General features: G+C 59.0%; 1 protein-coding gene across 1 annotated transcript; it reads right to left on the reverse strand.

The window, feature by feature from the left end:
- Positions 1 to 2,114: 2,114 nt before the first annotated feature.
- C5H10orf90 (chromosome 5 C10orf90 homolog) lies at positions 2,115 to 35,697 on the reverse strand. Its single transcript, XM_028514094.2, has 6 exons — positions 34,591 to 35,697; positions 15,676 to 15,893; positions 13,423 to 13,600; positions 6,816 to 6,879; positions 3,132 to 3,231; positions 2,115 to 3,040 (listed from the first exon to the last, which is right to left on the reverse strand). The coding sequence occupies exons 1-6, from the start codon at positions 35,672 to 35,674 to the stop codon at positions 3,002 to 3,004; spliced, it is 1,683 nt and encodes a 560-aa protein (XP_028369895.1). The 5' UTR covers positions 35,675 to 35,697; the 3' UTR covers positions 2,115 to 3,001.
- Positions 35,698 to 70,212: the final 34,515 nt, after the last annotated feature.

Below are 70,212 nucleotides of genomic sequence, written 5' to 3' on the forward strand. Positions count from 1 at the left end.
AACAGAGGAGGGAAACTATCATACGATCTCACTTGTATGTGGAATTGAAAGAACAAAACAAATAAATAAAACAGAAACAGACCCATCGATACAGAGAAGCAGCCGATGGTTGCCAAAGGAGGGGGGGGGGTGGGAGGGTGGGTGACTTTTTTAAAAGCAGAAAACAAAAGGGGAGAGAGAGAAAGATGCAATATTCATCATTCAGTGGCATTTAATCTCAAGTTGACTTGCATTTACTCTTTACATTGTAGGACGCGGCACCAGGGTGGCAACGGAGGTGAAAGCCCCGCGGGCACGCTGGCGCCAGCCAGGCATTCCGCAGCGTTCAGATGTCAGCGGGCAGGAACCTGACTCCCGGAGAGTGTCGCGGAAGAGTCTAGAAGCGGATGGGCCCTGACTTCCCATTGCAGGCTTTGGAAACTCTCTGAAAAACGTTAAATAACCACAAAGAAGGTATGGCAGGACCTTTAAAACTGCCCGAACTGACATTGATTTGATTTAAAATGCTCTCAATCGACTAATACAAGTGTGAACAGAAGGTCAGCGAGACACCCTGGAAGACGCAGGCCAGGTGGCCCGGGAACGCTGGAATTACCCCGAAGGCGCCACTCGGCCACGCCCTTGACACTGTTTCCAAGACAGAGGAGCCTGAGAGCCGACCGAGTCTGTGTGCAAAGCGCCCTGTTCCGTGGGCTGATTTTTGCGGAGGTAACATCCAGGCATCCTGGGGGCTTCCTGGCTGCCCTTCTTGCTGCCAGGCTGAGGGGTCACGGTGCCCACGGCGTCCCCCTTCGGAGGACACGCCCCTTCGGAGGACACGCCCCCTCTGCATCTGCTTGCCTGCAGCAGGGAACGCCCACCTGCGCTTGCTTCGGGCCCCACGTTCTGCTCACGCTGCTGCGTTATTCTCGCCCACAACAGCCTCAGGGAGGAGGAGGTACCCCACGCGCCTCCACTTCACGGATCGGGGACGGCAGCCAGCTCACGGACCCTGCTGGGCCAGTAGTTGGACTCACGGTCTCTTGTCTCCAAAGTCACCCGTTTTGCCTGCTCCGCTAACACGGGACCGGCAGCTGCAAATGGCTTTCCTCTGCCCACTGCAGGGCGCTCAGCTCTGTTAGGACCAGGAGCTGGAGGACCTGCAGGAGGGAAGGGGCGTGGCTTCCTGGGCCTGCACCGTTCGCTCAGCAGGTTCCCGCACTGAACTGCACCCCTGCCGGCTGCTTCCTGCAGCCCCTCCCTCCCGCAGCCAGGTCACCACCGCAGGGCCTCAGGAGAGCCGGCTCCCTGCGCATCCCAGAGAGTGGATGTCCGGCCAGTTCTATCCAGGTGGCCCCGTGGACACTTCTCCGCCACCTGCTGAACCACAGCTTTGTCTTCTCCCCCATATCTGGATGGCAGCCCCGGGGGTGGGGGGACCGCAGCTCTTTCTGGGGGCAGCGCCGGTCCTTCTGTCTCCTGTTCTCACCTGCACGCTTCCCTTCCCTTCCCACCAGCCAGTCCCGCGTCACGCCGGTCCTCTGTCTTTGTTAACAATCACACACGGTCAACTTTCCTGTTCAAGTTCCCGTGTGGTTTCTTGCTCCCCACTGGATCCGAACGGTGCAGACCAAGGCGCTGCACAGCCAAGCGGCGACTCCGGGACGGCTGCCTCATCACGCAGGGAGACGGTCTCAGGAGGGCAGACAGCGCGGGTCCTGATGCAACACAGCCAACGTGCCCCTCCGCAGGGGAGGGCAGGCAGGGGAGGGGCAGGTGTTGGGAGGGGACCAGTGGCTCCCAGCAAAGGGGCCAGGTGTGCAGCAGTGGGCGGAGGGGCGGGGGCAGGTGTCACGGCTCCCCCCCAAGCTTCCTTCTCCCTCCTGGGGAGCCTTGTAGTGGGATTTGGGGCCTTCGGGATCCTGAGCCCCGCTCGGCAAGGTTTGCTCACCGGTTCTCTGGGCGGCGGCCCCTTCCCCGGGCACTGGGGGGCACAGGCTCCCGCGCCGGTGCCCAGGCCGTGAGCGGCAGGTCTGAGGCTCCTGCTGGGCCTCGCCGCACCTCTCACTGAGCTGCTCCATCCCCAGCACGAAACACATCACAGAGCAATGCTTGAAGTTTTATAGTAACTGCATTTATTTCCATTTTTGATAAAAACTAGTAGGTTGTGAGCTCCCAAGCACACGTTTATAAACACAGTAAATGTCGCAAGGACACGCGGCAGGCAGCCTTGCAGCCGGTGGGCCATCTTCAGCGAGGCAACCCTTCCTTGGGGATTGTGGGGGGGGGGGGTCACTGTGGGGGGGGGGATGGTGGAGAGGTGGGGACAGTGGGGGTGCAGAGCACACTGAGGTCGCCCATAGTTATTTTCAGCTGATTCTGCCCTGACAGGGGCCATGGACACAGACTCTTGCTAAACAGAGAAAGGCGGCAGGGGGGTGGGGGGAGCGGGTGGGGCAGTGAAGGCCGCCTGGCCCCCACCTCAGGTCACAGGCACCAGGCCGCTTGCCCCCTGCTCTCGGGCGCAGCTCCCAGCACTAGGAGGCGCGCACACCCAGAGAGACTGTAGACACACTGTGCGGCGACCCGGAGTCCGGGTCCGCAGAACTGGCGGAAGCTGGGCTTGGTACTGCGAAAGGGATGCGTCTGGGTCCCAGCAATTTCATGGGGAAAAAAAAGTGACCCCCGGGGATCTACGCCCATGTGGGTGCGCAAAGCCCTTCTGCCGAGGTGGAAATGGGGGGCAGGGAGGGGACATCGGAAGCAAAAGGGAAAATTCAGAAGTAAGAAGGGAAGGGACCTGGTGGGTTCTGTGACGAGACCCCCCACCCATCTGCTGACCCACTTCCTGAAGCGTCACCGTTTCTGCTCGGTTTGGGTGGGCAACTCAGAAAACTAGGTTTTCCTTTATGAAAAAAACAAAAATCGAAAAGTGAAATTAGGTGCTTGATGCCACGCTCAGTTTAATGGGTTACCCAGCGTGTGAAGCCGTCCCAGGTCCGGGCGGCGGGGCAGCCTGCGGTCACACGGCGTTCCTTTGAAGGAGCTGGTCCAACAGTTGCTGGGGGGGGGACACAAAGAAGTCAAGGTCAGGGTCGGCATCTGCGCGCCACGCACACGTCGCCCCTGCCCGCGGCCGGGCCGTTCGTTACCTTTTTGAAGACTTCTGCGCGGAGTCTGTTACTCTGCAAGATCAGCCTTTTCTTTTGCTCTTCTTTTTTCTTTTTGACTTCGGGCAGGTTGTTATAGATTCTGAAACAGATGCAGAAAACGCTCTGAAAAGTCCAGAGACCACGTGTGCCCGTGTGGACCTGCGTCCCCACCTGTCGGCAGGTGCCTCCCTGTCAAAGGGAGACTCCTCTGAGACTCGAGGACCCAGGGCTTCCTGCGCTATGTCCAGACCCGGGCTCCCCACCCCCAGCAGCCAGAGCCCGACACTCGGACTCTGGGAGGGCCCCGCAGAAGAGGCCGCTGTGCCTTCAGAAGTTGCTTTTCTGGCCCCCACCCCATTCTCCACGGTCATTAACCACTTCCTTGTACAACGAGGGGCCCCAAACCAGCGGCTCTGCTGCTCCGAGGGCAAACCTCTCCCCAAATCCCTGTATGCCACGCAGTGTCTGCCTTCCTGCGACCTGGGAAAGGTGCTGCCGACAAGTGGAGGGGGCGGGACTTCCGCTGGAATCGCGCTCATCAAGGCACCTGCCTGCATATGTGAGGTCTGTCTCCTCACCGACCGCATTCCACCTACACTGTTTCCAAACACACCCCAGGTGTGGGTGTGATGCTCTTGTGCCGGTGTACAATTAGGGGCTTCCGAGTTACAAGCCGGGCCCCAGGGACCCCTCTTGTGGACCCTCCTTTCCTGCCGCTAACGCAGCTGTTTCCGTGCCGACGTGAAGCCGTGCTCGCTCAGCGTGCATGGACGGTGTGGTCACCGCCACCAGGGCTCTTGCACCCCTGCGCACGGGGCGACCCGCCACAACAGCTCTTTTTCACCTTCTCTCCCCTTTGAAAGCCAGGTGGACTGTGATGAACAGGTTCTGCTGGGGTTTTTTTTTTTAAGATTTTATTCATTTATTTTTAGAGAGGGAAGGGAAGGAGAAAGAGAGAGAGAGGGAGAGAAACATCAATGTGTGGTTGCTGGGGGCCGTGGCCTGCAACCCAGGCATGTGCCCTGACTGGGAATCGAACCTGCGACACTTTGGTTCATAGCCCACACTCAATCCACTGAGCCATGCCAGCCAGGGCAGGTTCTGCTGTTAACATAATAATCACAACTAACATCATAACGATACTGATGCGGACGACGTCGGTGCCTGACCTCGTCTTGGTTCCTGGGCACGAGGCTCCTCACCTGACGTGCATCTTCTCAGGTGCCCTCACGACCCCCGGGGGGGAGGCACAGAGTCCTGCCCTCACTGGAGGAGGCGCCCCAGGCTGGCGAGGCCGGCGGACGTGCGGAAAGGCCCTTGGCTGGGATTCGAACCTCCCTCTGTTCGACCTTACACAGCCCAGTCCCCAGCTGTGGAGCAGAGGGACCTGGAAACCCTCGTTAGTGCCTGCCAGCGCCGGGCACCCTGTGGGCATCGACTCGACTGGAATAAGTGAGGGACACACATCGCCACTCCCGGGAGCTTTCTAGAAAGGCCTGCGCGGAGCCGCAGGAAAGCTGAGTGTCGGAAAGCTCCGCAGCGGAAACCCCTCTGTACCCGGAGAGCCATCTCCCTGATGCGGACCATGTGAACCTCGTGGGGGTTTGGGGGTACAAACTCCCACAACTCACCCCTGGGGCTTTTGAGGCAGTATTTTTTTTTTTAATTCTCACCCAAGGACATGCTTACTGATTTTTAGAGAGAGGGGGAGGGAGGGAGAGTGGGAGGGAGATAAACATCGATGTGAGAGGGATACATTGATCTGTCGCCTCTCTCACACACCTGACCAGGGACCAAACCCGCCACCCAGGCCTCTGCCCCTACCAGGAATCGAACCCATGACCTTTCGGTTTATGGGATGACACCAGCCCCCTGAGCTACACCAGTCAGGGCCTGCAGTATATTTTCTCAAAGAGCTTCCTGAATACATTTTGGTGCATCTACGTAATAGACCATTTTTGCAGAGAGTTAAAACCCACGAGTTAAATCACCTATATCCACATCTCGTGACCCAGGGAGACCTCATGGACATATTGAAAGGTCAAAAAAGCAAGCTTCGGAAAGACAGAGTAGGATCCCATAGACGGCGAAAAGTCAGACATCGGTATGTGTACACGTGAAGTCTGCTTTCAGGCGGAGGGGGCCTGGAGGGGCCAGGGCTGGGGGGGGGGACAGGGATGGGGCGAGTCGGTCACCAGGGACTTCAGCTGCATCTCTGCTGCTTGAACTTGTTAAATGAAAATGTAATTTAGCAACAATAGTCAATGACAAAGGATACAAAAGAAAGCGCCAGGGGGCTCTCGTGGGTGGGGGGAGTCTCGGGGCCACGGGCAGAGCCCACCCAGAGCACGGCCCACCGAGCAGAGCGAAACCCAGGCCCCGGCTCCATCGGAGACCGGCCTCAGCCTCTGGCTGGGGAGCCGGTGACTCGGGGGGCCGTCACCTCACCCCCGCGTCCTGCCCCAGTGTCAGCTCCCACATCAGTAGGACGACGGGGCGATACGCTCTGTCCGTGGCCACTGCTTTGCAATCTATTGTTTTAGTTGGAAGGCTCCATCATCGCAGCTTTGGGGTTGGGGACCGAGAAGCAAGGCTTTGGCTGGAGTGTTTCACTAAACTGAAAGGGAATACTTTTGGCATGAGGCACGCATAACTTCGCGCTTCTGAAACAGCGGGTCTCCAAGCCCGGTGGCGTTGTAAAGCCCTGGCCGGGGCGGCGGGAAGCAGGTCGTTAGTGGGACGGTCCCCCTTCTCCTCGCCCTCGCGGTGTCATTTACCGAGAGCTTTCCTACGGGGGATCCAAGTTGGCTAATTATCACAGAAACACCACCACCATCATCATCATCATCATCATCATCACGGTAACAGCTGAGATGTGGCCCAAAGCGGGGGGGTCGGGGGCGGGACACACGCATTCCTCCTTCTGCCGTGGCTGCTCCGAGGGCACCCCGGTCTGGTTTAATGATCATAATTCTTCCCAGCGCGAGATACTCCACTATAAGTTAATGACATTCTGCCTGCGTGAGCTTGGCCAACGTCGCTGCGTTATTATTCCCTTTCGACCAGGAGGCCAGGTCCGAGGAAGAATGGCGGCCTTTGTGTGCGCCGGGTTCATGGGGATTCGTGGGCGCCTAGGTCAGCGCGCAGCTGAGTGGAGCAGGGCGCACTCGCTGGCAGCGGGCCGCCCGGCCCGTGGAGGGGCCGGAGCCAGAAAGGCAGGCCTGTGGCCCTCGGCGGCTGCCCTGGAGCCCACGTGCCATCAGCCTCCAGGTCTGGGTCCTTTCCCACAGGCCTCGCCACGGTCAAGGTCCTGGAAGAACCAGTCTCTCTCCCCCTGGTACCGTCACCTCAGGAGGTGCACGGGCCCAATAGCACCTGCCCGGAGCGACGGGGGGCGTCGTCCCCCGCTGCGAGTCTGGAGATCTCTCGGAGACCAATTACCGGGTCGGCTCCGCATCCAAGACCCACCACTTTCCGAAGGATGTTCCAAGAACGGCATTAACGTTCGGAGGCAAAGTTGGACGGCCACACTTGTGCGAGCCAGCTTTTCAAGTTCACGGCCAAGAAGACCTCAGACCTTAAACGTGGGACCTGGAAACTGGCCCCGCCGGACAGGGCGGGGACCCATGACGCTGCCTGGCCCCCCCCGCCCCCCCCCCCCTGTCCCGCACAACCACCAGGTACCTTTTAGAGCGCATGTGCATCTCCTTCTCCGAAATGTACCTTTCTTTGGGCTTGAACAAGTTATCTGGAAGACATGGAGAGAGGGTTAGCTTCGGAAGGCACGAGGGCGTCACACTGGTCTGGGGGAGAATGACCGCGGAGAACTGAGCACGCTCTCCGTTCCTGCCCCTTCCTCCAGGCCCCTGCCTGTCACAGACACTGCTGGGCTCCGCAGACACTCGCGCGCCACGGAAACCTCAACCCACAGGTGGGTCTTGACAACGGCGGCCCGGGGCATGAGGCACCAGGTTGGCATCTGACGCACCTCACGGACGGAGGGGCCCCTCTGTGTGTCTGTGAAGAGGGGGGCGGAGAGTCGGGGTTTGTGGGGGCAGTGCCAGGGTGCCTGCGTCTCACCTTGGGGGCGGGGCCCGGGGGCGCAGGCATCCCACCCACAAACACCCCCACACTCGGTCCGGGTGCCCCTAAGGACAGGGCACCGTCCCAGCGGGGCGTTTTCAGAGCAGGCGCCGCTGCTACACCTCAAGCACCGCCCCCCCCCCCCCCCCCCCCCCGGGAGCTTGGCATCCGCTCTGACGTGGGAAGATGTAAGGGACCACGCCATAGCAGCATCTGCCCGGCACCCTGTGAGCGAGCAGGTGCGCAACGGCAGAAAGTCCTGGTGCCGTCTTGCGACACAAGTGTGTGTTGCTGATCCCCAGGTGCTCACCGGCGGCACGCTCAAAGTGGGGCGTGTTTCCAGAAAGACGGCACAGACCCTTCTGCAGTGGCTCCGAATTCCCACGAGACTCTCCGCCCTCCACCAGCCCAGAGTCTGGTGTGCAAACGGGCTCTGGGAGCCTGTGGCACGGGTGTCCCGGAGCAGCTGTCTCAGTTTCTGGAACACACCTGTGGGGTGGCCCTGCGCCCGCGTCACTCAGCACACGCAGATGGGGGGACTCGGCACCCTTGCTCCTGCCGGAGCTGGAGCGAGCTCCCTGTGATTCGCAACGCGGACCCCGCCCCCCCCCAAACTGGTGTGTCCCGTCACTGAGCACTCCAGTGGGGACACAGAAGACTTCTTGGGCTTGAGAATCCATGAGGAGGTGGGGTAGAGACAGAAATAATCAGAACCGTCTTCCCCTCGGGGGACGTGTGATACGGCTCCTGACGCACTGCGTGGAAACAGCCGGGGCTGCGCCTGTGCTCTGTCCAGTTACATCAACACGAAGAAAAAACACGGCACCATCACTTGACTTCGAAGACCAGAGTCCACGGAGGAGCGAGACGGAGGAGGGAGAAGCCAGAAGGCCTTTGCCAGGGCGGGGACGACGCCCCGGCGTGTGGGAAGGCATCGGGCTCGGAGAGCCAGGGGCACCACCACGACACTGTGCTCTGCCAAGACACCCCCCCCCCCGGGGCCCCCCGGCTTTCACCCCAGACAGGCCAGAGCCCAGGGCCTCGGGACAATCCCAGCGACACTCCCTAAGGAACGGGGGTCACCTCAAGGCAGTCGGGGTCCTGAGCAAGCCAACACGTGGCGGCTCAGAGCATCCCACTCGGGGCGGGGACAGAGCGCCTCCCACAGAGGCCCAGGCTCACGTCTGGGTCCGCAGCCCTCGGGCCGCTCCGGTGTGGGGCGGGGCCCCCTGGAGGGAAGGACGGTGTCCTGAGGGGATAGAAACTTTTCAGCCTCTCAAACCGACTGTATGTGTGGTCTACTCTCGAAAAATAACTTCGTGGGTTATTATTGTTAGTGTGGTTTATTTCTTCAGAGGACACAATGGTGCCACGGTGAAGCTTCGGTTTTGTTCCAGGAGGGAACAAGAGCACCTTGCCCCCTGCACCAGGTAAACATTCTCATTCTTCCGAAATCGCTTCCGGCCTCCTGTGGACTTCTGTAGCCTGCTCCGGGGGTCTGGGAGGTGGACGGTGGCCACGCAGACCAGACGTGGGTGTCACTGGGAAACCAGCCCCATGGGTCAGCTGCCGTTCCGGCAGGGCGAGGGGCTGAGGTCCCGTGGGAGCTGTGCCGAGGTGCCCCGACCCTGCTGTTGCAGGCGGGGGAAACGGGGAGACCGAGCAGAGAGCGGAGGTCTCTGCAGACACCCACCCCTTCTGCTTGCAGAAGCAAAGCTGGGAGGGGCTCCTGGTCAGGGAAGAGTGATTCGCTATCGGGGGCACCACCTCGGGGCTTCCCTGAGAGGACAGGGGCTGGGTTCATCCCTCTGGGACGGGGTGGTGGGGGGCTGGCAGTGAGAGGGGCCCACCCCGAGCACCGGCATGCACCTCCCCACAGATCTTCCTAGTGGGCCATCAGGTGCAACAGGGGCGACCAGGCTGGGGTGGTAGCTTTGGCCCCCAGCTAGAAGCACAGACCCCCCAAGTCCAACCATCCATGAAAGACATTTCTGGAGAGAAACAGAGCCCTAGCGTCATGCCTGGGACCACTGTGCTGCAGCCCTTGCACCCCAGGGAACTGGCCCCAGCCCCTCCTCCTCCCCACTCCCCCCCAGGGCTGCTGTGTGATTCTGGGCTTGCGTCACGCAGTGAAGTCGACACCAGACGCCCTGCCCGGAGGTCCCCAGGCCCCGCTGTCCTGCCCCTGCTACACCAAAGGGCCGCAGGTAAGGAGAGCGAGGCCTCCTGCCCCCAGCCCCGGGTTTCCGTGAGAAATGGCAGACTGCAAGTCCAGCGAGGGTTTCTGTAGCAAAGCATGGTGGGTATTCCTGCAAGCAGAGATTCCCGGAGCAAGGGTCCCAAAGTGGACTCTCAAAAATTATATAAAAGCATTCCCAAGTCAAAAAAAAAAAAAAAAAGACATTAGGGAAAATAAGGTTAGACAAGTTTAAGCCGTCTCCGTTGCTGCGGGAACCGTCAATGCGGTTCACATGCATTAGGCATTGTGACCTGCGCGAGAACACTGCACACAGGACGCCTCTCAGAGGGGTCTGACGGGCTCGGTCTTGCTCTGAAACGCATTTCCCATAGTTCCAGGCATGAGGCCACTCACTGAGGAGGGACGTGACAACTGCAGAAGAAGAGCTCTAGTTAGTTCTCGGTTTTCAGCGTTATTTGTGGCTGCAGAACGGGATTTAATGTATATACAAGGTCTGTCTGGGAAGAGCCCAGCCATTGGTAATATAATGAGAACAGTTTGCACGACAGCGATGGAACCTGGCAGCCAAGGAGCGTGGACTGGAAGGCACAGGCGTGAATAGTGACGACCTCACTGCACTAGTCAGTGGGGGCGGTAGACACCGTTGAGTGAGCACATGTACTGTGTGGTTGTCGCATTCAAAATGACTGTGCAAGCAGAATGATGAATCTGCATGAAATTTTGCCTTAAGCTTGAACATCCCTCCATGGAAACAATTCATATGATTCAGAAGTTGGCAGCTTCATCGAGACAAGGTGCACACTCACGCAACACGTCATGTGCAGAATGTTTTGGTAAAAGATCAAACCATGCAGGTGACTCAGCCCCCCTACAGCCCAGATTTGGCACCCTGCGACTTCTGGCTTTTCCCAAAACTAAAATCACCTCTGACAGGGAAAAGATTTCAGACTGTCAATGAGAGTCAGGAAAATATGACAGGGCAGCTCCTTGAGACTGGGAGAACTGTGGGAGGTCCCAAGGTGCCTAATGAAGGGGACTGAGGTGTCATTGTCCTGTGTGCAGTGTTGCTTATATCTAGTATCTTCTTGAATAAATGTGTCTTTTTTCATAGCACATGGCTGTATACTTTCTGGCAAGATCATATATATGTACACATACACATATATTTATATATGGAAAATGTGGTGGACTCTTGCCACATTTTCTCAAAAACGTGTATGTGTGTCTTCAACGGCAAGTTCAAGTTACTCATTTAGAGGGACTTCAACAGTAACAGTGACCCCAATGGCACACTTCACCATGAAACCGCGCTGTCCCCCTCACCGCGAGGGCACTCACATCCTCAGTGTCACCATGAGGCTCATCCCCAAAGCGCCCTGCAGGATGGGGGGGCAGTCACTTGGAAAGCAAAGCTGAGGCAGCTGGCAGAAGAATCCTGGATAAAGTCATTTTTTTTCTTACCATTCTGCAACTCTGTGTGTGTTTACCCTCGTTCAGGTAGCTGGAAATAACCCGCCCTTGAGGTCTACTTTTAATCAACGGACAGGAATTGATCTGTTTTTCCCCAGGTTCTTTAAAAACAAGACCTCTGTCATCAGTCTGAGAAGGGCACTAATGATAATGCCCATGTAAATGTCCTTGAATCAGGGAAATGACCTTTTAGCTACATCATGCTTCTTGCTTTCTTTGCCCACGGAGTAACAATTTACTGTTGCCCGACAGGCACATTTTAAAATTCCCTTTGTGAGTAATATTGGGAGAACTACCCCCAAGTGTCATTCACACGTCTTAGGGGAAAGTGTGCCCGAGACCAGGGCGGGCGCCGGTCGGAAGGCTGTGGCAGCGTGGCATCTGTGTGATGAACGGCTCACAGCTGTCACTGCAGTGACTTCTGCCCTCTCAGGTCAGATCTGCGGCCACTTGTCCAGCTCACAGCTCTGGAAGGGCAAAGTCACTTTAAGGTGATGCTGGCTCCGGCCAGGAATGCACGGTGAGGGCTGCTCTGCTGCAGGAGGAGCTGCTGGAGGCAGGGCGCCCGGTGACCTCTCCTTCCTAGGCTCCCGCACCCCCACCCCGCACCCCGATTCACCCGAACACAGTCCGGGGGGCTCCTCCATCAGGAGCCTTGCACGTCCCCAGGTGAGAGCAAGCCCACGGCCGCGGGTCTCCATGGCAACCCAGGAACGCTCCCCCCGACCCCCTGCCCCGACACAGCAAATCCCAACATCCTTGCCTCCTTATCTGCACGTTCTCCCCATGATCTGGGGAAATCCATGAGACCGGGAACTGAGCGTGGCGCACAGTGGGTTCTCAAGGGAGGTGTGCTCACAGATGGACGAGGAGGCTCCCAGGGTCACGGCTGGGACCACGCAGAGGCGGCCCAGGTGGCTCCCGGGCGAGGAAGGAGACGCACGTTAATCAGCTTTGGGAACTCGAGCCGCCGCCGCCGAGGCAGTCAGGAAAGACGGGCTGGGCCGTAGGAGGGACCTTTCTAATGCCACCTCCTGGTCCCTCTGCAACGGTCCCTCCGTCTGCACCACAGTGCCCTCACCTCTGCACGGGGGACCCACGCAGCGCTCACATACGTGTGCAAGCACGACATGTGCACACTGCCCGGGCCGTTAAAACCGCTCAGAACTCATCGGCCAACAGGATGCAGAGCTGGCCCTCTGGGCCTCGTCGTCATCGTCCCTGCGCAGCAGGTGATGGCTGTCCTGGCAGCCCCTGCCCCGTGGGCACCTGCCAGTGGCCGGAGCTCCCACCGGAGCCTCTCCGGTCTGTGCTGAATCGAGACGGCTGGGCCAGCCCCGATCGGGGGTGGCTACCCCGCTCGGAAAGCAACCCGGTCTTCTCCCGAACAGACGTCCGGACGCCGCAGCCAGAGCCCACCCGCTCACACGCGTGACGTGGGAACTAGCTCGGCCAGGACGAGAAACGTCTTCATTCAGGCCGAGGCAGACAGGCCGAGGACGAGCCGTGCATCCAGACGGGTTCCGCGGGGCCGTGCACGCCGCCTCTCTCTGCCCGAGCTCACGGGAGGCGGCTCCGGTTTCAGAGCCTGTCTGCTCCAACTGACCCGACACGTGCACGTGCACACACACACACACATGTGCACACACACACACACATATGAATCAGGACCGCAGGACCGGCAGGTGCCCCGGGGAAGGAGGGCCCGGGCCTGCTGGAGCTCGGGGGTTCACAGGAATCCTGTGACAACTCCCTCTGTCCTCTGGCGCATGATTTCACATCCTGGAGGCCAGAACGTTTCCCTAGGAAGCAGGACCTCGCTCCCCCATCTGAAGGAGCAAATCCGAGGTCCCCCCGGCTTCCCAGCTGCAGGCCGTCAGCGTGCGCTGCGGGCCCCGATCTCACTCTCGTCTCTTCTTGTCATTCTTGGTTTAATGGGCGGGTTACGAGCCGAGGGGAGGACTGAGGTCACTCCTGCCCACTCTGCTGTCCCAGCTCCTGGCCCAGGGGGCGGGGTCCTGACGGCCCCTTCTCTGGCGAGTGTGACGGAGTGCCGCCCGGCAGGCGCAGCAGGACCCTCTCCCTCCGCTGCCCCTCGAAGGCCGGCCCCTGTGCCCGGAGCTCACCGCACGCAAGGGGCTCCGAGAGGACGCGCACCGACGCGGACAAGCTGGAGTCAGCCCCCGCCCTGAGGCCCATTTTGCAATCTACGCAGGGCAAAGGGGGGCTCTTGCAAACGTCGGTCAGGAGCCAAGAACCCCGACGTTGCTGCCCTGGCTGCGCAGTGGGGTGGCTCCCTTCCTGGCCCTCGTGGGGAATCGTGTCCCGAGTTACATCCGCTGGGTTCTGTGCCCACATGGAATCCCCTGAAATGGGACGGCTTCCGGGGTCGGCTTTGTGAGCCTGAGGGTTCGGTGCTTGGGGTGAACGCAGGTCCTGTGCACGCCAGCGGCAGCACCGTGGAGACCAGCCCCTGGGGCGCAGGTTCCAGCCTGAGAGCCCCCCAGCCCCGCCCCCCTCCCCAGCCATCGAGCTCACCGCTAAGCGGGTGGGGGACGGTGAACTGCTTCTTGCTGGCGCGGACGGGCAGGGGGCCCTGCCTCGGGCCCGGGCCGTCCTTCCGCTGGGCCCTCCTCTGCTGGATCATGCGCTCCAGCCGCTTCAGCCGCTCCTGCGAGCGGGAGATGAACTGCGGCTTCCGCACCTCCAGCGCTTCCTGGCGGGGGCCGAGAAGACACGTCAGTTTTGAGAGAGGGGTCACGGGAGGGCGCACGGCCGTCTGAGCCGGTCAGGAAGCTGATCGGAAGGACGGTGCTCGGAGACCAAAAGCCACAGCACGCACACGCGTGTCACCGTTTTCTGGCACCAGTTCACGGGAGGGCCGCCGCAGGCCTGTTGTGGGCAGGCCCCCCGGTCCCCGCCAGCACCCGGGGCCCCACGGCGGCACGGCGGTCGGTCACCGGCACCCCGGCTACGAGAGCCAAGGCAGACGTCCACCCGTTCCTGCCTGCACCCCGTGAGTCCCTCCGTCTCTCACAGACCCGGGCTGGAACACCCTGAGTTCCGTCTCCCTGACACAGGGGTGGGGTGGCAAGGGACGGGGCACCACGAGCCACTGGCTGCGGCCGGGGGCCGGACGCCTGAGGCAGCGCGGACCCAGGCCATCCCCCCGGTGTAACGCCCCCTCCCAGGGAGAGGGTCTCGGCACACTATCTCTGCCTTGCAGAATGGTTCCGCACGCCCCCCAGAGCAGGCCAGACCACCCCGCCCCACCCCCCAGTTCCCTCTCTGGCCCGTCTCTCACACCCTGCGCACCCCGTGCGCTGAGCTGCCCACGCAGGACTGCTGACACCAAGTACCACCCCCGGGCCAGGCGGTTGGTGGGCGTCCACCGTCTCTGGGAATCCCCGAGCCGGTGCTGGGCGGAGGACAGCGGTGGCCCCATGTGACCGATGCAAAAACCGAGGCTTGCTGTAGCTGGGTGGCGCCCCCTAGGGAAGGGCCACGCCTTCCCCACACCGCCTTCCCTTGTCTCCACCAGCTGTGCCGTGGGTCTCTGTTCCGGGTGCCCCCTGCCTCGGCTACTAGCCCAGCCGCAGCCACCGGCTCGAGCCCCAGCTCTCCCAGGAAGCTCTGGGGTCCCCCCGTTCAGCCTGACCATCCAGGGGCCTCACAGACCACCCCATGCAGGAGGGACATGCACGTGTCCCCCTCCATGCTGGCCCGTGAGCCCCTGATGGCACAGGTCGTGTCTCTCCCACATGGTACCCCCCCACAGCCAGTACCTGAGCTCTGCACATAGTAGGTCCTCAGTAAAGGCCTGCTGGAGGCACTGCCGCATCCCTTTCCCAGCCCTCGGGGAGCTCAGAGTTCCCAGGGGAGGGGGAGGGGGGCTCCCTCTGTTCAAGGACGAGCCCCTGGCAGCTGGGCCAGGAAAGGAGTCGTCTTGGAGCCAGACCTTCCCAGGGACCGGACGCAAGTCCCCGGGGCCTGGCAGGCTGGCCCCTGGGGATGGCCTCTCGGCCAGGTGAGGCTGCCGCCTTGGCCGCCTGTCCTGAGGCTGGAGGCTCAGGCTGCTCTGGGGCCCCATGAGCCCCTCTCTGTGGAGGGACTCCCAGGTGCAGGGGCCCACGACAGGCCACCTCCCCACGTGCAGGGCGGTTTACAGCATCACAGGGGGACCCCCCAGAAGGTGTGGCTGTCAGTCCACCGGGAGCGAGGGTATTCCACCTGCCCTTCCCGTCGCTCTGCCTCTGCGCTTTGACTTTCACAAATGTGCACGTCTTCCCTCTACAACCCGGAGAAGACGCCAAGTGGAGGCCGCCGTGCACTTGAACTCAGGGCTGCTGGACTTTGGGCAACTTCCTCCATCCTCCAAAGGCTTCATGGCCCTGTCTGAGGACGGGGTCACAGGGACCCCTGCCCCAAAGGGGGGCCCTGAGGCCGGGCAGCACTGACGCCTATGAAGTGACCTGCCCCACACCCAGGCACCGTGACTGTTCAGCAAAGGCTGTCATTGCTGTGGCCATTGTCCCTGCTGAGATGATGCGACCCCCATCCTTGCCCAGTAGCGTCGGTCTCATTATCTCCATGACTCGCACTGTGAGACGGAGGCCCAGAGAGGTTGGGGCACCTGCCCAGAGTCACACAGCCACAACAGAGAGGAGTCAGGGCTGCAGCCCCAGAAGCAGAAGCGAGCTTGCGGGACCCCGGGACCCCCAGGACCCCCAGGACCCCCAGGAAGGGTCTCCCTGTGGCAGGAACCAAGGCTGGGCGGGCAGAAGGCCTTACCTGCAAGGTCAAGGAGGCGGCGGTCTGCTGGCACTCCGAGAGGTCTTCCCGCGGGTCAGGGGTCTCCGGTTCCTCGGAGGGCGCCGGCCGGGGTGACGCGGGCGTGGGCATGGGCTCCGGCGTGGGCTCCGGGGTGGGTGCGGGGGTGGCCGTGGCCGAGGCCTCGCTCCTCTGGCACTCCCTCAGCTTCACCACCAAATCGCAGCACGTGTAATCGCCTACGAGAGGAGGGCGGGAGGGTGCCCAGTCAGAGGGCACTGGGCGGTTCTCGCCGGGCTCCCGGCACCGCTGGACACGGGAGACGGTGCTGAAAAGAGAGGCGCCTGTGGGCTGTTCACCATCATTCACGTTGCTCTCCAGCATTTGCCTCTGAAGGGCGGGGCTTGCTGGTGCCCTTTGGGGCTCCAGTGACCTTGGCCACAGAGTCAAGCATGTTGCCCTCGGGCCAGACGCCTGGTTCAAAGCCCTCCTCCTCCATTAGCAGCTGCCGGCCTCAGCTAGGAAATCAAGTTACTATTATAATGAGGCAACAGTATTGCCTGTTTACTTTTATTTTTAGCATGTTACCTACTTTTATAAACTTAACTATGCATATAATTAGCAAGATATTTATGCACTTTCTGCAATTCCATGTTGTAGAAGAACATTTATATTGCTGAGACTGACACTAACATCAGGTGATACTGTAACAGGATAACAATCAGCATCGTCACTTCTGCCCTGACCAGTGTTTTCGGGCAATAACTTGAGTATATGGCCGCCTTTCCCCTCTTTACGAAAATGAGCAGAGAGTGGGCACAAACCTGCCTGGGACTCAGTGGACACCAGTGAGGCGATGGTGGAAATCAGGGGGCCTGGAAGAAGTGAGCCCTGAACCCCAGCTCAGCGGTCACAGGGCATCAGCCGGAAGCCGGCCGATTCTGCGCTGAGTTGGGGAGCAGATGAACAGGGTTACAGGGCCCATCGGAGGGGCTTCATCCGTGTGACCGAGGTCGGGCCTACTGTGGGGAAAGGCAGAGATCGGACCCCGCAACCCCGCGAGGGCTCTGATGGCTCAGTGCTGTCTCCATGTGTCCCCGGGACATCGGCTGCGAAGAGCCCCCTCCTGGGGGCCACGAGGGGCTGGTCTGACCCACACCTGACTCCCCCACCCTCTGCCTCTCGAGTCAGCCCTGCCCCTCCCTCCGGCCCCCGTCTCTTCCAGAACAAGATCTGCAAACCCCATTTGGGGCCAATGTAAATGCCTGCTGGGTTCCCCATCGGGAAAGGAAGGGAACGCCACAGCTGGGGGTCCCCACGGGAACGGCTCCGGGCCCCTTGTCTGCCCGGCTGGGCATTGGCAGCCTTTCCTCTCCTGGCCGACACCATTCCTTGGGGTTTCTGGGAGCTTTTCTCAAAGCTCAGTCGTGTCGGCCCCACCTCGGCCAGACACCCGGGGCCCTGCGTGCACCTTCTGGGAACAACGCTGCTCCCTGTGAAGGGCTGTTTTTGAAAATGGGAACCAGAGAGAGTCCCCAGGGCCCACGAGGAGACGCACCCGACGTGGGAACAACGTAACAAAGGCCGAATCCAGCGGCCAAACGAGCCTGGGTCCCCGCTGGACGGCCAGGCTGTGGCCGGCAGGGGAGAGCGAGCCCCTGATGCCGGTGGCTTCCTCTGCCCGGTCTCCCAGGGGTACGGGGCTCAGACACCTCCCGTCCCCCGTCCCTTCCTTCCCCCTTCCCTCCCCAGATGACCGTCGTTTCCCAGGGAACTCCGCAGCTGGTGTCCTGGCAGCCAGACGCCCTGCGATCGTCCCCACCGAGTGTGGACTTGCTGGGCTCTTTGTTTTCGCCTCTGAGAGTCAGTCACAAGAAACGAAACATGTCTCATTCATGAGCTGGCCCTGAGACACTGCTCGGATCCATAAAGACGGAAATACATCTAACTGCTTTCTTAAACGGCCTAGTGCGCATCTGTGTCCGGGAAGAGCGTTCCCCTCGTGCCCCGACGAGGGGAGGGGCTTCTTCGTGAAAACAAACGTGTCGCCGTCTTACTGAAAACCGTCCCTTGGGAGCAACGTGGAGAGGGCAGAAGTCACTGGGAATCCCACGCGGCTCCTGACCCACGTGTCATGGGCAAGCCCGGGCACAGGAGACAGGCCCCGTGCACGCTTGCCCTTGCTGGCTGTGTCAGGCCGGCCCGCGGAGGGAACCACTTGCTTCTGACTCGGAAAGGGTCGGGGGAAGACAGCCACGTGCTGTTTCGCACACACACGTGCACCCCTGGCCGTGACTGACACGGAGTGGCCGCAGGGTGCACCCCCTTCTGCCCCACACCCACGCCCCCTTCCCTTTTTGGGCCGGACTATCCAACTTACTCAACATTTCAAGACACCAGGGAGGAAGGCGGTCGATTTGGTTTCTATTCAAGCGCCCCAGTTGGGTTTCCCCAGCAGGGGTGTCCAACCTTGGGGCGCCTCTGGGCCCCGCTGGAAGAGCAGTCGTCTCGGGCTGCACATTAAATACACAAACACTGACGCAAACAAAAAAATCTCATCGTGTTTTAAGTAAATGTACGATTCTCTGCTGGCCGCATTCACAGCCCCCGGGCCGTGGGGTTGGACGCCCCTGCTCTAACCCATCTCTCCGGACGGGCCCTGCCAGCCTTCACACGCCCCGGCTCTCTCGGGTCCTGCCACGCTAGCAGCCGTCCTCGTGTCTCCCCTTGATGCCTTCCAAAGACATCTTCGGGGTCCAACTGTGGAGTAAACCCAGCACCCTTTAAAAAGTGAGACTCCAGGCACAGGCCCTCTTGAAGGTTGCCTTCCTGCTGGCTGATTAAGAAAAATGCTTACAGCCCTGGCTGACATAGCTCAGTGGATTGAGCACAGGCTGTGAACCAAAGTGTCACAGGTTCGATTCCCACCCAGGGCACATGTCTGGGTTGCAAGCCATGACCCCCAGCAACCACACATTAATGTTTCTCTCTCTCTCTCTCTCTATCTCCCTCCCTTCCCTCTCAAAAAATAAATAAAATCTTTAAAAAAAAGAAAAAAAAATGCTTATGAAAATGGTCAGTGTTAGCACCTTACGCGTCAGCGTCAGGGAGGCGGGGGGAGGGGTCCGAGACCCCCTCTACGTCCTGTGGTGCCGTGTCTCTAAGTCTGCGGTTCATTCAAGTGTGAATGGTTTTAAAAACGGTCACTTGGTGACAGGCTCGAACAGACTCGACAGAGCGGCAGTTTTCACTGTGTTCGAAGTCATTCTCAGCACCTCTGCAGCACCCTTGCGGCCTTGGCCTCTGCAGGTCCGCCAGGAACGGCACGAACACGAACACGGGGCCGGGGGAATCCCGTGCTGTGAGTGTTAAAATACCCGGAGGCTTCTCCGCTCGGCTCACGGGGCCCGTCAGTCTGCTGCCAGCAGAGGTGGGCCGGCCGCTCCTTGGAGCCTCCCCCCCGCCCCCCGCCCCGAGGCCAGCTCTGCCCACCACGCACCGTGCGGCCCTCCGGAGCTGCGAGCCCTCGGACTGTCCCAGGATGGCCAGGTTTGGGGCGTGGCGCCGTTTCGAGAGGGAAGGTGTTCGACATACAGATGGCGGAAAGAGTTTGGGACACACGCCCAGAGGCCTGCCTGGGGCCACCTCCCACGGGTCCTGTGGCCGGGCACAAGCCACCCGGCCCACCTGGCCTCAAGTTACGCATCTGCACAATGGGACAGCAACCGCCCTGCCCTGTGAGGGGGACATGGACACTGTGAAAACTCAGAAAGAACAGAGCGCTGTGCAAAGGTGAGTCTGTGTTACAGTTTAACCAGCCCTAAGACAGCCCGTAGGTCAGGCACCGCCTTAAAAATACGGTCCTCACTAGGATGTGGACAGAGTCCTTGCTTCAAATCCAGAAAGACGTGCACACGCCAGGAGACACGGCAGGGACACCGTTGCTCCGTCCTTGACCCGTGTCGCACTCCCAGGTCCAGGGACTGCCTTGACTATACATTTTGTGGAACTAAGTGGAGGAAGGCTGGGAAGGTTGGTGTGGGCCAGAGGCTGCACCCCCTTCCATGGAAGATAAGAGCTGTCCTTTGGGGGGGCCAAACCCAGCCACCATCCTCTGGGGGATGCTCAGGGGGAGGGGGAGGGAGTGAGGGAGGGCATAGGGCAGGGAGGTCTGATCTTCAGCACCCCCCCCAGCTCTGGCCTCGTCCCTTAAATGAATGTGCAAGCCCCCTCCTGGCGCCGCGTCAGGGGCTTCTCTGCGGGGAAGCAGGTGAGAGGGCAGGAAGAGGCACGAGCTGCAGGGGCCGGGGAAGCTCTGAGACCCTCCAGCAACCTTCAAATGCACAAAGGGGCCTGAAGGGGCACCCCAGCCCCTCTGAACCTTCCTGTTACTCTCCTCGCCTTCGGAGACACCCTGACACCTGGCTACTGATGATACGGGTCCTGGGGTGGGGAGGGGTGTGGGGACAGTCAGGCTCAACCTGCACCAGACCCCAAACAGCTGTCCGAGGTCAGCACAGGCCTGCAAACACCCAGAATGTCTCGGGAGAGCCCTGCTGCAGTGGGACACGCCTGGGGTCACACAGGTACGCCCTGGGATCGGGGCGGCGAGTTCGGTGAGCATCGATCGACAAGGCCTGGGGGTCTCAGCCAGCTGGCAGCTGGGGACGTGCCCTGCAGCCAGGCCTCCACGTGGCCACGGGCCTGCTGTTACTTATACACGGAGCGGGGGGGGGGGGGGGGGGGATTCATTTTCTCCCTGAAGATGCCTTTCTCTCATTAACGCTAATGAGCGTCACGTGGCTGAGCTGAAGGCATTTCATCTTCCAGATTTTCTAAAAATAAAACGTGGTGAGGGAAAACACATGTATTGTTTCTATTTGGGATTGTAAAAACACAGACGAAAAGGAAACAGGCAGACGCCCATGGGGTCCCGTTCCTCGTCGGTTGCAGCAGCAGATCGGGGGCTCGACGCGGAGCAGGTCTGGGTGTGGGCGGGGCACGGGGAGCCCCTGCTGACCCTGCCGCGGGAGCACAGCCTGAGTCCCGCCCCCCTGGCCCTGGCGAGGCGGCCGGCCCCTCTTCCTGGGCTGGCGCCCCGGCTACGGAGAGGGTTTGCTAGTTGGTCAGCGATGGTGGGGCCCATAGGAAGGGTCAGAGGAAGAGCGAACATCCCGAAAATCTCACTGTAAAGAATGCTACTGAAGGGAGGATTTTAAGAAAGTCCTAGTGACGTTCACTAGACATGTGTGATCACGTATGGCAGGAATTTAAAAAAAAATCTCTTGCGTATAATGCAACCACACGTAAACACACAAACACCCTTTTAAAGTCCCCTGTTGGCAGAAAAGGCGGTGGCGAGGCGGCAGCGCCACTCTGACCCTGACCGCACCAGGGCCCAGACGCAATGCGCCCCAAAACAGTGGCAGCACAGGAAAGTGAGCCTCGGCCCGGCTCGCCGCCGCAGGCGTCGTGTTTTCTGTAAAAGTGGCCAAATTTGCCCAGTCTTCCATTGGTGTCACCATTTCTAGTTTCTGCTTGGGATCATACTCGGTTTTTACTCGTCCCATCACGAGAGCCTGCAGGCACCTTTAGGTGTGGCCACGCCTCCATGCACAGCCCGGTCTGGGGCCTGGAGCCTGCAGACTCTTCTGGTCTCTGCCTGGAGGTGCAGTCTGTCCCCGGGGGCCGGCGGCCCGAGGTCCACGCACCGTCTCGTGCATTTGAACAGGACTCCGTGCCTTATTCACCCCCGAATCCAGGCGACACCTTGATTCCTTCCTTGCTTCCGCTCCCCGTGGAAGTCACCGTACCCAGCAGCCCTGTGAACTCTCCACCACCTCTCCGCACCGCTCCCCCCTGGGTGACCCCCTGCCGTGTTCATGGTCTTGCTGCCACCTGGCAGCTTGACACAATGTAGTAGTGTGACAATTTTCTGCTCAAATCCTAACAGCCAGCGTCCATCCCGCCTGCAGCTAGCTCTCCCCCCGCCCCCCGCCCCCGTTCTCCCAGCGCAGCACCATCCGACTTTCTCGGCCCCTCCCTGCTCCCTTTCCTCTCTGGTTCCGCTGGCCTTGCCCTTGACCCTGGAAGGTGCCACCTCCGCTCTTGACCACATGGAGAGTTGTAGGTCGGTTGTCCCTTCTGCCCCAAGTGCTCATCCTCTCCACCTTTACAGGGTGGGCTCCTTCTTATCGCCCGGATCTTGGCTGAAACATCACCCCCTCGGAGACGTCTTTCCTGACCTGTCCACTGAAAGAGGCCGACAGGGGCCGGCTCAGCCGCACCCCCGGCTTCAGCACACCCTGCGGAGCTCTCGCTGCCTCTCGCACCTTCTCCTGGCCACACTCCCATCTGTCGTCCGCCTCTGTCCTCTCAACAGCAAGCGCTGTGAGCAGGGACCCCCAACACCTGGCTGATGCCTGGCCCTCGGGAGACACCTGGCAGCTGGCTCACATCGAGCGTCTCAGTAAGGAAGGGCACTCAGCCCACGAGGAGCCTGGCAACGTCCTCAAGACGCACCTGCCTGCCAGGTACTAGTAGATGAGGAGAGAGAGAACCCCCACCCAAAAGCATCATTGGGGCAATTCCGACAGTTCCCCAGGGGTAAACATTAATTCAGTGATTCCAAGGTACTTTCTTAGGGTCAAGACTCCCGTGAGGACCCGGGGGTGTGATGCCAGCACAGAGACACGGCTGCCGGCCCGCAGAGCGCGCAGGGCGCAGGCTGCGTGAGGAGGAACCCCTAAACCAGGGACGACCCTCCCGCCCTCTTCTGGTAGCAGAGCCAGGTTGCTCCGGAGGGGCCTGGGCGCTCTCGGTGTCGGTGGCCCCGGGGAGGCCTGTTGTGAGACGCAGCCTGATCCCCGGACGGCAGAGCCAGCTCTGCGCTCTCCCGGCCTGCCTCTGTGTCCGAGAACCGTCCACTCCACGCGGGGGCATGCTGGAACCCTTCCTCCCCTGACCTGCGGCCCCACGTGGGCAGGGGCTGCGAACCCGTGTGGCCGGAAGGGGCAAAGTGGGGGTGGAGGGCTGTGTGCCCCCGGCTCCGTGGGGCTGGGCGTCAGCAAGGGCTCACGCGGGCCTCTCTCCTTAGAGCCGTCTCACCGCGGGCGTCGGCTCCAGCCCTGTTCTACCCCAAGAGCTTTGCCAAAGCAGGTGGCAAACCTGACCCATTTTCACCTGGTGCTCGCCCCCTGCACGCTGTCTCAGCAGAGGCACAGACGGGCAGAGAATTAGGCCGACGCCAGGTGGGCGCGAGAGTGCAGACAGAGAAGCAAAGAGAGCAATCACACGTGGACCGAAATCGTTTACTCCCTACGGAGCGGGTAGCCGCCGCTCTGACTCTTCTCTGGATTTGAAATGACAAACTTTCCGGTTCCGTCACGACCACCGGTCAAGCCACAGGGGCGCGATTTCCGGGAAGGGAGCCAGAGGTCAGCGCTGCCGGCCACGCAGACCGGAGAGCCAGCCCTGGCGTGTCGTCAGGGGCGGCGAGGTGCTCAGACTTTGCTTGGGATTCGACGGGGGTGCATTTCCTTGCAGACAAAAATGAGTCCGCATTTGCAGGGGCAGCTTCTCTGCTGGAAAGGGTGTTAGGGAACAAGTTTGATTTGGGCCACCCTTCGTTTCCAGTTCCCTGCCCCCGTGACACGAAGGGACCCTCGCTGAACACCAGGAGACAATACGCCGCATTCACCGATGCGCCGCATTTCAGAATCACCGTCTGGAAGATATTGACGGCCGGAGCTCCACGCTGCAAGACAGTCACGGCATGTGGTTCATATCCCAACGAGGCTGTTACTAAATAAGTGTTTTAGAAAGCGAGCCTGCTCGCCATGTGGCCCGCAGGTCTGGAAGGGGCGGGGCGGCCAGGAGCCGCGTGATGAAACGGGGAGCCTTTCGTGCTCAGCAGGTGGAGCCCGAGGGAGCCCCGCCGTCGCCCACTCAGCATTCGGCTCCCCGCGAGCCTTCTGACTCACGCTCTAATTTCTTCTGGTGGGGGAACTAATTCGACTCAGCTGCAGAGACACCGGCTTTTGCGCGTTCAGTTCCGTAATGTAATTAACGGCTCACATCCACTTACATCACGTGAGAAACCCTCTTCCAGTCCTTTCCCCGCTAACCATGGACTCAGGGCCTGCGTGTGGACCTCCGCGCTGCTCGGGAGAAGAGAGACAGCTCACCTGTGAGCAGGGGGCTGCATCTGAAAAGACCGGTGACGTGTTAGTCCAGCGAAGGCTGTCTCAAAATACACGCATCGGCGTGTGAGTTGGCACCATCGATGTGTCCTGACAAGGACATAGGAGTGTGTCTTTGGAATAAGACTTCCAGCCCTGGCTGGCGTAGCTCAGTGGATCGAGCTCGGGCTGCAAACCAAAGCATCGCAGGTTCGATTCCCAGTCAGGGCACATGCCTGGGTTGCAGGCCACAGTCCCCAGCAACCGCACAATGATGTTTCTCTCTCTCTTTCTCCCTCCCTTCCCTAAAAATAAATAAATAAATAAAATCTTAAAAAAAAGAATAAGACGCCCGCATTCACGCCATCAACACAGCTTTCCTGCCGGCTGGGTGCCGGCCGTGGCCCTGCAGCCGGGCGTCAGAGCAGCCCCAGGGCCCAGAGTGCGGCCAAGGCCTTTGGTCCGGAACTTCTTCTCCATTGGCACCGCATCCCGTGTGCCACCCTTCAAGCCCCGAGGGACCCGAGGACACGCTCCGTCTGTCATTCTCCAAGACATTCCGCACTGCGGTACCTGCCACCTGTGGCCTCCACCCCTGGCATGTCCCCCTCCACCCTGCTGATGGCGCCGCCCCCTGAGACGTCCCAGCTCTCTCCCTGGAAAGGAACCCCAGCTCCGCGGGCTCAGCCCAGGTTCAGGTGCCTCTGCTGGGCGGGCTTGGGCTCGTTTTGCACTTCTCTCCTCCTCTCTAGCCCGTGTGTATCTTGGGCCAGAGAAAGTTATCTTTCCCTTCGTGGCATGGCATGGGGCACAGTAGTTCATCCACACTCTGTTTTCGATGAAAGTTGAAAAGGAGTTATGTTTGCGTTCCAGGTCTTTGAGGCATCCGGTCCGTCTAGCTCTAGCATTGTGTGGTGTTGTCATAACGACGCCAACTCTCCAAAGGCAAAGAGATCGGAGTCCAGCAGCGGAAAGGTGAAATGCAAGTTCACCATGATTCCGGGTCTCCGTCCCTGACCCACGTGGCACAGGCTGACCACCAGGGCCCCGTGACACAGCGGGGCAGACTCCGGGGATGGCCCCGGACACTGAGGAGCTGAAGGGGACATCGAAGAGCAAAGAGTCCCCTAAGCAGGAAACATCCATGGCCCATAACAAACAGTCCCCCCTCACTTGAGATTCGAACTTACACCAGAATAAACACTATCAAATGAGCAAAGTGTAAAAATACACGTGTAACCCTTGGTTCTAGGAAGACAATCAGGACCCAGTCTCTCCTACCAGGCCAGTGGCAGTGCGTGCGACAGCCGCATTTTGTAAAGTGATTGTAAATACAGAATCGAAAGCCTTAAAAAGGTTCCAGTCATTTCCCCAACACTTCTCCTCCCAAAAACAGAACGTCAGAACACAGGCTCCTGATGAATACGCCAAGACACATGTCACGTCTTCGTCAGAGCGACGCAGACCTGGACAGCACGCTAACTGCCTGACATCCGTGCTCGAAGGCTCAGACCACCATATCTGGACATGAGCTGTTTCACATATTGGCCGAGAGTTTTTAAAACAGAAAACTATAATGATGTTAGAACAAGCCAATAATGTTAGGAAAAAAACTTAAAGAATAGACATCATTTAAGTCTGATTATGTAAATGAAGAGGCATCGAATCTAGATGTACAGGAAAATTAGCAATGTAATCATGAACATGAAATTAGTCCAGAAATTGAAATTTTTATAATGCCATATATCTTAACATTATTATTTTTTTTAATGGATGGTCAACTTAGGGTTTTACTGGAGAAAAATAAGTGAGTGAGATCTTGTATTTTCTGCAGTATCATGGACTGGCTACCCAAATTCTTATGTAACAAAGCAAACAAAAACTCTGGAAATGAACATAACTGCCTATTTCACACGTACAGCTCAGCTGGCAGGGAGGCCCGGGCCGCGCCAGTGCTCTCTGGAAGAGCAATGGAAAGCAAGTCTGCCTGCCCTGCGGGTCGTGGCTGGTTCCTGCTCATCGACAGCCTGGGGCTTAAGGCCGAGCAGAGCCCAGGAGACCAAACCTGGCACTTGGGGATGTGGGAAGGCAACTTGGAAGCCCCAGTGGAATTTCATTTCATGATCACAAGCTGATCCCCTTCCAGGATTGGAGCCAAAATTCACACGACCTGCTCAGTAGGGGCAACCAGAAGCTCAAAATTTAGCACGACGTAAGCCCACCTGGGACAAGCACGGAAATCTCTGGAGGGACTCAGAGGTTTTCCGCAGAGAACGTTCCAATGCACACAAGCTCAGAACCATAGTAACAATAGACTGGGGTGGCCAAAAAGCCTGATTAGTTTTTCCTGTAGGGCGGCTCTAGCGGTGCTTAGTTGTCTTTAGCTTCATTCGAAACGACATTGTTGGATTGTGCTGTGACAGCTGTCGGAGCAGCGAGCATTTAAAAAATGCTTATCAAAATGGGTGAATTTGGGGGCAGCCATTTCGATATTGAAGATGGAAGAAGTTATGCAACATTTTTGGCATATCATGCTTTATTATTTCAAGAAAGGTAAAAATGCTACTGAAACACACACACACACACACACACACACACACAGATTTGTGCAGTGTGTGGAGAAGGTGCTACGATTGATTGAACGTGTCAAAAGTGGTTTGCGAAGATTCCTGGTACTATTGACATTTTTGCCAAACGATTCTCTGCTGTGGGGCCGTCTTCTGCACTGGAAGACGTTTAGCAGCTCCCCTGGCCTCTGCCCCCTGGAAGGCAATAGCAGGAGATCGCCGACAAACTCAAAGCATGCAAATCAATAAAGTTATTGGTGAAAATGAAAAATGTGTCTTTTATTTTTACAGAAAAAATTAAATGGACTTTTGGACCAACCCAACATATGACCCGGAACTCACAACACACACAAGAAACCAGCACCATTACCCGAAGTCAGCAGACAAGTCAAATCGCAGAATCGGACCCAGTCACACCTCCGATATTAGAAACACCAGGTGCAGGGTAGAAAATAATTGACATGTTTGAAGGAATCAAAGAGTTAGTTATAATTTTAAGTGCAGAGCAAGAGACTATGTAACTGAGCAGAGTGATCCCAAAAAACGAAAAAGCATGCCCGGAAATGACAAATACGCTAATTAAAATTGAAAACAGATGACTTTAAATATAGCTGAAAACAGAATTAGTGAAGTAGAATAGAAACCTAAGAAAAGTTTACTGAATGTATCGTTGCTAATGGAAAATGTCAGAAGAAGGGAGGACAGGACGGGACCGTGTAAGATGCGTCCACTGTCCGACGCCTTGTGACGACCACTGTTCCAGTCGGCGACAGACTGCATGCGCCACGGCGGTCCCGGGAGACCTGAAAGGTGTAGAACATGGACCGACGCTGAAAGGGAGGGCGGGGCCTGCCTAAGCTGTCGCATGTCCTGCCAGCCCTGGGCGGTTTGAGTAGAGGGGGCTCAGCAGGCTGTCCTGCTCCTGCCGTGGCCCGTCTTGGCACCCACTGTGGCCAGGGCCCAGAGTTGGTGCGGCAGTGAGGGGAGAGGAGGAGCCATCAATATACTCACTTTTAAAGGATATACTGTATCTTGAACAACTAGACTTTAACCAGAAATATAGCTAGTTTACATAGGAAAGGCAGCGTAACTCCCCATGCTTACCACACAGAAAAATCCTATGATTATCCCAACAGGCACATAAAAAGTCCACCAGGGTTCCACGTCCACTCATAACAAAGCTTTTGTCACACGAGGAGTAGAAACAACAGGGTAACCTGAGTAAAGGGCGGATCTGAACAGCTGTTTCTCCAAAGAAGACACCCAAACGGCCAATGAGACATAAGACCCTGAGAGGGTGCTCAGTGTCGCTCGGGCATCCTCAGGGAAACACGCTCCCAGGCCACAACGAGACCCCACTCCACCCACACTCAGATGGCTGCTGCCAGGAGATGGGAAAGTGGCGCGTGTGAACAAGGACGTGGAGAAGCCGGAAGGCCGGTGCTGTGCTCCCGGGAACGTCACACGGTGCAGCTGCCGTGCAGAAGGGAATGGGGGTTCTCAGGAAATCAAACACAGGGTTAGCGCCGGACCCAGCGATTCCATCGCCGGGGACGAGAGGCCCAAAGGATTCAGAGCAGAGGCTCAGTGCACGCACCTGTGCACCTGCGCTCACAGCGGCATCATTCCTGCCGGCCCAGAAGTGCAAGCAACTCAGGTGGCCACCGACAGACACCTGGACACGCGAGGTGTGGTCCGTGTGCACAGCACAACACGACCCGGCCTGGATGAGGCCAGCAGTGAGGACGCCACACTGAGTGCAAGAAGCCGGTCCCAGAAAGACAAATGCTGTGTGACAGCACTTACATGAGGTCCCCAGGGTACCCCAGTTCTGAGAGACAGGGATTAGACTGAGGAGGCACTTTGAAACCAAATTTTGGAGGGCACGGAGGCAGCCAGGCACTCGCCGCCTGACCCCTGAAGAAACGAGCCACACCCAGTGCCGACAGTCTCTCTCCATCAGTGTCTAAAAGGTTCTCCATCATCAAATCCACTCACAGTAGCCTGGAGCTTTTTCGAGTCCCAGTACTCAAGAGGCATGGATTTCTGGAATGAAACAAGGGCACAAATCAGGGAAATCCTTATTGGAGCACCAGCTGAATACATGATGGGCATTTTCAACCAGCGGACAAGTATTATCTCATCGATAGTGAGGGGACAACTGGTAAACCACTTAGGAGAACTAGATCCTGACTTCACGCCCTCTGAGGAAATCTGCCCAGCGCGCTCACAGGTTTAAAGACAGGAGCTAGACAGGAGCGGAAGCCAAAGAAGTCTATTCTAAGCCTGTCAGCGGAAACAAAGGGAAAGAGATTGAGAATAACTTCTGAATGTCAAAAATGACCACAACCAGACATGATGACTAACTGCAGCATGGTGTCCTGGACGGGATCCTGGAACGGAAAAAGGGCATTGGTGGAAGAGCTGGTGAAATGTGAACAAAGTCTATAGTTTCATTATTAGCATGGTACCAATCATTGGTTTCCTAGTGTAGATCGGTGATTCTCCACGGTGGGTGACGTGCCCCCAGGGAACATTTACCATCAGGATTATTTTAGCATTATTTGAGAAGAAACAGGCACAAGGGAAGCTCTCTGCCCTCCCCTATTTGCCCACAAGCATGACAGAAATTCACAAAGGTGTCCCTCCTTTCTCCTCTGCAAGGAAGGACTAGAGTTAATCACCGGGGACCACTTGACACCCTGTCAGCCTGGAGATGCCGCCAGAGGAATCAGCGTCAAGTCTGCTAACCCACCACTAGTTTCCTTTCCATCTCCACCCTCCCCCCGAGCCAGCCGAGGAGGCCTACACCTGCTCCCCTGCCGTGTCCCCACCCGACTCTTCTTTGTGGGAAGATGCTGTAGGAGCCAGAGTTCTGAGCCACCACTCTGAGTCCCTGTTTTCCCCTGGGCAGCTCCCACGTGCATGTGACAAACACGTGTTAATGAGCATATTTGTGTTTCTCTTATTAAACGTGTCTTTTGTTAGAGGAGCCCCAGAGGGAACGTGGGTAGAAGGGACGTTATTTTTCACCCCTGCCTGGTCAGGAACAGAGCTCTTAACCAGGGCGGCACGGACTCAGGTGCCAGCACACGATCCGGCGTCGATACTGTGCAAACACGTCCCAGGTCTGTCCAGCGCCCTGCCCTGCTTAAGGCCGCCTTTCCACGCCCTGCAATAAGAGCCACTGAACCCGTGGGGGCGCTAGGATGCCACATGTGTGAGCTGTGGTACTCCGCGCCTTCACGTGGCTAGGACCCAACACGGGAAATAATGACCCTGTGGCAGTGATGTGGACAAGATTCTTCGTTCAACTACAAACTCTTTGCACAACAAAGTTTAAGACGAGTTTATGCTGGTCCTGCCATCATCATTGTCTCTTATTCTCCAATGTTAGTAACAGAAAACAGGATTGCACAGGATACAAAGAGCTAAGCTTCTGCTTTAAGGTACTTTGGAAAACAGCAAAAAAAAAAAAAAAATCACCAAAAAAACCCCCCATCCAGCCAAGGGAATTAAATACATCACCTGTTTCTCACATTTTTGTTTTTTTTGCTTTTCTCTAGGGTCATCTATACCTGAAATGCTTTTCCTTGCAGAATTCACCGTGCTATTACCACTTCCTCTTTCCAAAATCGTGTCTGAACTGACTTCCTGAAGGCAGCTCGGGTGACACTGAAGACTCACGACAACGACTGGGCGCTGAGTTCCCACAATGCACCACAATGCCCGGCGCTCCTCGGTGACCTGCCTCAGAGAGCACGGGGTCGGCGCCTGGTGGTGTAGGGACTGGGACCGAGACGGGACCCCTCCCCAGCCCCCGACGCTGCCCCCGGCCAGCCCGCTCATCACCACTCCCATTCCCGGGGCGCACTGGGTCCCCATTCACAAGCCTGACCATCGTCCCATCCACCTGCCACGGGTCTCGAGTCCGTTCTCTCACTCTCCTCGGCAAACCTGAGCAGGTGGCCCGGCAGAATGACTGTCCTATACACAGTCATGGGGACCGGACCCCCGCACGCGTGAGGGCGTTAATCAGGAAGCAGGGAAAGCCCTTCTCGGCATAGGCAGCGGGCTGCTGCCGTGGGCGTGCCCTAGAGACGGCGCGGACTCCGGGCGAGGGACTCCGGGTGAGGGTCTGAGCGTCCTGGTGGAGGTTTCCCGGGAAACGACACCGTCTCATCCGGGTCTGCCAAGCGTGACACAAAAACACCTTCAAAAACCGTCTGTAACACTGTTCCTACATTTTGTTTGTTAGCACTGAATTTGATCATCCGAAGGGCGACAAAGTTGTTGTATGACATTAGTTGATTGTTCTTGTCCAGTTCTTACAGAAAGGCAACACTTTAAGGCATTTCCCCCTCAATTTTAAAACCCATGAGGAGGCTACAGCTCCCACCTCGCTCTGGACGGGGGATGCCCCATGGCTCCCCGCCTTTTCCTCGCCAGAGAGGCTTTGCATATGGCCACGGGGAGGGGGGGTTCGGGAAAGAGAAGGCAGCTTTAAGTGACCCTGACATCAGCAGGCTTTGTTGGGTCATCAGAATGACCCGTCCTCCAGCTCGCACCCGGGCCCCAGCAAGTGCCCCGTGCTGGGCGTGGAGAGGTCAATGCCAGAGGCTCAGACCTGGAGCCTGGCCTCAGCAACAGTGCTGTCTGGAAGAAGAGGAGGACCCTGGGACATAGCCAATACGACACGTCATGTCAAAAGGCCCCACGATCCCTGGGAGTCAGGACTGGAGGGATGGGGCACTGAGGGTCGCTCACAGACTGGGGAGCGGCAAGCATCATGAACTGGGTGGCCCACAGCCACAGCTGGAAGGGGGTTTGGGCACAGAGCGGGCAACTGGTTCTCAACTGAGAGTGACTTTGTCTCCCCCGCCCCACCGCCCCCAGATAAAGTCTGGGGACGTTTGCGTTTGTCACAACTTCGGGGCGGGGGGGGGGGTTAGGGCATCTGATGGTGGAGGCTAGGGATGCTGTGACGCACCCTACGGTGCTCCACAGACAGTGCTCTGGTCCCGAATGCTGCCACTACTGAGGCCCGGGGGGGGGCAACAGAGGGGTGGGCGACACTGAGTGAGCTGCGGCCAAGGTGAGAAACAGGAACCGTAAAGCAAAGTCTTCCCCCTCAGCAGCGATCACAGAGATGCCAGCTCAGACAGAGGAAAACACTGTTTTTCATCCGGAACTCTGCAGACGGTTGCGAGTCGCTACTGACCTCGGCCAGGCGCATTCAGAGAGGGTCCTCGCCGGGGCTCCTCCTGGAGTCGAGTTTGACAGCGCGTGTCTAGAAACTCACAAAGGCTAACACGCTCTGACCCGACACTCCATTTCCAGGATTTTGTTTTCAAAAGGAAATAATCCGGCATCCAGAACAGTCCTGCAGGCCACGTCCTCACATGACTGTTGTTCCAAAAAGCGAAAAAGGAGTAACAACGTCAAGGACCGACGACGAAGACACAGCTGAACTCGGACATACCCACAATGCACATCACTTTGTAGTCAGTAAACGCCGTGTTTGTAAGGCGCTGCGAACAGCAGGAGCTGCTGCCACACGGTGTTCCGAGGCAGAGACCCAGCGGGGGCTGGCTCGTGCAGCTGACTCTAAGGCAGGCTCTCGGGGTGGGGCGGAGGGGCTCGTCCCGACACACGCCGTCTGTGACGTCCTCGTCCCTTGAGTGGTGCCCATCCTCGAGTCATGAAATGACCCCACTCACCGCCGCGGGGCAGAGTCTAGTGGCAGAACACCGGGAGACACGGCACTCCACAGGTGACCCAGCAGGAAGTCCCTTGGGAGTTTCTCCTCTCCGGGCTTTGGCGTCTTTCATCGCCAGGGGCGCTCCACTCCGCTGGAGACTCCTGGGTCCCACGCCACTGACCAGAAGACCTTGAAACAGAGGGTCCATCACAGAACATCGATGCTTCAGGTGGGCGGATGTGGACGAGAACGGTGCTCGTCAGTATCTTGTCCAAAAGCACCTAAGAAGTCGGACAGTTTTGTTTCACCGGCTTGGGTGTCTCAGGACCGGGGAAGCTCCAGCCCCAGGCCTGGAGTGCAGAGTGGGATTGGCGGTAAGCAGTGTATCGAAGCCAGCGCTGTTTCAGGCACATGGTAGGCAGAGAGCGGAGAGCTGTGTGGGTCGACGCCGTATACCCGTGGCCTTCTCGTGGCCCGGGGAGAAGTGCGTGTCATTGCCAATCGGCTTCGAGGGAGAGAGCTCACAAGTGCAGGGGCAGACGTGCGTGGGTGTGCACATTCGTACACACGGTGCGGCGAAAGCAGGTTTACAGTGGCGAGTGTGCAAAACAGAGTTCGTCATCCTAGTATTATTACTGTTTTATTTCGAACAGCTGCAAACGTATGTCGGCCCCACCCTGTACTTGAGGCCGGGGCCCAAATGGTGAGCCCGAGGTTCTGTGGAGCTCAAGTCCTGAACTTGAGGACTAAGGGACCCAGCGTCACATGGAACCTCAAACACTGCACTGCAGAAACATCCTCAAGCTTGACGGGACCTCCAAGGGCACCAAACCCACCCCCTCTCCGGTCACCCAGAGGCGGAGACAGCCTCTGGCACTCGCGGGGGGCTTGCCCCTGATCGCCGTGCCAGGGCATCACAGATCAGCAGTGCTGAAAAAGGCTACCTGGCCTCCACGAACACCTGTCCCCAAATAGTCGGGCGAGGCCTCGGGCTTCAGGGCCACTGACGTGCCCCACTGGTGAACCTCCAGGGTAGAGCACTCTTCCGTGGGCGGGAGAGGGTGGCCAGGGACACAGCGTTAGCTCCGATTCTGTGCCTAAGACAGCCAGTCACATGGCCACAGGCACCAGCCTCCACGCCAGAGCCAGACGCACGCTGGGGAGTTTTCCCTGGGCGCGCCCCTCCGCGGGGACGGAGGCGTGAGACCCGGCTCTGGAGAGCGGAGCGCTGCTGTGGTGGGAGCGCCAGAAACCCACACTATTATTCCTCAGCATGAGACCCGAAGACAAGGATGCGCTCCCGCCGGGGCTCATGGCAGTGTCGGTCAGTGTTTCCGGAACCTTCATCAGCAAGGAAGATGACGCTGGTGGCTTCAGCGAGCTCTTCAACTACTTGCGCGAGGCTTGTGCCGGCAACCCCGACGCTGCTGGCGTCTCTCGCCCCAGGCTGCGTCCACACCTCTCGGGCGCCCCCACGGTCTCATCCATCAGGAAGCCGCGTCCAACCGCCCTACCGGCCTCTGAGTGCTCAGTATACCTACCCTTGTTCATGACATCCTTCCGTATGCCTGCGCCCATTACGGCTTTAAAATGCTCCACAGTCATTGTTATTAATTAGCAAAGCTTTCATGGACAGAAACTGCACTGTAAAATCATCACGCATATGCTGCCCTTTCAGTTTGGCTGCGGTCATCTTTAAACGTTTCCCCCCGAGTGGGGAGTCACTAATTCCTAGACCAGAGTCTCTCGCGGAAAGTGAAGCAGGAAATCGCAAGTTGGCACAGAGGAAGGGGGAGCTCTGGCCTCCCTGACCTCCCAGGGAGGGGAGGGGGCGCCACCCAGCCTTGGGGGTCCTGCCCAGCCCAGGGTGGCCGTACGGATGCAGCCATGCTGCCCCAGAAAACACGGCTGAGGAAACAGAAGACTCTAATCCCGCCGCTGGGCATGGAGAGGCCCTAGATTTGCTTTGTTTTGAAAAAGTCCCACAATTACTACACACACACGCACTCACTCACTCACTCTATTACGGAGCCAGCCCGTAACTGCCAACTACCAGGTCGGACGGTGGAGAGGCCAGCCCTCTGGGCAGCTGGGACACGCAGGCGCTGGGACCAGAGGGACGAGGAGACCTCTGGGGTGGGTGGGTGGCGGCCTGTCCCTCCCGGCCTGTTTCGGAACGACGCGGGCCTAAACTAACTTCATTCGGGCGCGATGTTCCCTGCTTGTCACACGGGGTCTGGAGACTTCCTTGGAGACACGGCTTCCAGGGAGCTCTCGCCACGCACGAAAGCGTCACCTAAGGACACGGAGGCAGCGCTGACCTCCACCCCAAGCGGGCCAAGGCCACCTGGGCGCACAGCCCATGAGGCGGCTCCACCCAGCATGCACTGGGGAAGAGACTCCCTGTCCACGTTGGTGGGGCACCCGGCTGGTGGGGAGGGCCGGTGGGGGCCGCCGCCCCCCCCCGGGGGATGGACGTGTCACTCACCCGCCCTGTAACTCCAGCCGGGGATGTGAATGGACAGCTGGTCGGTGTGAACGCCGGCGTGGCAGCACGTGGCAGGGGCCTCCTCCCCTTTCCTCACCGCCATCTGCTGAGCTCCCGCGGCGGCAAATTCTGCATCGTCCAACGGAGGGGCGCCGCCGCCCCAAGGACACGTGCCGGTCCCCAGATGCACCCGCCCCAGGGTGGGTGGCCCCGCCGGGGTCCAGCGTGGGCCCAGGAGGCCGGGGCCCCCCTCGGTGAGCTGCGGCTTCAGGGCCCTGCTGATTGGCCCTGCGTTGGCCGTGCCGCCTGCCCCCTCTGGTGTCAGTCGGTGGGAAGTGCAGCGGAGGTTGAGGGACAGGACGGACCTGTGCGTCTTGGGGCCAGCCAGGCGCGTTTGCTCCATGGGGACGGAGAGGGGCCTGTCCAGGTAGTAGATGGCATTCGGGCACTGCTGAGACACCCGGAGGTGGACGCAGGAGCTGAACAGCAGCGGGCCCTTTGCCGACGGTGGGGGGTCGGGAGAAAACCTGCCCTCCCTGTGGTCCACGCTGGTGACCCAGTACTGGTGTCCGTCACACAGCTGCAGCTGGGCCTCGGGGAACCTCAGCCTCATCACTGAGCTGTTTCTGGAGGATTCTGTGCAGGCGAAAGGCCCTCGGAGTCGACCTGGATGGGCTCCGCTGGCCAGGACGGAGGGGTCCCTGAGCAGAGGGTCCTGCGCCCTGCACCTGGTGCACAGCGGGTCCCCCACAGCCCCCCACACCAGGCTGCTGGCCGGGGGGCCCACACGCCTGGCCGTGATGGTGATGGATGCAAACCCCTTCCGGGGGCTGCTGCCCGGCTTCTCCTCTTTGGGGGGCGGCTCGGCCTCGCGTCCTTGTCCCCCCGCCGGTGTCTGCACCCCTAGCTGGCTGGGGAGGAAGGCGAAGGCCCGGTCGATGGTGACCCCGCTGCGGCTGGCCAGGGCCTGCTTCACGGGCCACACGGGCAGCTGGGGGTCCGCGCACAGCATGGGCAGGGTGGCCCCGTCTTCTCCGGACTTGCCCTCATCCATCAGCTGAGCAATGGCCGTGGACGGAATCATTGTCGGCCTGGGCGATGCCAGAGTCCCCTGCAAATGGAAAAGGGTCACAATTACTCAGGCAGTGCACTGGAAAGCAGGCAGGGAACCCTCGGGGGCCCACGGGACTCTGTGCCCAGCGCTCTCACCCCAGACCTGCCACCCTACCCCCGACACCCCCCCGAGCATCCCTCCCGGAGGGCGGGCGAGGAGCCCAGATCTGTGTGTGAGCTGACTGTGCGCTCCGAGGCAGCCCTCTGACCGGGGGAGGTCTCCGCTGCTGGTGGCCCTTCTCAGTCCATTGACTGGAGAGGGTGTGACAGGGTTGTGGGATCTCTCTCGTCGCCCCCACCAGGCCCAGGGCCCCCCCGACACAGGCTCGGAGGAGGGCGTGGGCTTGGGGCATGGGCTCGTGGGAAGGTGGGTCAGCTTTCCTCCGAGAGCAGCTGCGAGTACGGGGAGCCCCCCGGCCTCCGTCCCCCACTCCCTGTACCGGTTCGGACCGGAACCCAGGGCCTCCCCAGGACTGCCAACAGGGGGTCGGATCCCAGACTGCAGAACCATGGCCATCCAACACTCGAGCTCGACAACTGCCCAGACCGGCGCAGGGGCCCTGAGAACCAGGGACCAGAGTGGGGGGCGGGCGTAGCTGGACCGAGAGAGGCCGGGTTTGGCTCCCTTCCTGTCCCTGTCTGTGTACTGATCGGCATCTGCTGCCTCCGAACCAGCAGGCTGCAGGTTCTAATAGCCAGTCACCGGTGTGTCCGCAACAGTGAGCCACGGTTTTTAACACAGCGTGGTGAGCTGGGGGGACGGGGGGGGGGGGATCTCCCCCGTCCCTGCTGTCTTCGCCGCGTGCGCGGGTGACGTACTGCAGGAGGCTGCTCGGAGACCAACAGACCCAGCACTTGGACGCTTGCAGGGACCCAAGCCACCCCCTCCCCCCGCCCCAGGGATGTCCACTGTTCCAGGGCGTAAAACAAGCCCGTGCACGGCACTGCACAGGATCCCAAGTAACGCTGGTGGTCCCCCGGCCCCCCCACCTGCCCGCCACCTGATCACAGTCCTCACGTGGGAGCCCGAGGGCACCCTGGGTGCTCACACGGAGTGGTAGCTCGCCACCTCCGAAGTGCCGGGGAGTCAGTCACACGGCAGGTCGCAAGGGCGGGCTCCCCAGGCTCCAGAGACCTGTGGGTGGGGCCCCGGCGGCTGCAAGTTACCAGACACCCCGGGACTCCGATGTGGGCGGCCCCCGGAGCACACTTTGAGAAATGCAAACCGAGTGACAGCAAACTGTCCTCTTCCTAAGACTCGACAGGAGAGCCCAGGGGCCCTGTCCTTTGCTTCGGGGTCATGACCGTTTCCCCCGGCAGCCAGCGCTCCTCCGCAGCTGGGCCTCTGACGGGGGCACAGCACACGGGGAGCCTCGTGGGCCCTGCAGGGTCCCACGGGGGGAGAGGGCCGGCCCGACTTCCTCGGTTTTCCCTTTTCCTCGTTTTTCACAGCCCTCTCCCTCACCGCCCACATGGTCCTACTTGGGAGACAGGTGGGCGTGAGAAACGGAGGGCGTGAGGCGGAAGGTCTGTCTGATGAGCCCAAGTCGCCTGCCACATTGAAAACAGGGCGCACTTTCCTTAAGAAGCGATCGACACCCTTTACGTCAACTACCCTCCCCAGTGAAGCGATGTCAGTGAGTCGCTCCCTCTGTCCTTCATCCTGGATGAGTTGCACATGGCTTTGAAAGAGGAGGCCTTTTATCTAAAACAAACTGATGTAGCAGTCCGAGAGGAGGGACACAGTCTCGCAGGTCAAGTGGGGTGCTCAAGGCCACAGCGGGGTCGAGTGAAAGGCTGGACCTGGTGTCTGGCCGGGCTGGTAAACCTCCCCCCCCCACCCCTGTCCCTGACCGGCACTGCGCACGCAGGCACATTTTCTTTCCCATCAACGCTGCTTGAAGATACGGATTCCTTTTAAATGCTTCACATACGCTTTTGTGGAGCTGGCGACAGCTTTCGGCATCTCATCCGCTTTATTGACCGTTCCTGACCGCGTGTCTGTGCCGTGAGGCCTGCTGCGAAGGAGGGGGCTGTTTCACGAGTCCAAGTGGACGGCCAGAGAGTAGGCGGGTCTTGAACCCCCGGAGCGAGGGCGCTTCCATTTCCGCAGCGCCGTGTTTCTCCAAAGGATGAGCATCTCATCTAATCTGTAGCTTCAAAATCTTGATGTTTCTCCACGGGACGATTCCTCCCTCTTCCACAGCTGCTCTGCCACCCACGCTCTTTGCCAGAAGGATTCTCTGGTCCCATCTCCCCATAGACATGCCGTGGTCACCTCCACATTAGCTGCACGCGTGCCTGCTCCGGGCACGCCCCTGTGCCATCCCTCCAATTGCTACAAACCGAGGCAGATGCAGGCATTTTGAAACGTCCTTCCTTACAGTTGGGATGAATTGGCATGGCATCTCATCCCCACTGTGAGGGTGTTTTCAAGTGTATGCATCCGCTTTGGTTTGTAGCCATAGGGAGAGAGGATTTTCAGACAAATGGGAAAATAGGAGTGTTTTTGTCCACGCAGAACCTCGTCTGCCCGTGCATTTACTAGAAAGCACGGGGTTCGGTGCAGGGTGACACACAGCCGGGAAAAGCTGGCAAGAATCCAGGCTTTTTGAAAGGGGATTGGGCAAGCACACCACGGCCTACAGAAATGCATTATCACCGTCTGCAGAAATGACACACACAAAAAAAATGATCACAAAGAGTTTAAATGACAGGGGACGTGCCCGCAGCTACAAAAGCTGTGGCTGTTACAGTCACGTGTAAGGAAACGCATGAGGAAACTAATGGAGATAAATAGATACGAATGTTTCCTTATTTATCTATTTCTGCTTTTCCCTAAGTGCCTGCATGGAGTTGCCATTACTTTTGTTAAGAGGAAAATTTAAGCACTGTCTTTTGAAGGAAGAAAACTCGGTTCCCTAGTTCATTCCGTTTGATTCACTGTCTGGCTGGAGGAGCGCCCGCCGTAGGTCACGTCTGCAGCTTCCGTGGATTTTGCAAAGAGACAGGGACCTCGTGCTGGCCCAGCGGGAGAGGCGGGCTCCGGGCAGACACAGCGAGAGGGTCTGGGTGTGCAGGGCTCCGTCATTTGATGAGTATGCACAGGCACAGGCCTCAACAGCTCAAAGGGAGGAGGGCCATCTCAAAGTCACACTGCCCATAGGGTCAAACCGATGACCCGGGTCATTCCCAAAGCAGATGTGCCGGTGTGAGTGCGAGAGTGAGGGTGCCACAGACACCCAGTCCCATGGCCCCCAGCTCTGGATCCATAGTGGCCACATGGATTAATTGGAGCATCAACAGGAACAGGCTGAGATCTGCCTGCCCATGTCAAGAGCAGGTGCGAGACACCTTTAGCTGGTGTCCTCCTGAAGAAGAGCGGGGTCCCCCGATCTGGGCCAGGCCCACCATCTTTATCTCGGTCCCCAGGAGCCAGTTAGTGACACCACGCATCTTCACACCTTCAGACGGTGAGCTCGCCGCTTCCATGGGGAAAGGGCTTTAAATACTGCGGACAGCATCTCGGGGCCCGGAATAGCATCCTTTCTCCACCTGGCGGGACTCCAGGCCGGGGATCACAGGGGAAACGTCGGCTTTATTCAACACAGAGCTAAACCCAAGCATAATACCCGTGACAAGCATTTTAGGAGAAAACACGTTTTGCAGACACCTCGCTGCTTTCATCTATCTGTTTGGAGAGCACAGTTCACATAATTCCGCTGTCCCTCGAAGTCCCCAGCATTGGAGGCAGAGCGCCCACTTGCAAGAGACAACAGTTGTCTTGTACACCAACGTCCCCGACGCCTCTCTCTGGCAGGAAAGTCCGCGTTTTAGATCCTGTTGACTGAAACGTGTCCTTCAGAGCAAGGTAAGGACAGAGCGCCGGAGCCAGGCAGCCAATGAGCCGAGAGCTTGGGGCGAGCCAAGGGCTGGAGGAGCTTGCACTTGAGCTTCCGCATCTGCAGAGCCGGTGCCAGGGCCGTCCGTCCGTCCGTCCGTCCGTCCCTCACTGCCAAGGGCTGCAGGGAGGGCGGAGTGAGCCAATGGGAGAAAGCCTGGCAGGGGTGGCCGGGCTCTGCTAAGCACTGTGCTCAGAAGCCTTTGTTCTCCAGAACCAGAGCGTTTTGTTTTGTAAATAGGACCTTTCATCTCCCTCCCTGCTGGAGACCACGGGCCCCACGAGCGGTTGCATCTCCAAGCCCCTGTCCTCCACCTTCACATGATGCTCTCCGGCTTCCTTCTCGGTCTCCAGCAGGTTCTTTGGGGCTTAAAACTGAGAGGCACTCGCTTCACCCTCCCGTGACTCTGCAGGTTCACACGCCGTCGTGCAGGTTGCAGAAGCAGCACTGAGCAGACGCATTGCGTGCTGGGACGCGCTGCACGCTGTGATGTCCCAGGTCCCGGTCAGCGTGGGGAGATTTCCTGAGGCCTCCCGTTGACCTTGGGCTGAGCAGAACGAAATGCAAGCTCATCCTAGGGAGGCCAGTGATCCCGTTCTGTGGTTGGCTGCCTTTTGCTGACTATTCTAGAGGTTGGAAACAAATGTTACCTCGGTGAAGCCAGATTTCTTCTCTGTAACATCAGCCTGCAGATTGTCCGGACCGGACTGGTTGCCCCATACCCCTAGGCAAAAGGAGGCAGTGTTGCTACTTTCCAGCACAGGAGCAAACAGCGTGGAGAGGAGACTGGAGAGGAAGCCACGTAACCAGCCCTTAGCACAGTGCTCAGAACGTGACACCGCTGTCCTTGCCAGCAGGGAGGAGGGAGACCGCCGTGACCCACAGGCAGGGGCTGGGCATGAGTGTCCCACAGCTGCTGTGACAAAGCCCCCCCCACCACCACCACACACAGGGGCTTACACAGCACGAATGTGCCATCTTACAGCTCTGGAGATCAGAGGTGCGGTCCCACCGGGCCAGCACCCAGGTGTGGGCAGGGCTGCTCCCACGGGGCATGCTCCACGGGAAAACCCATTCCCTTGCCTTTTGCAACTTCCACAGTCACCTGTGACCCTGGGCAATGAGCCCCACCTCACGCCGGCCACTGCGGCCACCATCACACCACCTTCTCTCTCTGACCCTCCTGTCCCTCTGACAAAGACCCTAGTGACTGCACCGGACCCACCAGACAACTCAAGACCACCTCCCCATCTCCAGGTTCCTCATCGAGTTGGCCAAGTCCGCTCTGCCACGGAGGTGCGTGACCCCAGACTGGCTGGGGAGCTAGAAGCCGATGCATGGGACGAAATGTACGGCCTTTCACACGATGGCTACAAAGTGTACATGGCAACACGAGAAAGTTCTAGCACAAGGCAACACTCACTGAAAGGAAGGGATCCGGAATGTATGAGCCACGGCAGTAATAGTCAAACAATTGCACACAGGTGAGGGGATTCACAAAGCCAGTCAGGCTGGGACTTAGAGTCATAAACCTGTTTTTCAGCGGAACAGAGGAGTGACTAATGCCACCCATGAGGGCGCCTGATGCACAATGTCAACGTCCCCCGCAGACATCGGGAGGCGGACCCCCAGAGTGGTCAGGAACGGAGACTCGGAGGGAAGAAAGACCCCGATTCAAGTCCGTCTCCGTCACTAACCATCTGGGCGATTTAAGCAACTGTAGTCCGACTTCCCCCTGTGTGGGAGGCAACGGAAGCCCCGTGTCCTAGGGTGGCTACGAGGAGTGACGAGATGACGCACACCGAGAATTCAGCCCAGCGCCTGGCCTGTGCTGAGGACACAGCCCTGTCCCTGCCCACCTGGCCACATAACCGTCACCTTGATAGAGGCCCCCAGCATGTGGCAACTGGCATCGCCGAGCCAGACAAACCAGGTGGGCACGAGGGGCAGCTCAGCAAGAATGAGGTAGCGAGGGTGGGGGGGGGGGCTGGCATTTTCCAGCAGCTGGGATGGATCAGTTCATGGGGGGTGGAGGGGGGCTCATGTCCCCAATACAGGAAACAGCAGAAACCAGGACAGACTGCACCTGCCTCGGTTTGCAGAAGAGAGACAGCAGGTGGCCCGGCCAGGTGGCCCGGCCAGCTGCCTCCGCCTGCCGCAGGGAGGCTGGGCTGTACCGGAGCGTGCTCACGGGGCTGCTCCCCGCCCTCGCCCCTCCCCAGAGCTCTGCCTCAGACTCACCCGCACCTACCCGACCTTGGAGACTCTGAGGGGGGCTCTGAGTGTCTTTTCACAGGGTTAACACCCCCGCCCCCCCCCCCCCCCCCCCGCATGAAGAGATTGTCCTGCTTGAAAGGAAACAGGCGGAGGATGGGCAGAGCCTGGGCGCCTGCAGGACACACGCTGGACGGAGCTGTGGCGTGGGGTCCGGCGGCCCAGGCCCAAGGTCCAGCTTTGGGTGGTCAACATGACCTCCCCGACCTCAGTGCCCCGCTGAGAAGGGAGCACCTGGAGCTCACTCGGGAGGGTAGCCACCCCTTGGGGCTCACAGCGTGGCTGTGGGGGCTGGGCCTCTGTGCACGGCAGCCCACAGTGGGCCCAGTGACTCGCAGGGGCTCAGAGGCCAGGCAGCTCTGCTGTTTCTGCCACAGGCCGCAAACTGAAGGCCGGAGAGTCCCTGAGGCCACAGTCTTGCCCAGCCCCTGCCCCCAGGGTGCACTGGGCACACTGCCCCGTGCCGACCATTCGTGAGTCAGTCTCCCCAGTGGACTGAGACCCTCAGACGGTGTCCCGTCCGCCCTGCCTGGCACCCACTGGGCGGCGTGCTGGGGTGCCGGGCCCACCAAGCACGCCGGCTGAGCGCTGCCAGTGTGAGCCACTGCTCTACGTTTCCATGGAGTCACATCCGCGGGGGGGGGTGGAGCAGAACATACCTTCCTCGGGCTGTTCAATCGGATCCCCCTGGCGCCCCAGGAGCATTTTTCTCCGTTTCAAAGGTCTTTTAAAGACGAGGTCATGGTCAGCTAAACGAGAGACACGTCAGCCACAGTGCACCCGCGTAACTCCCCTCGGAACACTGCGGCCCCCGCCTTCCGCCCGGAGCCGAGGAACCGCAAACCGTTCTCCCGCCTGCGATGATGTCACCAGCACGTTGACGTGGCAACCAGGCCGCGGGGCCACGCCCGCCTTGGTGCCCTTTCGCGTCAGCGGGGACAGAAACCGTTCCTCTGATGTTCAGGACGGAGGCGCCTCTGACAAGTGGAGGACACCGGCAAGACCATCGCTTCCGAGTTCCCCGCGGAGCACAGCGCGACCCGACAAAGAAGTGTCTTGTCTCCCGCTTCCCGTGGGGCGCTCGTGCCCCCTCTTCCCCCCAATGTCTCAGTCCTCGTTTCCTTTCCGCCCGGGTGTGAGGGTGCCGGTCCTCTCGCCAAGAAGCACTTGTACTGTGCAAACGTTTCCTTGGGTATGAAAGTGCACCCAGATGACATCGCAATGGTTATTTGTTTAACCTACTCGCAATGAACGGCACCACCTTTCCCACGCCGGTCCCTCTAGGACACTGGGCGGTGGGACACTCGGCTTGCCCTGCGAGCCATGACCGGATGGACGGGTTCTCAGACAGTTTAATAAAACACCTGACAGGAAATTATAATGAATATTGCTCGGTAATTTATACCCAAACACATTGGAGGGAGCTTATAATGCACAGCACAGATAAACCCCGGTGAAACTGTGATTTTTTTATTTTTTGGAAAGGCAGCAAGTCACGAACAGGAGAAGTCACCGCACCACGAAGCCGGAGCCACAGACGGCGCTGGCAGAGACGGATCCCAGCGTCGGTGAGCCTGCAGCGGCCACGGCCAAGGGTGCGCAAGTGGCTGCAGGACGCCGTGCCTTTCGGGGGCGAGGCCCCGGTTCCTGAGGGCAGGGCTCTGCCTCTCCAGGCTGTGAAACTGGGGTCAGGACACACGTGGACAGCAGGCTGGTAAGCAGTTTCATAAACACCGGGCCAGCGCGGATGCCACCAGAGGACCCCAAGGTGCTCAGAGGCTGGTCGCTGTGGCTACAGCATCGACCGCCAGTGCTGACACACGCTGAGTGCTAACTGCACGGCAGACCTTGGGTGTGAGCGGCATCTCTTTAACATTCACGGTGGCCTAACGGGGTGGGCACTGCGGCTACCCCGCTGTGCAGGGGAGGCAGTGAGCCCCATGTTCAGTGAGCCTGAGCCGAAAGTTCACAATAATGACGACCCCTGTGCATGCAGAAAAGGGGGCGAGGGGCAGAGGCCACAGAGCCCGGCACCTTCGTGAAGCTTGTGGGAGCGGATGGAGCGGCCTGGGCTCTGGCACTGGGGCGGGGCTGACACCTGGTGCCACCACGTTCCAGAGCAGCTGGCCTGGGAGGAGCCTCTGCTCGCTCCTCGGCCAGAGAGGCGCCCGGGCAGGCTGGGACGGCCAAGCGAGGTCAGTGCAGGTGTTCTCGGGTGTCACACGGGGCCCGTCACACAACGGGCCTTGAGAGTGGGTGACATAATTATTATGAGCCACCGTTGCACACAGAACTCTCATCTCTCCCAGAACACCGCAGTGGGTGATAGAGATGTTTTGCAAGCCTGTCCACTCGTTTTGCAGCCACTGGGGCTCTCGCTGATTTCTGAAATGCCTGGAAACTGAGAGTCCGGGTGTGGCCCCAGGTCTGCCTGTCGGGGGGTGGGGCAGGGGTCTCCCTGGAGGGCAGGTGAGACCCCTGGAGGCACATCTGTGCAACCAAGTGTAACCTTGCACGTGTGTAAGTGCTGGTGCCTGGCCCTCGCACACAGCGTCAACGTGGCCACGCCACGGCCCCACTCAGCTCCCACTGACTGAGCACCCAATGTCTTCTCGGACCGGAGCTGGGTGCCAGGGTGACAGAGACGAAGACGGCCCGGGGGTCCTCGCCGGGAAATGAGACACAACAAGGTGGATTTGACTGTGACCTTGAATGGCTATCTTTTCCTTCACTGTGGTAAAATCCACACCACGGAAGGGCCCCTCGTGACCATTTCTACACGTCTGGTTCAGGGGTGAGGTGCAGCCACACTGCTGTGGGACCGCCACCCCCATCCACGCCACCCCCGTCCACGCCACTCCTGTCCACGCCACTTTTCCTCCTTGTCAAACGGAAACTCTGCACCCACCGCAGGATAACTGCCCCCCCCCACCCCCCGCCCCCGGCACCTGCCAGTCTACTTCCTGCCTCTTGGGGGCTGGCGTGCTCTGGGGACCTCAGTGACGTCTGTGCAGTCACAGCGCTTGTCCTTTTGTCATTGGCTCCTTCACTCACGTTTCATCTGGGCCGTAGCCCGTGTCAGTCTCCTTCCTCTGCAAAGCTGAGCAATATTCTGCTGGGCACGGAGCACACGCTGCCCCTCCACTCACCCGCCCACGGACACGGGTGGCTCCCGCCTCCCCTGCCGACTGCTGGGAGCCGCGCTGCCGTGAACGTGGCCGTGCGGGGACCTCTGCGTCTCCGCTCCGAATTCTCGGCCCTTCTCCGTGTGGTCCGATCTTGGCCTTATCTAGCATTTTCTCAGCCAACACAAGAGTCCTTTTTGTGAGAGGTAGGTCAGGCAGAGAGAGACACATGGGCAATTTTAGGAGACGGTTAAAAGTCCTCTTTAAAAAGCTGCCCCCGTGCACGGTGGAGAGGGAGTGAGCGGGTCTTGTTTTCCGTCCTTGGCGGAGGTCAGCAGTCACGCACAGGTGGCCTCTGTCACGTGACCCCGACACCTCCAGGGGGGCGGGCTCCGATGAGCAAGGGAGGAAACATGCCTCCCTGCTCAGAGAAACACTCCCCGCGCTGGGGGTGGCCTGCCTGGGCCACAGACAACCACGGCCTTGGTGGCAGGAACAAGAGCTCCTCTGTACGCCCGGTGACATGCAGCCTCTTGGAGTGGAGGGCCTGGGCCTGGGCCTGGGCAGGGAGTAAGCGGTGATGGAGGTGGAAAGAGAACGGCTTCTCCTTTCTCTTGGCCGTAAAAGGGATGCACAGCGCAATATGGCAGGAGGGACCAGATGGGCAGCAAGAACACGGGGCTCCGTGCCTCCCGCCCACTCGGCTGTGAGCCTGAGCGAGTCAGCCCGCCTCTGGGGCTCAGCCTCCATGGCCGTGGCTTGGAGCGTGGGGCCGGCAGGGCCTCAGGACATCCCCAGCTCTGCCCTTGGGCCAGGTCTGTGACAGCTGGAGGGCAAGGCTCAGGGAGCACGGGAGGGGGTCTGCGTGCAAGGTGGCGACCCCTGCATCATCTGGCTCGCATCTTTCCCAAAGCGGGGCGTGGCCCTGTCCGCAGAGTTAGGGGCTCTCGCATCAAACTCACGGACCCGGAATCTGGGTTCCTGTGAACTGGAAGTCACGGAGCGGCTTGATTTCAGATGTGACCTTTGTGGACCCCTACTATCAGGAGCGGTGACCAGAAAGACACCCCCGGTGTCCCCTCTAAATAGGATCCAGGCTGCCATGTGATGCTGACCACCACACTCAGGACCTGGGCAGCTTCCTGCAGGAGGACGGGAGAAGATGCATCGTCTGCTTTCTGCCCGGGGCTAGACAACCACCGATACCCGAGGAGGGAGCAGGGGCGCCCACGGAGCCCCGTCAGGCCTGCTGCAAGCCCCGCGCTCCAGTGAGACCGAGCGAGCGAAGCTGTCAGCTCGGGGCTCGTTACACAAACAAGCCGTGCAAATGTTTTCGTGAGGTGTTGTTACAGAACACAACAAGGGGGGCCTGGGACGATATACTATTATTGAAAGGAGGTCCCGGTCCATTATGTCTGCCGCCCGAGGAAAGACGTCTCTCAATGCCAGAGGTTTGTGAAAAGGAAAGGAAACGTTTATTTAATGCTATATACAAACTTAAAGTAGTGACCTAATGTCTTTACCAAAATCCCAAAGTCCCTTAAAACACCCACAAACACACAGTCCTTCCTTCCTTCCCCCTTTGCCCAGTCCAGAGTACCGTATCTCAGGAAAGGAAATAGAAGTCCATGGCTCAGGCAGTCCTCTGGTTCTTCCCAGTTAGAACTCCATTTCGACTGGGAGACCTCCCTGGATTCCTGGCACCCTCAGCTGAGTCGCCGGGATCTCTGCTAAAACCAGGTGGTGGTTCCCCCTCCTAAAGCTGTGGGGGTCCCCACTCTGCCAGGCCGCGTGGTTCCCTCTCTCTGGGATGTGGGAGTCTCCACTCCGTCAAGTCTGCGTGGTTCTCCTCCCCAGGGCTGCGCATGGCTCTCCTTCCTAAAGCAGCATCATTCTCCTTCTCAATGGCCGCCAAATCTGGGTTTTAAATCCCCTCGGCCAATCTTCCTCTGCAGCCCCATTTCCGACTCCTCCCACACTCGGCTTCACATGCCGGAACTCGTATCCTTCCAGCTTTACTGGGCTGCCATCATGAGTCTGGGCAGGTGTGGCCTCACGTCCTGGAGCCAATCCTGTCTGAGCTCCCACGCAGGCGCTGTAACTCAGGGGACCTGCCCACCGCCCCCAGTTACATCTGGGTGGGGAAGTTACTTCCATTCCCCTGGCTTAGAGCTGATCACAGCTACTTAACATATCTATGCAACCAGCCAAAGGCTATAGATATGTTAAATGACCAACCCAGAGCTTAGCTGCAAGGCTGTTGCTATGCAAAACAGCTCTCAATGGCCCTGCTTCATTTGTCCCTTCCCCCAACCCACACCCTGGGCGGGGGGGGGGGGGGGGGGGGGGGGGGGGGATTGGAGACATCCCAAAAAATCTCCTGGACACCTTAAGTTCTGGACCCCATTTCAAATGCCTATTTGGGGTCCCCCCTCCTGACTGCACCCTGTAACAGTGTCAGCATGCATTTCCTCCCCTCACAAGGAGCTGCGTGACTCAAGGGCTGCTGTCGCCAGACCAGATCGGAGAGCCCAGCGTTCCAGGGGAGAGCCGGCTCGGCCCGGGTGCTCGCTCTGCAGTGGCCCTGGCCCCTTCGTGGGGGACAGACTGGCCTTTTTGGGGGTGAGCACAGGCCGCTCCTCTCTCGTGCCCTGTGCCTTGTAGTCGTGAGCGGTTTTGTTACTGAGTGGAGCACAGACCGGAACGCCGCGGGGTCCCTCCCTGGCCCTCCCGCCACCGCAGACCCGGAACCCAGGCAGAGCCAGGGACACTGTCCCCTGCAGGGTGCAGGCACACGGATGCCAGGCCGCCTGAAATATTCGCGCATCCTCACCTGCTGCCTCACTAAGAGAGGAAAGGAGGCTTAGAGGGGGCGGGGCTTGCCCCAGGGGCTCCCGCCTAGGTGTGGCAGGGTCGGGCTGGCTCAGTCATGCCACTGTCACTGAGACCTCCGATCTCTGGCGCCCAATCCGGCCCTCTTCTAACCAAACCCCGCCTAGTGGGGCTGAGCTACCCTCCCCCCCGTGCAGTTGATGATTTTTTAAACAGCAGCTTTATTGAGATATAATTCCTTTACCATAAAGTTTCCCTGTTAAAGTATATAACTCAGTTCTTTCTGTACATTCACAAAGCTGTGCCACCTTCACCACTAATTCCAGCACGTGGCGTCATGCCCACAAGAGGCCCTGCACCCATGACTCCCCATCGCACCCCCCCCAATGCCCCTGGCCCCGGGAACCGTGAATAGGTGTGTTCCGGAGCTGCCCACTCTGGACACGTCACGTGACTGCAACCAGACAACGGGCAGGCTTTGGTGTGAGCACCACGTCTTCAAGGCTTGTCCACGTGGCAGCGCGTGTCGGGATTCCATCTCTTCCCACGGCTGACAGCGTTCACTGTGTGCATACTCATGTCGAGTGGGTAGACCGCGGAGGGCGCATCCATTTTTCGGCGGGTGAGCACTCGGGCGGTGTGTGCCCCTTGGCTCTAGGGCATGGTGCCACCGTGAACACCGGTGCTCGGGGTTTTATGCGGACACGGGTCTTCCTTCTCATGGGCGCACACCTGGGAGCAAGACTGCTGGGTCCTGCGGCGACCCCGCTGTCCGTGGAGCTGCCAGACGGCTGTCCACCACAGCCGCGCCCACCGGCAGGGTGTGGGGGCCCCCGCCCTCTGCTGTGGCTGCCCAGCTGCTTCCCTGCGGCCTCCCGGTGGGGGCAACGCAGCACTTCAGTGTGGTTCCGACCCGCATTTCCCCGAAGACCCACGGTGCCATGCACCTTCTCAGGCGCTCGTTGGCCATGTGCCTGTCTTCTTTGGACAAGTGTCTACCTATATCTTCTTCTCATTTTAAAGCTGGGTTATTTGTCTTTGTATAGAAGCTCTAGAAAAAAATCTGCCTAATACAGTCTCCCGTGCCCACCGTCATGAATCACAGAGACAGCGCTGGCTTGCGGACGCGCCAGTGAAGGCGGCATGTGCCGTCGTCAGTACACCTGCCTTCGGCGACGGCGGCGTGACTGCCGCAGAGGCTCCGAGAATGTTCTTGGGCGTCCACCGGTGGCCTCGGATCCAGCTGGACCCCTTATAAAGGTTGTGACCTTGACAAGTCACTTACCCTCGCCATGCCTCAGTTTCCCCGTTTGTGAGAAAGGACCACGCCATTTCGCGGTGTGTTGTGAGAGCCCAGGGAGAAGACACGCAGGACATCTTCAGCTTGTGGCCTGCCCTGGAGGAAGCACCCGATGACATCTTTTCTTTCTTTACAAAGTCAACCAGCTCGCGTTTTTGTGGCACCAGCCGCCACGGGCTGGGCCCGAGCCAGACACCAAAGTCGCGGCGATGAGCAAAATGCACAGAAAGTCTCTGCCCTCGCGGCGCTGCGAGGCAGCTTCCCCTTCCAGCCCAAGTTCACGGTGCTGGTTATTACAATTCAACAGCTTCACTCTTGATCGCAAAGCAAGCACAGCCCATCAGAAACCAGAAACTGGAACGACAAGATAAAAGAAGTTTCACTAATGAACTTGACCTTTAGAGAGGGAGATGAAGCAGGAGCTTCAGTAATTACAGCTCCCCAGCCTGGTCCGCGCACACACACGCAGCAGGGGCGGCGCCCGAGCGCCCCCGGGTGTCGGCGAGGCCTCAAGGGGAGCAGCAAGCAGCCCATCCAGGTGTCCGGGCACAGAGGAGCGGCAGCCATGGCTCTGAGAGGCGGTGGGGGCCTAGGACAGACAGCGAAACAAACACCGAGATAAAGAAGCAGAGGAAAAGGTGCCTGGGAAGAAAGAGCGGAAGAGCCGGCTCCTGCTGCTTGAAGAACAGGGCCGGCAGGACTGGGAGGGGCTGGACGGGGACTCGAGTGAAACGAAACTGCCGGCCTCAGGAGCCGAGCCGCGGACCAGGAGCCAGACCCGCTGGGCGCACGGGGTTGCAGGGCAGCGAGGGACACGGGTCTGCTCAGCGGCCAGCAGTGCTGCAGCGGAAATGTGAGACCGACCTGCTCTGGGCAGGCTGGGTGGGGGGCGGAGGGGGAGGAGCAGTGGGGGGCGGTGCAGTCGATAACATCATTACGTTACAAAAACACGCACGAACAGCCATTACGGCGAATGAAAGAGGTGTTCCCTCCACAGAGCTTACACACACGAAGAGGATGCATAAGGAAATATTACACATTTTACGTGAGTAAATGCAACAACATAGGGAAAGTGTCCCAGTTGCTCTAGAAATACAAAATCGACATAAGGCGGAAGAGAAAATCGTGCATCTGGTTGCTGTTGAAGGAACGAACTCACTGACGAACCTTCTCGTGTGGAACCCTCCAGGCCCAGGCGGTTTCATGGGCGACGGGGGCAGGCGGGTCTGCAACAGAACAAAACCACGAGGAAGAAAACCAGGCCTTCCAGGCAGCCCGCAGGCGTATCCGGGAAAGGTAAATTCTATCCAAAGTTTGGGGGAGATGCAACGCCAAGGCTACAAGACTCTGGGGAGAGGAGCGGCGACCGGCGGAAGGCGAGCAGCCAGCCCAGACGCGCCGTGAGAAACAGAGAGGGAGAAGGAAGGAAAACCACAGATCAGCATCGCTCGTGGACAGAGACCAACGGTTCTCCACGTGGCGTGGTCTGGGCCCGCCGGGGACCCTCGGCGATGTGCAGGGACGCGGGGTGGTCACGACTCGGTGTGGGGAGGGGCACCACCGGCAGCTACCGGCGGAGGTCCGGGATACTGAGAACCATCCGCCCGTCCGTGACCCCCAGGACGGCCCTCGACGGAGAATCGCCCAACCCCCGACCGCACTGAGGCCAAGAAACCCTAACGCAGACACAAGCGGCCTCAACCAGAGATTTGCATGCAGAATGCAACGCTATGCAAACAGGATCGGTTTGCCCTGAGCCACAGTGAGGGTCCGTCCCAGGACTGGGGCCGAACAGCTGGATACTTGGGGTGGGGAGTGGAGGGGCGGGGACAGGCACCGTGGGACACAATTCACAAACACCCGTTTGGGACACATCACAGACCTCAACCTGAACTTAAAAACAGAACACTTTTAGAAGAACACACTGCAGAGTATCCCTGTGCGTTAGGAGTAGGCAAAGCTTCCTTAAGCAACAAGAAATAACCACAAAGGGGGAAAAAAAAGATAAATTAGACATCCTCCCAGTTAAAAACTTCTGCTCACGAAGATAAATTGTTCAGAAAGACGAAAGGGCAGGCCCAGCCTGGCACACAATACATGCAGGTACGTTTAAGGCGTAGGAGGAATGCTGCAAGCACGTGATACAAAGCCAACCCCGCAGGAAGGGGAATTACCAGGTGCTCAGCCGCCCTCTCGAGATGGAGAGCAGCCCGTCACTGCCTGGTCGCCAGAGAAACCCAGGCAGCCCACCCCCCACCCGGGACTCCAGGCTCCGAGGTCATGAGTCGGGCCTGGAGCTGGGGCCAACCTCCCCCTTTCCGCCCTGAGCCCACAGGCTGCCCGGGCCCAGTCGGGCTCCCTCCCTCCTCATCCACCCCAGCCGGGGGTTCGTGTGCCTGCCATGGGTAGCTTCCCGACCCTTGGGTGGCCCTGGCGTTCAGCGGGTGAGCTGCCTCCTTGCCAATGCCACCCCCTGAGGGGCCACAGAGGCCGGCTCTGAGGTCCCCCGTCCCAGTGGCTGCCGTGGCAATTTCGTCTTGGTCCCATCCCTCGGCACCAGCTTGGCCCTAGGCACTCAGCGGAGACGGCCGGCCTCTTCTGGCACTCTGAGTTTTGGCCCGGAGGCTTTCCTGGGCTTGATCACAGCGGGGTCACCCTGGGTGGACCCCCAGGAAGTGGGGTCCAGACTCAGATGCAGAGCGAGCAAGGAAAAAGTGCTCTCTTTAACCAACAGCCTGCTGCGGTGTGGCCGAGCCTCACGTACGCGCCGCGGGGCTCACGGCCGTGGACTGCGGGTTCTCGCTCGGCCTTGTGGGTGGCATTCACCGGGCACTTCTGTCTGACCGCGTAGGGTGCAGCCCCAACCATTTCCCTCTGCAGGCCTTTGCCCCGAAGAAGCAAACCGCTTTCCTGCCTGTGTCGTGGTCGGCCGTTGCCCCCACCCCCGGGCTTTGCCCCCTCACTGCCCGACCCGGTGCTGGGGGTGGGGAGCAAAACAATGAGGAACGAACTTGGGCATTGGAGGGCCTGACACTGACTTTGACTTTGGCCAGGTTCGCCTCTCAGAGCCCGTGTCCCAGCCGTGCACCAGCAGGCAGCCCACACCCGCCTGGCGCACGGCTTTCTGCAGGGAGAGCCCCTGGCACCGGCGTCCGGCACGCGGCAGAAGCTAAGGCGTGGCAGCCGCCGCGGAGTCAAAGGGCAAATTAAACGTGAACTGGGCTGCATGAAAAGTGCCGGCTCTCCAGGGGCGTCCCCGCGGCACCATTCCTCGGGGTCAGGACGAGTGAGAGCTGGGGCCGGACTGGACCAGAGTCCCCAGATGTGTCTGCATAAATGGGGGGGAGGCGGGGCAGGGGACTCACAGATCCCCTGTGAGAGGCGGCATCTGCCGCGTCCCCTCCCCTTTCCTCCGCTTGAAGCTTCAGCCACAGGGTCACGCTCCCACGGGGGCATTCCCTTCCTGCGTGACCGCGTCAGCTTCCCGAGGGGGCCACCCGAGACACACACCCAGGGTGCATGTCCCACTGCATGGAGCCCTCCAATACCCCGGAGACTGTGGGGCTACCTGCGTGTGCAGACCCCAGATCGGGGTGTCTGCCCAGAGCCTGTGCCTCCAGTGCGGCCGGGCCTCAGAGCTCCTGCGTGTGATGCCCAGACCAGTGCCCTGGTCTTGTCCCTCCGGAGTGCCTGGGCACCCCTCTCTGCCGGTTCATTCTCTGGCGTCCAATCCGCCCTCCTGCCCCCGGCCCGCTCTGACAGCTGAAAGGGGGCCTTGGTTCTCCCCAAGCCTCTCAGTCTTTGAGATCTGGCTGGAAGGTGACGGGCCGCGCACGGGCTATTGTGTGTGGGGAGCTCGGTCCTCTCCTTCCCCTGGGGCATCGCTGGTGTCAGAAACCGAGGTCCACGGCACGCACACACAGCTCTCTCTCTCTCTGGATGTCTGGGGGACAGCCGTCTGGCGTCTCTTTCGCTCCCAAGGGGAAAAAAGGCGATCATGCCACCGGCCCACATGACCCTCATCCTTCTACTGAGAGGAGCAAGTGCCTGGAACACACCCCAGGTTCAGCTGTTGCTGCTGTTTTAATTCAGCCGGTGGACAGACACCGGAGCCGCGGGTGGATCCGGAAACTCTGGCTGGGTAGGCTTCTGGCCGCTCTGTCCCCACAGCCTGGGAACATGGTGCCGACTTTCAGTGCCCTGGCCCGGTCTGCCCGTGCCTGTTTGCGGTGGCGAATCTCTGTGGAAGTCACAGTCCCTTCTGTGAGCACCTTCCTCCCCGACCCCAACAAACACAGGCCATGCCCACCTCGCTGGGAAGGAGCCAAGGCGGGGGGTGGTGGGGGGGGCGGTGCTGGCTCAGAGGGGCTGAGATCACGCCCCTGCGAAGAGATACTTACTTTCCCTCCAGTCCCAGGGGACTGAAAGGCGACCCGAATATACTGCTACATTCATACAGGTTCCTGCTACATGATTGTAAAGCATCATGCCGCGGGCTCCGAGGCCTGCGACTAAGGGCCCGGTCTGAAACTCCCGGGGGTGAAGGAACTATGTAGCAAGAAAAGCATTTATCCTTCCAACCCGCAGTGGCAGGGATTTTGATTGTGTGTCTATAGAGTAAGTAAAAAAAATTGTTTTTCCCTGTTCCTTTCATCTGTCTTGGATCTCCCCATTGGAAACAAAGGTGGAGCACTTGCGGCCGCCTGGCTCGGGCCACAGAGACGCCATCCTCTGCCACTGTCCTGGGGGACACGTGGCTCTCCGTGAACTTCCAACACGCCGAGTCGGCACGGCAGAAATGTGTCCTTTTCTCTCTACGGAGTCCCCTGGACGCTCACGAAACCGTGCGGCCCGGCGGAGACATTGCCGTGTCTTTCACCTGCAGGTAATTCCCCGGGTTTTGGTGGATTATTGAAAACTTTGAAACAGGTCATCTGTGTTGAAGGTTGGCATGGATTGAATGGTGTCGTCCCCCCTGTCCCCAAATTCCTCGCTGGCAGCCCTAAAGCCCCGCTCCGCAGAATGCGCCCTCCTGCGGAGCCAGGGCCCGTGTGGAGGCCGGCAGACTGAAATGAGGGCAGCAGGCTGGGGTGTTCTTGCAAAACAGGGACGTGCGGACACGGGTACCCACAAAGGGAGACGCCATGCGAACCCGAAGGCAGAGATGGTGGGTGCTTCTACAAGCCAAGGAGCTCTGAAGATTGCCAGCAAGCCCCCAGGCCGAAGGGGAGAAGCATGGACCAGCTCACAGGGCACCAACCCTGCCCACACCCTGACCTTGGACTCCTGGCTCCCTCCCGGAGCGGAGGGAGAGGAACCGCCTGTGTTTAAGCCCCCAGAGTGTGGCACGTTGTCTCGGAGGCCTTAGGAAGTGCATGTTAATGTTTCATTTACACTACAGTCAACCCACGTGCCATCGCCGTTAGAGGGGGGTCGTCTCCCTCCTCACTGGGCTCCCCCAGCCGCCCCACGTGGGGCTGTACTGAACACCCAGGGAGGCTGCGGCTTAGGCAGGTGAAGTCCCCTGTCCGCCACCCCACAGGTCCCCGATGAAGGAGCTGGAAGGCCCCAGAACCCACACTCCTAGCCCCCTGGCATTCCAGTGCCTTCCAGCCGCGCCTTCCTGGGCCCCGCAGCGAGTGTCTCCCCCAAAACCACAACAGCCATGCTAACCGCTAACCAGGGCCAGGGTCCCTGAGCGGCTGGGGCCCCCGACCCCCATAGCTCGTGGATGGGAGGCACGGGGGCCGTCTGAGCCGAAGCCAGGGCCTGCGCCTCTGCTGCAGGAAGAAGCTGAGCCCGGAGCAAAGTCAGCTTCGGAGTTTATTAAGCCTCGTGTCTCCAGGGCCTCCGGGAGGAAGAGCCTGCAGCCTGTCTCGGAGCTGAGCCAGGCAGCGTGGAGGGGAAAGGCGGGGGCGGGGCGGGGGACGATTGCACCCTGATGGCCCAGCGGGCATTTCGGAAGTGCTGTCCACGGCGTTCGGAACAGCGGGCCGCCCCACCGTGGTCTGCATCAGCGCCTTCAGCAGGAAAAGCAAGACTCCACGGGAGTCAAACTCCATGTCAGGGCGCCGCTGGGTGACAGAGCAGCTCAGAGCACCGTGGGCAGGTGGAGGGGAGCTCACAGCACAGGCAAGGTGGCCCCGGCTGGAGAACAGCAGAGCTGGGTGGGGTGGCCTCCGCAGCGCCACCTTATGGAGGGGGTGGGGGGTGCCCCATCAAGGGAGCCCCTCCGTCTGCGACATTATCAACAGGCAAGAGCAGAAGGATTCGTGCCTTTCAGGGACTTCTATGCACACAGCCCTTCGGCCGCACTGCTGCAGAAATAAACTCGTTCCACAAACACAGCGTGAATGAGGTCACCCAGTGCAAAGCCTGACACCAGCAACTGTTTAATGAAGCAAGAGAAGCATGGCACTTATTTTGGGATTTTGTAAAAAATGGGCAAAACTTCAAAGACCCGCATGTGGGGAGGAGCCTGTAAGTTAAATTTTCCTAGCGTACACTCGTTAAACATGTCCCATGACTTCTGAGTTCTTTGAAATTTCATGTTAAGTGATGAGACTTCCTGTGACGCACAGAAAATGCCAGACGACACCACCCTAGAAGCCCGGGGCAAAGCGAGCTTTCCTGAGACCGCGGGGTGCGCGCGCGGCCAGCAGGGAGTGACCGAGCAGCACAAGCCAGGACGTCATCGTCAGGGAGGGAGAGACGAGACTCCCATGATTCCAGGGGACAGGACGGCGTCCACCTCTGACCTCAGGGCGACGGGGGGTAAGCTGAAAACTGTTGGGACCACAGGGAGGGCTCGCTCACCACACTCGGAAGCACCCACCGAGAGCCGGTGCCTTCCACCCAGAGCAGCACGAGACAGTCAGAGAACATCAGACGAACAAGGTCAACGATGGCGGGAAAAGTCCCACGCACCCAGGAGCACGTCTCACACGGAGGAGTCCAGCTCTAGAGGGAAGGAACCGAGAAACTAGACCGGAGGAAAGGAAAGAAAAGAAAAGCTGAGTGTGTGGGGAGGCGTGCCGTGTCTCTGGATGAAAAACACTGGAATTAGCAAGTCATTTCGGCCCAAATTAACTTACAAATTCCGTATTTAGTAAAAACTGACCATAGGTAAAATAAAGCAAAGTCCGTGCTCTGACCATCGGAGCCGTACGTGTGTGTGGATGAGAGACCGCCCAGGACACTTCTGACACTGCGCCACAGAGGGACACGGTCGTGCGGCCTGCCAGCCCAGCCCTATTCGGCTTAGACGAGAGGTCTCAGCCATGGAGAAGACGGGCGGGTCCGTGGGACACCATGGAGAGCAGGGTGCCCTCGCGGATTTGGGGTGACTCGAGGGGTGCTTCTCAGCAAAGGCACTGGAACAGCATATACAATCGGTAACTCATTTGAGGGTGAAATGATGTTATGGTCCATGTTTAAAGCCACACAAAACCAAACTGAAAATGAATTGCAGGTATAAACATAACAAAGTGAAGTTAAAAAAAATAATAGGCTATTTTTTATAATATAGAAAGTCTTCTTAAAGAAGACAAACCATCTAGAGACTGCAGAAGATTAACAACTAGACTATAAAATAATGAGATAACAAGGGACTCACATGACAAATGTTATTCCACATCAAATCATCAAATTTGAAGACAAGTGACACCCTGGGAGAAAATACTAAAAGGATGAGTACCCAGTCTAGGACAGTAACTCATCACTACATTAATTAAAAGAAAATAGAAAAGTAGGTAAATGATTTGAACATGGGTTTCCTAGAAAAATGGATGCAATGGGATCATATACATTAAAAGATGCTGGAGCTCTTTAGCAATTAGGAAAATGTAAGTTACAAAAACAATGTTTAAATAAAATAAGCTAAAACAATACCGTGTGCATCAAAGGGTATTACTAAGAAAGTGAAAAGGCCACCTACACAAGGGGAGAACATGTTTGCAGATCAGATCTCTGAAAAGGATCTAAACTCCAGAATATGTAGTGAACACTTATAACTCAGCAACAAAAAGACAAGCGACCCAATTTAAAAATGGGCAAAGGACCTGAATGGACATTTCCCTGAAGGAGCCACACAAATTGCCCGCAAGCACGGGAAAAGATGCTCAGCGTTATCAGTTGTTGAAGAAATGCCAATTAAAACCACAATGATGAACTAGGGGACAGTCTGACAGTGACCAGAGGGGAGAGAAGAGGGAATTTCAGGGGAGAATGGGAAGGATTTACAGGAACAAATTTAAAGGACACGTGGACAAAAGCTGGGGGAGGGTGGTGATGGGAGGGAAGTGGGGAGGGTTGGGTGGGTGGGCTGGAATGGGAGTAAATGGGAGAAAACTGTACTTGAACACTGATTAAAATAAAACTTAAAAAAAAACCCACAATGAGACAACACCTCATACCCCCCAGGATGACGCTAATGAAACCACAAGCGACACAGAGGACAAACGAAACGGCGAGGGCTGGCTGGGACACGGGGCAGCGGCAGCTCTCGCGCCACTGGGGGAGTGTGAAACCACACGGCACCTGCAGGAAACACCCGACGGATTCCCAGAGGGTCCGACTCAGAGCCCCCTGCCACACGACCACGTGATCTTACACACACTCCACGGAGGCCTGAAAACAGCACTCAGGTGAGGACCCGCACACACGGTGCACGTCAGCGCTCCGCACAGAGGCCGGACGGTGAAGACACCCAAACGCCCGCCGGTGCCTAAGCGGAGGGACAGACCTCGACGTATCAATACAATGGGGCGATACGCAGCCACGGAAAGGCATGGAGTGTGGACACCTGCTCCAACATTCTCGAAACATCCCGCTACGTGGAAGAAGCCAGACACGAGGGCCACTTCTGTGTGACTCCCCTTCATGGACGGGCCCAGACCAGGGAAATACACCGGAGAGAAACCGATCAGGGGTTGCCAGGAGTGGGGGACTAGGAAGTGACTGCCTAGGGGGCGAAGGGCTTCATTTGGGGGGGACGAAAACGCTGTGGAACTGGACGCAGTGGGGGCTGCACGACACCGAGTGTGCGACACGCCACCAAACTGTCTGTCCACCTTCAAACGCTGGGTTTCATGTTGCATGCATTTCACCTCGTTGGAAATCAACAAGGAGACACCTGATCTTCCCCTCAGTTTGGCACGCACGTGTCCGCGCACACACACACACACACACCCTCTATAAAACATCCAGAGTCAGGACATGGGAAAGTGAGCTCTGGCCACACCACTGGCTCAAACGTAAACTGGCACCACACCCTGGGATGGGAATTTGGCGACATCGACAAAGCTGAACATGCACGTATTTTGGGACACGTCAGGCTCACTCACGGGATGCAACTCCACCTGTGCTCCGTCCGAGACGGACAGGTGAGCGTGCTCGCTGGGGCTTTGCTGGTTCAAAAAGGAAGAAACAAAAATAAGAACCTGGTAAAGGGGTGCTGCCCCTCGAGAGCCTGCAAGAAGGAACCGAGGGGCTGTCTGCTCTCTAGCTGCCCTTGAGCGTCGCTGCAATGGCCCGTGAGTTACGGGGATGTGATGTATGTGGACAATGCTGCGTGACAATAAAATGGAAAATTACATCATCCTCATTATAATGTACACCGTGTCGTCCCGTAATGTGCTGTGATAAACATTCAATCACGCACGTGCGACACCCGCAGACACGCGCCAACACATCTGTCCAATGCGCGAGGTGCCGGCCCTGCATGTGGACGACTTCTCAGGCGCTCCTCCCCGCACTGAGGTTCTTCCCCCCCCACCCAGGAGCGGGGGCACCACACCCACCTGCTCACAGGGTCCCCGAGAGGCAGGCACGGTGAGTTCCTTCCGAGGAAGTGCCCACTGGGCCCCAGGACATCTTCAGTGGGCAGCGAGGGTGGGATGTGACCAGCCACTCCCCGGGCTGGCGCCCTGGAAGGGGATGAGGGTCACGCATGGACCGTGTCCTGTAACCCCGTGGGACAAGGGCTGTGGCAGCAGTGGGCGCGGGCACAGTGCGGGAGAGAGGCCACCGCACAGGTGGTTCCCCCCCCTCAGCTCTCAATCCGCAGGGAAGCCACCTCCCGCCCCAGCCCCGCGTCCTGTGCGGGGCGCAGCTCTGGCTGAGACCCTCGCCGCCGCGGTCTCCCTGGAGGTGACGTGCTCCGTCCCTCTGCGCCCCTGCCACCTGCCATTAGCACAACATTTAAGGCTCCTGTGTTTGTTCTCTGGAAAATAAACTGTCGGAAAGAAAAATCGATTTTCATTAGCAGTGCCATTACTTTCAAGAAAATCCTCTTTCAAATGAAAGTACCGAGAAGGCTCCGACAGCTGGTGTCTAGCTGACCTTCCCTGAAGGACGGAGCGTGCTGGGGCTTGGGGCCGTCCCCTCCCCGCAGCGGTCTGCCGGGGTCCTGGACGCCGCGGCGACAGAAGCCTGCAGGTGCCGTGGACGCAGAAAGCAGGCCGGGAGGGGGAGGGGCGAGCTGAGAGCCCACCGCACCTCGCTGCCCCTCCCCCACACCCCCCCTCCATGGCAGGGTGGGCGCCTCTCCGCTCAGCACAGCGGACGGAAGCACAGGCCCAGGTTCCGGGCCTCCTCGTCTTTTGAACGAACTCTATGCCCGATATTGGAAATCTTTCAAATTTTAAAAACATTGTCAACTCATTCACAGTCAACAAAAACTTGTTGGGGCCCAACCAAATACTGCGGTGGGCCGCACCAGGCCCCAGGGCCCCGGCTGCTGGCCTCTGAGACAGGCGCTTGCCTTTGGAGGTTTGGCCCTGTACGTGCAAAGGGGCTCAGGGGCCAGGGCTGAGGAAGTCGGGGAAACACCTGCGATCCTCAGGTAGGGTGACGCCCTGGCCTGCGGGTCATGACCTGAAGGACTCACATTCGGGGCTGTGAGTCTGTTGCCCATCCTCAGCCTGTCAATCACCCGCCTCCAGCTGTGGCCACACCCCCGGCTCCACACCGCACCCCCTGCTGAGGGGTCATCATTTGAAATGACACATGGCTGCATGGGGCTTCCCATACCACTCACTGGACAAAAATAAATTTCAGGACACATTCCCTACCGAGCCCAGCACGTGAGAGTTTGGTCTGCCCTCCCACTGGGAGAGTCCACAGAGCAGGTGACATCTGGCACCTCCTCTTGTGGCTCTTTCATAGAAAGGTTATCTTGAACGAATATGAAGAGGAATGACGGAATCGGGGGCGAGAAACGGCACAGCCCCCGGGTAAAGCCAGAGCAGACTTGGTTCTCCTGACGTGGGGTGAGTGCGTGACCGCGCAGCACACGGCCTGGGACGGCCCCTCGGAAACCCGTCCTGTCCCTGATGACAGTCCACGTTCACAACTCGGTGGACGATCCACCATGTTCACAGGCAAAGAGAAAGTCACCTGATCCTATCAATGGAGAAAAGGCACGTGGCAAGACTCAACCCCCGTTCGTGGTAAAGAACCTCAGAAAAATCTCCAAAAAGCCTGACACGGACACGCTGCTCAGTGGTGCAAGACGACATTCCTCCCCACTGGTCAGTAAGGAGGCAAGCCAGCCTGCTCTCACCATTCTCATTCAACACAATTCTGGACGTTCCAGCCAGTGCTATAAGGCAAGAAAAGGAAATTAAAGGTACAAAGACTAGAAAGAAAGAGGTAAAACTGTCCCTGTTTGCAGAAGACAAGATGGTCCACCTAGAATATCCCAAGGAAACAACAACAAAAAAATCCCTAGAACTACAACCACAGTGAGCTCAGCAAGGTTACAGAGGACAACATAAACATTAAAAAAACAACTGTGTTTCCATATACTGCCAATGAAAACATGATGCTAAATGCTCAGTGACACCACCATGTATAAGTGTTCAAAAACCTGAAATTCTTAGGTTTAAATCTGACAAAACATGTGTAGAACTCGTGTGCTTGAAATGGCACAACGCTGATGAAGGATGTAGGAAAATGTGGGCAGAGAGACATGAGCGATCCGGGACTGACAGACCCAGCACAGTGAAGGGGTCAGTTCTCAGCGGCCCGCGAGCTGGCCGCGTGCCCCAGACCGGGAGGTGCAGGCGGTGGAGAGACACGCACACCCGTGGCCTAGAGTTAGGATCCCGGAAAGAGCCCACACACGCACGTGCGGCTGGTTTTCACAGACGTTCAAAAGCAGTGCAGTGGAGGCGAGATGGGCTTTCAACAAATGGCGCTGGAGCAGTGAGACTTCCACAGCCTTGACCTACATCTCACACTTTATCCTAAAATTAGGTCCCAGCCCCACGGCGCCTGGAACCACACGGCGTGCACTCAGTACCTTGATGAGTCAATGGAGGGCTTGCCTCTCCTGCCCCCGAGTGCTGTGGGTTAGCGGTCCCCACTCGGAGTGCGGTCTGCCTCTGTCCTTGGGACGTCCAGTCCCAGGACGGGAGCCTCCACCCTGACATCCCCTCACTGGTCCGGAACCTCCATCCACCAAGCCCGGGGCAACACAGCCGCTGGAACTGGGCGTGTCCAGACAGGGGTGTCCCCCTGGCAGACGGGGGAGGACTGGACAGGTGTTCTCCCTGACAGGGTGGGACCCGGAGACGCCTTCATCGGCTGCTGAACCCAAAGGAGGCTCTCCCACAGGGTGCACACCCACCGGAGCCCCTCTGTCCGGTGCTGAGAGACCGCCGGGCCTGCTTTGACCTGACGCCGGCCTGGGTCCTCCCAGGAGACACTGACTGTACCAGACACGCCCCTGAGATAAGACGCAATGCACCCCCGGCCTGCAACCTGGTTACATGGCGTCCCCTTCTCCCGTGGCCACAGCGCATGCCCAGCGTGACAAGAGCCGCAGGAGCAGCCCATCTCTGCAGAGACGCAAACCCCAGGCTCTCGCTGCAGGGGCAGGCGCGTGCTTCAGCTCCCGGAGCCCCGGTTTCCTCGCACGCGTGGTAGGGCGAGCACCCAAGTACGTGTCCGAGGGCCACTGCGAGATTAAGTCACACACAGCACGTGGAACCCCGGCACAGCACTGCAGGGCCACGGGGGGAGAACGTACTCCCAGTAAACGCCTCTGGTCGATTGCACGTCAGTTTAGGAAGAAACAGAAACAAAAACCTCGACCTCGGCCTCGTCCCAGGAACAAATCAACACCAGAGAAATCATGCGCCGACCTCAGCAAGGTCGAAGTAGACGCTTCGAGGAGGAAACGGGAGGACGTCTTCGTGATTCGGGGCGGACAATGCTTTCTTTAAAAGTGTCCAAAAAGCTCTGATTATGAACGAAAAGGTGGATAGACTGGACGTCAGGAAAATCACGAACCTATTTTCATGGAAAGGCACCACTCAGAGAATGACAACTCCGGTCACAGACACAGGAGAGAGACCTACAGTGCATAGAGCGTTGTCCTTGATAGAGAAGGGACCCTGACGAATCAACGAGAAGGCAGCAACACACACTCTTAAAAACTGGGCAAAGGACTTGAAAAGACACTTCATGGGAGAGGATACCCAGACTCCAAGGAGTCTGTGAGTTCGTGCTCGCCACCGTTCATCACCGGGACAGCTAAAGGAGCAAAGCTCTGCAGAAAGGCTAAACTTGAAACGTTTGACAGTGCGCGTTTCAGGGAGGGTGCAGAGACCACCACTCTCACACGTGGCCAGTGTGGGGTCAGCTGATGCGGCCCCCGCCAGCCTTGCCCGCAAAGCCAAAGCGAACTCTACGCCTCCCCCGGATGTGCTCCTAGGAGGGTGCACGTCTGCACCCTTCCAGGTCCAGAGAGACGGGGAGGCAGTCTCTGGCCCGTCCGACACGTTCTCCCGCGATCTGGGCGGTGGTTACAGATTTGCACACGTGTGTAAACACGCAGAGAGCCGCACACCTAACATCTGTGTGCTCTGCAGCAAGCGCGTGATATCGCACTAAACATAATACAACTCCACTCAGCACAAGCAAGATACATAGTCACCACCCAAAGGACTTAGTAACATATTAGTGTTCATTTCAACACCGCGATGATAGATTTTTTCCTTCCCATCCCCATCCCCTGGGGCCAGGTTTCTCTGGAAACACTGCGGGAGCAATTCGATACCTTTTAAACGTAACCTCCGGGCTCTTCAACGACTCCTGTTCTTCCTTTTGTCTCAGGAAATGTGTGTGAAAGTCAAAGACACCTTTGTTTCAAAGGAGCACCCTGCCGATTGTAGCAATTGTAGCAATTGTAGCGAGGGCGGGTGTTCGTCAACACAAGGGCACAATCAAGCCGGCAGCAAGCGCGGGAAGGAGACCAGAGGAGGGGGCGCCCAGATTACCAGATGCTGCATGGTACCTGCAACGCAGAGCCTTGGGATGCCAGCTTTCATTCTCCCCGCGCTGGCCTTCCTGGGGAGGCTTGGAACATGCCGGAAACTCTCCCCTGAATATCCCCTCTCTTCGGGCAAGACAACCCGAGTAGGGTCCGTGCAACAGCAGCAGCGTCTCCTGGCAAGGTGTGCACGTGGCCAGTCGGACTCGACCTGAGAAGCAGGGAGTTCAGCCAGGGTGGCCGGGGAGGTGCCTGCCAGCTCACCAGCCCTGCCCTTCCTGGTAACTCGCAATGGACTTCGGGTGAACCTCCAGTGTTTACGGGATGGATGGCCTGGGCTTCGGGGAGGACAGGTGGGGGCGGAGGGGGAGAGAAGCAAACAAAATGTGAAATCCAGAAGCCTCCGTCCGAGCACCAGCTTCCGAAGAGAAAAGGGCCTGGAAGAGACCGGCCCGTGCATACACGTGGTCCAGCACCAGCGGATCAGACTCCTCCAGCTCACACCTGGTTCGACGCGAGAGAGACCAACACCCCATGGGGGTGGCCCCAGAAGGAGGCAGGCGGCAGTCCCCTCTCCGGGGGGGGGGACAGTTACCGCACCTCGAAACAGCTGTCTCTCGGGACCCCTGACACTCCACAGAGGCTGGCCTGCATCGGGTCGTAAACAGGTCTGCACTTTCCAGTACTCCCCCCCAGACCGGCTGGCTGCCTGGCACCGAGTCTGGTGATGCGGATGCTGGGCCCCGTGGTGACGATGGGGTGCTCTGTCAGGCTGGAGAAATGACTCCTGATGTGTGACACAGAGGGACACGGAACAGCGGCAGCGGGCATGAGGAGGCGCTGGAAGGCGAGAGGCAGGGCAGGGAGGAGGAGCTGGACCGCTGGGCGGAGGGGACCGGAGGGGCGGTCTCTCCCCATCCACAGAGAGACGGCCGTCTCCCCCGCAGTCAGCACACCTGGAGCTCCTCTAGCTGCAAACTCATGAAATGATCCTTGAAATTACATGGCCAAGAGGAAATTTCCTTCATGGCTTATTTTGATATAATTTCAATACATGTGTGGTATGCGAAATTATCTCCTCATTTCAGCCCGGCGCTGGGAATGAAGTTCAGCTGATGAGCCGGTCCGCGGGGCTCTCCGCCGAGCTGAGCACGCCGCCGGCCGCCCGAGTCCTGGGGGCTGCGGGACCGGCTCCCCGGTGCTGGGGCCGCTCTCCCAGGGCGGAAACAGGTCACCCTTCGGGGGCAAGGGTGTCCGCGAGCTCACCCCTAGGGGGCGGAATTGCTAGTGACAACCCTGGCACCCTATTTTTTTCTTTGGACTGTTGTGTGAGCTTCGAAAAGGCCATGGAGACATCACGGACACACCTGTGCCCCCAGCTGCAACCCAGACAAGGAACCTGTGTTGTCCGGGCCAGAGCCCGGACCCGGAGGGGCACAGGCAGGGCTGCGGGGCCCAGCGCATCTCTGTATGGGCTCCGCATGATAGCGGGCTGTTCCTGAGACACGTGGTAAAGTGAGGGTCTTTAGTGACGGGTTTTTGATGACTCTTTAATTAATTTATTAATTATTTTTAGAGAGGGGGACAGAGAGAAAGAGAGGGAGAGAAACATCCGTGAGTAGTTGCCTCTCGCCCGCCCCCTGCCGGGCACCTGGCCTGCAACCCAGGCATGTGCCCTGGCTGGGAATTGAACCGGTGACCCTTCGGTTCACGGGCTGGCACTCAATCCACTGAGCCACTCCAGCCAGGGCTTGACGACTTCTTAAAAGGTCGTGGTATATTTAGGACAGGTAGCGTTACACTGAAGTACAAATACCACTCAGTTTAAGAAATAAACGTCACCAAAAGAATGAGCGCCTGTCCCCTATCACATGGTCCACCAGTGACACCTTTTCCTCGGACGAACACGCCCTGAATGTGCATCGTTTCTTCAGCCGCACGTGGTGCTGGTGGCTGTGATTTCAAGCGTTGATAAACAGTATCGCGCAGCGTCTGCCCTGGCAGAACTCGCCTTTTCTTCTCCGCCTTTCCAGCGAGACTCATGTTAATGCACGCAGCTCCAACTGAGGCCTCGTCTCTACTGTAGAATATAAACCAGCAAGCCCTTTCTTCTCCCTCTTTATTTTCCTTGTGTACTTTTCAGATTTCCTGCGTCAGACCTGTAGGCCTTCCACCGTCGGAAGAGAATAACGTTTGGAAAGGGAAGACAGCCTTGGCTCCTCCCCCTTCCTCGTCCCCTCTCTTGGGGAGTGGAGCGTGGAGTTGGAGCCGGGGGTCACTCTCCACTTTACTGGTGTCGGCCGCTTCCCTCCCATCTCAGAGCGCCTCTGCCCTCACGGCCTCGCACCAGGGGTCCGCCGCTCTACGCCTGCGTTGTGGTGACGCGCCTGTCCTGTCTTCCTCTTCTCTCCCCGTCCTGGTTCAAGGCCGCTGTTGTTGGCCCTCCCTGCTGGTATCCCATCAGCTGAGGCCGCCATCCGCTCCGCCCGGGCGTTACTTTACCGGCTTTATTACTCACCTCCCGCCCGTGGCCTCGGTGCCAGAAGCGCCGGTCTAAGACAGAAACCCGAACCTCATCCCACCCTCCCCTCCACGCTCAAAACCCCTCAGCAACTTCTCGTCTTCAGGATGAAACCCAAACTCCGAAGCGAGGTGCAAGAGCATCCTTGTAACCCGACCCCCGCCCATCTGGCCTGCCTCGTCTCACGCAGCACCGCGGAGCCGCCGGAAGGCTCCGGACTGGCCGCACGCCCGGTCCCCTCACCCGTGGTTTCTTGTGTCTGGACGCTCCCCCCTCCTCTCCCGTCCTGGCCAGTGCCGACTCCTGGCCCCTCAGGACTCCTCTGAGCATCCTCAGGGGGTCCTTTCTGAGCCTCCTTCCCAGCTGGGCCCCCCACTCTGTGACCCTCAGTATCCTCCCTGCTCCCTCTCCCGTGGGTGCTCATGCTGGTCAGCACCCACCTGTCCCTCTCTCTTCTTCCCCACGCAGAGCTGGGCCACCCAGGGGGTGCTGTGCACCTGGTATTCCCGAGACCCAGCCCCCGCCCGCCCCTGGCAGGTGTCGGGTGAATGAATGCTGGATGACCGCTATCGGGCCACGTGGGGGACGGGACGGCCATGCGCCTTTGGGGATGCTGACGTGCCGTCATCTCATGCCTGGACGTACCGAGAAACACGGCCCTCTGGGGAAAAGTGGATTTTCTACACAAGTGACGTTTCTCGCTTTAAGCGGGGAATAATTCGTTTAGTAATTTATTCAGAGGTGTTTTTAAAACAGTGCCTGCCGATGGTGTTCGGCCCACGTTCTCTGGGGCACTGCCACCGGCCGTCGGCAGCCACACTGACTGTCACAGGTCCGTGCCCGGCAGCTACTAAACGCTTGGAGATCACTCCTGATTCCACGCTTCCCCGAATTTTTAAAGTAAGCAACGAAGACGTTTTCAACATCTCCCGACGCCCCACTGTCACGGGCACCCCCTCTACGGGGGGAAATCTGCTCAAGACTCCTTCCCCTCATCAGCAGGCCCCAGAAGGCTGACCTGCAAGGGGGCAGCCGACAGCCCTTCTGCCGATGGCCTCCACTGTCACCTGCCACTTCTCAGGCAACAAGAGAAAGGCCAGTGTTTGCATCAGCCTTGCACGGTGACGTTCAGATGGGCACCGGGGAACAGACTGGGCAGTGAGGCAAAGCCACAGCCTCAGCATCGACACGGGTCCGTTCCCGGCCACCGGACCCGCTCTCCTCCCCCGCTTCAGAGCCCGGCAGAGCACGGCGCACCTGCCACCCCCTGCCGGGTCAGTGCTGGTGGGCGTGACCACGGAAGGAGCGTCCTCTTGCTGCACCCAGGCAGCAGTCCAGTGGCTTAAAAAAACCAACCAAGCCCTGGCTGGTGTAGCTCAGTGGGTTGAGTGCGGGCTGTGAACCAAAGCATCACAGGTTCGATTCCCAGTCAGGGCACATGCCTGGGTTGCAGGCCACGGCCCCCAGCAACCGCACATTCATGTTTCTCTCTCTCTCTCTTTCTCCCTCCCTTCCCTCTCTAAAAATAAATAAAATCTTAAAAACAAAACAAACAAACAAAAAACCAACCAGGCAGCCAGCCAGCCAGCCTCACCTTATTGTTGTATGATCTCCGCCGGCAACGTGAGGGTGTTTTATGTGACAGCTTAATCCAGAGTCGGCTTCCTTGAACAAGGACGTCACGGATATTTCCCGTAGCATTTACCACTAGCCCCCGGCCATGCTCAACACACCTGACGGATTCCCACCGGATTTCCACCCCGACCTGTCCCGGAGAGAGAGAGTGTGCCGTCCCGGCGCCTGGCATCAGTGATGTGAAGTCGGACACCTTGGGGAGCCGTGTGATACCTGGGCGTTTACATTTCTGGGCTTTTTGTTTCTGTTCTGGTAGTGGCTGTCTGAGGCTGCACATGCTCCGTCTGTAGCGCGTGCTCTGAACAACTGTCACACTTTCCCACCCTCACTGCCTCTGTCCCCCGGCAACCGGGAGTCTGCTCTCCGAACAGAGCCACACACTGAAGAGACCCCTCCCTTCTCGCTGGACGCTATTCCTCGTCAGCCAGCAGGGAACCTTCGGGACAGAAGAAGCGAGGCCCCGGTTTTCGGTGGGGAGGCCTCCGCCTGAGACGAAAACGCGCCAGCGACGGCCGCCTTCGGTTTTAATTTCCGCACCTGCTTTCAACCGGAGGAAACCTGGGGTTAACTTTCCACTTTACTTCGTGGGTATAAACTATTTTTTACTTTGCTGGACGTTCAAGACACTCTGTAAGGGGCACATGGTATGTCAGCACTCTTGGCGTGGGGCTGGGGGCCTCTCCACGTCGCCCAAGTGGGCACTGTCCCGTGCCCACCCCGCCCTCCACAACCTGGCTATTCTCGGGGCCCTGTCACCGCGGCCCTCCGTGCCACTGGAGGGTGCAGGCCTCACAACAGGGGACCTTGTGGACACCCGTGGACATGGCGCCAAAACACAGCTCTTCACTGAGCACGAGACACCAGCCCCAGGGTCTGTCGTGACGGCCGGGGGGCCTCCCTCCCTGCCTGGCCGCCTCTCCACCAGCAAACATGTCCTGCGAAGGGCCGGACAGTGGACACGGGCCTCACGGGCTGCAGGTCTCTGTCACAGCTGTTCAGCTCGGCCACTGCAGTGGACAGCACTGGGGACAACACGAACATGGGCGGGCCGGGTCGTGCCCCTACGCTTTATGGGCAGTGAGATGGGAACGTCATGCAATTTTCATTTGTTTTTCTTCCAGCCCTTGGAGAGCACAGAAAAAGTCTCTTAGCTCAGGGTTCGCACACAGACAGGCCACGCCATGTGCCAGGGCGGGGTCTCCTGGCCCTGCAGAGGCCCCGAGGGGCGGAGTCAACTCCTCAGTGTTTAGTGAGACAGAAGCACGAAGCCCTGGTTCCCACCCCAGCCGCACGTGCGCACACGTGGGTGTTCAGCGTGGACCAGACAGAGCCAGCGCGGGCGGCCCAAGCATCCCAACGGTCAGAAGGAAGTCGGGAGGCATCTGGAAGAAAGAATCTCTGGAAAGCACCCTGAGAATACAGCTCACAGCCTGCCCCAGGTTGGACGTGCAGGCCCTCACCCCGATGAGTCAGAGCGGCGGTGCCGGTGCCTCGCGCTTCTGCCCCTGGGGTCCTGGTGGGAATCCAGCCCATATTCCGCGCCAGCATCGGGCGAGGCCGGGCGCCCGAAGCAAAAGGGGGGGGGGCGCGCTCCATGGCGATGAGACAGCGAGCTCGCCGGAACTCTGCAGCTAAGCCTCGGGTGTGGGCGTGAAATTGCAGGCAATTACATTTTATCACTGCTGTACGAGTTTCTGCTGAATTCATTAAAACCCGCTCTCAGGATCTCGGGCTGTGGGACTGAAATTTCGGTGGACCCGACTGAAAAAAATAAAAGCTGGCGTTCACTCGCCGCGCTGCCATGAGGCTGGGACGTGGCCGACACACGTCACCTCCCGGATCCGCAGCTGCAAACTGAACAAGGGAGCTCGCAGGGGAACAATGCCTGGTCCCACGCAGAGTGAGGACGCGGGCAGAGGCCGGAGCAGTGGCAGGCAGCAGGTGCCCGACACGGAGGGGAACCAGCAGGGTCAGGCCGGGGCCCAGCGGGCCGCTAAGCGCCCATCAACGCCTCCAGAGGGGAGCTCGGGGAGAAACCAGAGGTGCAAATTTGAAAGTTAAGTGAGAAAAAAACCCCACTGAGAGCTGAAGGAGGAGGGTAAAAGGCTGTAACTAGGAAGGTCCCCAGGCCTGGCACGAAGCACTAATTCCTAGCAGCCAGAGAGCCAGAGGGGCCACCGCCCCCCACCCCCAGCTGCGGTGCTGGCTGGCTGGTCCCCTCTGGGCCAGCGGAGCGGGTCGGGCTGCCTGGGGAAGCCGCAGGCCCTATAGCAAGCAGCCTGCCTGGGGGCCGGGAGCCTTGTTAGCACAGCCTAGAGTGGTCGCCTGGGGGGAGGGGGGAGGCCTGTCCCCGAGGTCTGTACACTCAGGCGCAACTCCCTAGATAGTAAAGGATTTGCCCGGCCACCCCTCCCCTTCCCCAGGGTGACAATGAAACCCAAAGGCCGGGGGCTGTCGGGACGGCCATCTGTCCCTGGTGCTCCCCGTTTTCTTCCAGCAGGATCGAAGGGTTGGCCCAGGGTGGGAGCAACAGGAGACAGAACTCCGTCTCGGTGCCCTGCACGAGACGGAACAGGCCCGACACCCTGGTGGAAGTTCAGGCCCCGCTGCCTGCTCCCTGCGCCGCCCTGGGCGCCACGCGG

This window comes from Phyllostomus discolor, chromosome 5 (assembly GCF_004126475.2).
Source record: "Phyllostomus discolor isolate MPI-MPIP mPhyDis1 chromosome 5, mPhyDis1.pri.v3, whole genome shotgun sequence".
Classification (NCBI taxonomy): domain Eukaryota; kingdom Metazoa; phylum Chordata; class Mammalia; order Chiroptera; family Phyllostomidae; genus Phyllostomus; species Phyllostomus discolor.

Coding starts and splice junctions, on each gene's coding strand:
- C5H10orf90 (XM_028514094.2), bottom strand. CDS start 35,674: ATGATTCCGTCCACGGCCATTGCTCAGCTGATGGATGAGGGCAAGTCC. Junction 3,232..6,815: donor ATGCACATGCGCTCTAAAAG/GTACCTGGTGGT, acceptor CATCTGTTTCAG/AATCTATAACAACCTGCCCG. Junction 3,041..3,131: donor GCGCAGAAGTCTTCAAAAAG/GTAACGAACGGC, acceptor TCCCCCCCCCAG/CAACTGTTGGACCAGCTCCT.